Below are 66695 nucleotides of genomic sequence, written 5' to 3'. Positions count from 1 at the left end.
GGGAGATTAAATCCGTGTTTTTCGTGGAGAGAACTGGATAATATCATTAAATCACAAGACTCTTAGCAGCCACCAGAGATTTCATTTGTATAATAAACTGAAATATCAAATATGAGGTTTACTAATAGTGTAAGAAAATGTGTTGTACTTTTATTTTAAGTGTAAGAAAATGTGTTTTAGTCTACCATGTGAAATAATTTTTTGATAGAGTAATTTTCTAGAGGGGAAAAAACAATTAAATTTAGGTGTGTTGAGATTTATCTTTGAAGGTTTATGATGTCATACCATCTATAGTCTCCAAGCATCACAATCAAAATGGAGTCTAATAATCAAAATAGCGTACTGTCTGTTATTTTCCCTGGGAAGGCTAATCTTCAGAGGAAATTATCTTATGTGAGAAATTTTTGTTTATGGATTGATTAAATGTTGCATATGTGCTTGAATACCTTAGAGCAACTGCATCAGTAAGTGTAAAAGTTTCCTTCTATTTTACACTAAAAACATACTTTTTCTATTTTATACACCAATTTTTACAAAACACCTACATCAGTCTATCTATTCTACACATTTATTCAATAAAAAATTTATTCTTTTACAATTTTTTATTATTTCCTCACTCACTACTCCTCTCTCTCACATACCCAACACTACCCAAAAAAAAATACTAAAATATTATATGCACGAGCTATAGTAACGGTGCATATAGTTACTGTAGATTTTACACCCACTGATGTGGGTGTTTTTTTTTTTATCAAAATATGCATATCTCAACACTTTTTCTATTTTGCAGTTACTGATTTAAGTGCTCTATGTGAAAAAAATAACAATAATAATCAAGAAGTATTTGATAGGTATAAATGTACTTTCTCGGGAAATCATTGGCTACAGGAATTCCAAGAAAAAAACATAAAATAAAAATGAAAGCCCATCTTCATGAAACTAAACCGTAGTTTTTTTTTTTTTTTTTTTTTTTTTTTAAAGGGAAACTAAGGCTACGTTTGGATAGGGCGTTTGCGTCTGCATTTTTCCCTCTTTTTTTTCTTTTTTTTTTTTCACGCGTTTTTGAACTTTTTGAGTGCTGCGGTTACTGTTTATGTACTGTTCAATGAACAGTAATCGCAAATTTTGACTTTTTCAATTTGTTTCAGCTAATCACAGCACATCGTGTACTGTTCACAGACCCACAAATTTCACTTTTCAGCAACTTTTTCATTAAAAATTGGTCCCACGATACTATTCACACATTTAAAAATTATTTTGCTACAGTGTTTTTCAGTTTTTAGTTTCAGTTTTCAGTTTTCAGCTGTATCTAAATGGACCCTAAACCGTAGGTTATGCAAGAAGGTGGCTTGTTTATTGTTAGTATTGGACACGAGGTGATTCGTATCATTAAATATGTACTGAATTGAGCCAAAAAAATTTTGTATTGTCTGTATCGAATATGCTTATGAATCATAATATATATATATATATATATATGTGTGTGTGTTATATAGATCGTATTGTGTCAAATTACTTAGATGTATCGGGGTTTTTGCTAATATTTGAGCTTTTACTTGAGTCCAACATTTTGTGGCACTTGTTTTCAATACAAATTTATTGGACCATACAGTTAAGCCCAATAAATAATATGTCTAACAGTGCCTTTTGCTTCTCTCTCCCTGCAAAATTTGGACCATATAATTGAATGTGGATGTTATAAATATATTCTCATTTAATATATTTAGTTAATTTTATTAAAAACAACTGCTAAGTAATAATCAAATTAATCATTTGTAAGATATATTTTCAATTTTATGATATATATATATATATATATATCTTGTTAATAAGTTTCTTCTAAGTTAACGAAATAATAAATATTCATTATGAATTGTAAATTTGCAATGGACATTTTTCAAAATGAAAAACATTTATCAATAGTTTATTGGTTTGCACATACAAATATAATAAAAAATATCATTTTGATCCTTACATTTTAAGGTTGCTATCAATTTGATTCCTGTATTTTGGTAACTGTAAATTTGGTCTATGTTATTTTCAACTTGCAGTCAATTTTGGTTATATATATCTTGTTAATAACTCTCTTATAAGTTATGAAATAATAAATATTCAATTATGAGTTGTAAATTTGCAATGCACATTTCTCAAAATGAGAAACATTTATCAATAGTTTATAGGTTTGCACATACATATATAATAAAGAATATCATTTTGATCCTTACATTTTAGGGTTACTATCAATTTGGTTCCTACATTTTGATAACAGTAAATTTGGTTCATGTTATTTTTAACTTATAGTCAATTTTGGTTAGTGAGTTGACGGTAAAGACTAAATTAACGACAAGTTAAAAATAATATAGATCAAATTGACTACTACAAAAACGTAAGAACCAAAATGGTATTTTCACCACAGATATATTATGGTTGCATCACTTGCATGAGATATTCTTGATATTTGTATATAATTTTGCTTTAATTTTAAAAACAAAGTGTACTAACTTTCTCCCAAATAGGTTTTGTTTAAAAAATCCAACTTTTTAAGGAAACATCATTTAATACCTTGTTTATCAATTAAAAATATAGAAGTTTTTAAAATTACCCTTGTGGGGCCCAAGAATTTGTGGCCCTGACCCATTTTTACATTGGGGCCCAAGGCCCGTGCCGAGGAGGGGTATAGCCGAGGACGTATAATAAAAGTCCAAGTAGTCTTGAGACATAGCCGAGGATAATTTTGTCCTCGGCATATCCGAGGTCCCCCTGAAAGAAAGGACAAGAGCGGTATAGGAACAATTTTGGGAAAAACCTAAAATATCTATGTTAATAGAGAAAGAGACGTTGGATAGTATAACGACCAAGGACAAAGGGAAAGCTGTCATTCCTGCCATTGAATACTCCGCACCTGACAGAGTCATGCTCTTCAGCTTTTACAACCACTCCCAACCACTTTGGGTATGGGCTGATGGGACAAGTATCAGTCCTGGAAAGTCGAATCTACACGTGGACGTAGGATAAGGGATACAGGCTAATATAAAAGGAGAAGCAAGCAATCCGGAAGAGAGGCTGGGAAAAAAGGCCAAAAATCAGAGCCTCCTAAACCGTATCGAGGAGAAAGACTCCTTGAAGCGAACATGGCTTACTTTTGTATGAACACCATGGTTATCCACCGACCAGTGACCAAGGTCTAGCCCTTCAAACCCACGCTCTACAAATGATATTGTTTGGACCCTCTTTATGTACGAGCCCAATATCATCTTGGGGTCGTCACGAATTGAATCCCTACAATTGGCGCCGTCTGTGGGAAGGGCTTGTGTGTTGGCACAGGCGATGGGTTGAGACAATCCCCCCATCATTTCCAACAGCCGGTTGTAGTGTCCTAGCATAAAGTTCCACTAGGGGCTACGTTTCTTCGATAGGGGTTACGCTTCGTAGCATCAGTAGCGCGGATGGTTCTAGGGGCTTGGCCGAGGAGCTAATCCCCCTAAACCAGGGTCCCACGCCATAGCTGAGGGGTTAATTCCCCCAACTATTTAAAAAAGCTAAGTTTTGGACAGAACCAAGGTATTGCATGGTCCTCGGGCTCAAACCTATGGGAAAACCAACTACTTAAAAATCAAGTTTTGGACAGAACCAAGGTATTGCATGGTCCTCGGACTCAAACCTATGGGGAAACCAACTACTTAAAAATCAAGTTTTGGACAGAACCAAGGTATTGCATGGTCCTCGGACTCAAACCTATGGGGAAACCAACTACTTAAAAAATCAAGTTTTGAATAGAACCAAAGTATTGCATGGTCCTCGGACTCAAACCTATGGGGAAACCAACTACTTAAAAAATCAAGTTTTGGACAGAACCAAGGTATTGCATGGTCCTCGGACTCAAACCTATGGGGAAACCAACTACTTCAAAATCAAGTTTTGGACAGAACCAAGGTATTGCATGGTCCTCGAACTCAAACCTATGGGGAAACCAACTACTTAAAAAATCAAGTTTTGGACAGAACCAAGGTATTGCATGGTCCTCGGACTCAAACCTATGGGGAAACCAACTACTTAAAAAAGCTAAGTTTTGGACAGAATCAAGGTATTGCATGGTCCTCGGACTCAAACCTATGGGGAAACCAACTACGTAAAAAAGCTAAGTCTTAGACAAAATCAAGGTATTGCATGGTCCTCGGACTCAAACCTATGGGGAAACCAACTACTTAAAAAATCAAGTTTTGGACAGAACCAAGGTATTGCATGGTCCTCGGACTCAAACCTATGGGGAAACCAACTACTTAAAAAAGTTAAGTTTTGGACAGAACTAAGGTATTGCATGGTCCTCGGACTCAAACCTATAGGGAAACCAACTACTTAAAAATCAAGTTTTGGACAGAACCAAGGTATTGCATGGTCCTCGGACTCAAACCTATGGGGAAACCAACTACTTAAAAAAGTTAAGTTTTGGACAGAACCAAGGTATTGCATGGTCCTCTGGCTCAAACCTATGGAAAAATCAGCCACTTAAGGAGAATTCTAAGTCGCTCAGTCCTCGGACCGAATACCAAAAAAGACTAAGGCTATGAAGGTCATTAGGAAGATGGCGAAACACCTTAGTACTCGGCGACCCGCGTGGGCTATTCATTTTGGGTTACATATCCTTAGATGATTACCTCCTACACAACACCGAGCATTCAGCCATCATCTCGTTCAGTTTGGGGTATACAACCCTTTTTCAGGTCGGCCTTATTGTGCAAGACAGCTCTAATAAGTTCATAATAACATCTTTTATAAGGGTTTCGGCCCTAAGTATCGTTTTCTCAGGTCGACATTATTATGCTGGACAGCTCTAATAAGTTCATAATAACATCTTTTATAAGGGTTTCGGCCCTAAGCATTGTTTTCTCAGGTCGGCATTATTATGCCAGACAGCTCTAACAAGTTCATAATAACATCTTTTTTCTTTGTAAGGGTTTCTGCCCTAAGTATCATTTGTTCAAGTCGGCATTATTGTGCTGGATAGTTTCAATAAGCGCAAAGTAAGGTCTTTTTATTAACAGGGATTTCGGCCCTAAGCATCGTTCAGAGTATAAAAATGAAAAGAAGTCATACGGTAGTACGTCCATTCACGGCATAACCATTGCAGGAAAGAAAGAATACATAGAATAAAACAATGGCAACTTTTATTAATGTAAAGAAGTAGTACAGCGTACAATGAAGGGTTTAAACAAGCCTATATAGGAAACAAATTACAAAAACAAGAATAAAAAAAAAAAGAAAACAACAAAACAAACAACAATAAGAAGTCTTTCTAAATTCTGCTCTAGTAGCCACCATATTGAGAGGAGGACCCCTTTTGATGGAAGAGGAGAAGAAGAGGAAGAAGTAAAAGCACCAGGATGGATCTGGTGATGGGAAAGAAGAAGAAGGGGAGGCAAAAGGAGGCACCAGTGAAGGAACAGAGGAAGAAGTAGGGATACTTAGTCCCTGCGTCAGCCTTGACTCCTAACACGCTGGTGCCATATTAGCTATGCTCATAGGAGAGCGGCCGGTACTGATAATGGATAACCCCAGCTCAATCGCACCAAAAGCTTGATGCAACTAGCACCTGTTTCGGATTTTGGCTGAAGGAGGGTGGGAAGTATCTTGAGTCTCTGCCAACCCTGCCCTGACCGAGCCATTTTAAGTTTCGGAGGGACATAACGCTTCGGAGAAGGATGTGATCTTTTCATCCCCGCTTCTACCTCAAACGTGTCACACTATAAGCTTTGACTGTGCTGATAAGGAAAACTTTGAGCATAGCTTGAGGTTTTAGGCTTTAGAAAGGATAAAGGGTCTTTACGCGAAGGGAATACCCTCTCGTCTGGCTTCTTATATGGAAGGTAAGTTCAATGGCATTTAATCCGTACAGATTTCCAAGAAGATCTGCAAATGAGGTAGCGTCTGTTCAACTTCCCAATGTCATCTATAACCGACAAATTTGATCGGCCTCGTAATGTAAATCTATTAAAGATGTGCCTCGTACACTGAAACGGCAGGAGCGCCCCGTGTGAAAATCTAGACGAATGTCTCGTAACCCGGCGCATTTCCTAAATAGATGAAGGGACACCAACATTAATGAAGGTCAGAGCTAAACGAGCTGTAATAAAGACTTGACATCACCAAAACCCTCCTCTCCGACTAAGAGGTCGAACAGCAGGATTTTGAGGGGCTATTGTGGGGCCCAAGAATTTGTGGCCCTGGCCTATTTTTACATTGGGGTCCAAGGCCCGAGCCGAGGAGAGGTATAGCCGAGGACATGTAATAAAAGTCCAAGTAGTCTTGAGACATAGCCGAGGATAATTCTGTCCTTGGCATATCCGAGGTCCTCCTGAAAGAAAGGGCAAGAGCGGTATAGGAACAGTTTTGGGAAAAACCTAAAATATCTATGTTAATAGAGAAAGGGACGCTGGATAGTATAACGACCAAGGACAAAGGGAAAGCTGCCATTACCGCCATTGAATACTCTGCACCTAACAGAGTCATGCTCTTCAGTTTTTACAACCACTCCCAACCACTTTGGGTATGGGTTGATGGGACAAGTATCAGTCCTAGAAAGTCGAACCTACACGTGAACGTAGGATAAGGGATACAGGCTAATATAAAAGGAGAAGCAAGCAATCCGGAAGAGAGGCTGGGAAAAAAGGCCAAAAACCAGAGCCTCCTAGACCGTATCAAGGAGAAAGACTCCTCGAAGCGAACATGGCTTACTTTTGTATGAACACCATGGTTATCCACCGACCAATGACCAAGGCCTAACCCTTCAAACCCACGCTCTACAAATGATATTGTTTGGGCCCTCTTTACGTACGAGCCCAATATCATCTTGGGGTCGTCACGAATTGAGTCCCTACAACCCTCATTAATTTAAACTTTAGAGAAAGAATATTATTGATTTTTTTTTAAAAAGAGGGCAAGAAAGAAATTTTATTTCTTGACTTTTCAAAAATAACTACATTTTGGGAAATATCAACAATTTGAGATGGAAGGGGATATAAAAAATAAGTATTAAATGCAAATTTTCTTAAAATAAAAATTATCTTATGAAATGGGGTTATGGAGCATCCCCTATAACATCCTCACAGGTTTGTGGGGCTCAGCAAATGTGACGAGGTGGGCTCCATAAACCAATTTTCATTAGATACATTCTCCATATAACATTTATTAACAAAATTCATTTTATAACATGTTTGTGTACCATTTTATGAAACGGTACATTAAATATTTTATAAAAGAATCGATTTACGATACTTATTATAAATTACAATATCACTGTTGTACTATCTCAGTGATTGGAACATAGAAACATTGAAAAAATAGCCAGTCGGTGATACTGTGCATTGCTGGTGACTAGAGAGATAGCAAAAGTGCAAAACTATGAAAGTATACCTATCTCCTGCGGTTAGTACATGCATGCAATGCTTCCCAATTGATAGGGCCCATATACCTGTGAAACCCAGATGCCGATACTGTGTGAAATAACCCTTGCTATTGTATGGTACACAATTATCAAATGTATGTGAAATGTAAAAGTTAAATAAGGTGTCATTTTTTTTTTTTTTTTTGAGAAGCCAACCTGGAAGACCAGGCAGGGACTTTATTGAAAGAAACCAGAAACCAAACTTAACGTATATCAGCAAAAACCAAATGTTAAAGATATATTAGCCCATTAGTATAGGCCCAAGCCTAATTCTACTTTGTGTGCAAGCCAAGTCTCCTACTTGTACTAGAAGTCTATTAATCTAGGGTTTAGTCTACTATATATACACATGTTATGATTCATTGTAACACAGGATTTGTACTACACTCTAATATATTATTGATATAGCCCTTTAGGGTTTCCTCCGTGGATGTAGGCCGTTAGGCTAAACCACGTAATCCTCGTGTGTTATTGTGTTTTATATTTTATGTTTTCGCTTCCGCATCCATACTAGCATATTCAACATGGTGTATCAATGCTAATATTTAACATGGTATCAGAGCCATCTTCTTGTGGTCATGGTTTTCTGTCCTTACGGTATATTTAAGAGCAATCTTTGTCTTCCTCGGTGTTTTTCTTCGCTGCGTTCATCTTTTTTTGGCTTCCTACTACTGCCGTCAAAACTCTCCGGTATAGTCAAGCTACTGTTAGAAGTCGCATCAACACTGCAAGACCATTGCCTTCCTCAAACTACCGTCACAGAGCCAAACTTCATTCAAGGGATCTTCTCAACCTTATCAAATCTCAAGATTTCATCAAACTTCCATCTTGAGTTTGAGAGGGGGTGTTAAAGATATATTAGCCCATTAGTATAGGCCCAAGCCTAATTCTACTTTGTGTGCAAGCCAAGTCTCCTACTTGTACTAGAAGTCTATTAATCTAGGGTTTAGTCTACTATATATACACATGTTATGATTCATTGTAACACAGGATTTGTACTACACTCTAATATATTATTGATATAGCCCTTTAGGGTTTCTTCCGTGGATGTAGGCCGTTAGGCTGAACCACGTAATCCTCGTGTGTTATTGTGTTTTATATTTTATGCTTTCGCTTCCGCATCCATACTAGCATATTCAACATGGTATATCAATGCTAATATTTAACACCAAAGAGGCTATATCCCCAGGCATGTCATCTCGCCAGACCTGAAGTTCTAAACCAGACTTGGCTTTCTTTGCCAAAACATCGGCAACTTTATTACAAGACCTATTAACGAAACAAAAGTCACTAGAACCTGACTAATTCAATGTTACTTAATACTGAACCCAAGTCTCACCTATTTGTAAGGACGTGGCTTGGGTCTAGTGTCCAATTGCGCTTGACTCATTAAGATGATGACACATGTCTAAAATGGGATATATGTTAATATCTTGACTGATCCAGTACAACTAAATATTAGACTCAAGCTTTATCCAGTTTATATTCTTAGCCTTTTCTTTTTCTTCTTTTTTATTTATTTTTTTTTTTTTTTAACATTTATCAAAATTAGCTTGAATATGAGGCTGATTCACTTCATGTTTGGATGTGTCAGTTCTTGGTTAACTTAAACCCCTCCTATTCTCAAACTTCAAACTTCTCATAAACATGATTGTCAAATTCAATTTTGGGCTTAAATGCATTTACCAATCTTTCAACAACTTGGGTTGTTCAATTTTCTAAGCCAGTAGTTCTGTTAAACAATACACAACAAGACTAGACTAGAACATCACCAGTTGATGATAGCACCCACTGCAATTAAAGACTAAAGATGTATAACAATGTCCCTTATAATCTAAACAGTTGTAGCTCTGTCTCAAAATATACAACATGACCCAGATCCATTTGTAAGAACTTGGCTTAGGTCTAGTGTCCAATTGCGCTTGACTCATTAAGATGATGACACATGTCTAAAAGTGGATATATGTTAATATCTTGACTGATCCAGTACAACTAAACATTAGACTCAAGCCTTATGCAATTTATAATTAGAAATTGTCTGCTTGACAAAAAGCATTCTCAGTCTTTTCCTTTTCTTCTTTTTTATTTATTATTATTATTTTTTAACATTTATCAAAATTAGATTGAATATGAGGCTGATTCACTTCATGTTTGGATGTGTCAGTTCTTGGTTAACTTAGACCCCTCCTATTCTCAAACTTCAAACTTCTCATAAACATGATTGTCAAATTCAATTTTGGGCTTAAATGCATTTACCAATATTTCAACAACTTGGGTTGTTCTGAGCCAGTAGTTCTGTTAAACAGTACACAACAAGACTAGAACATCACCAGCTGATGATAGCACCCACTGCAATTAAAGACTAAAGATGTACAACAATGTCCCTTATAATCTAAACAGTTGTAGCTCTGTCTCAAAATATACAACATGACCCAGATCCATATCGAATTGGGAAGCCAGACACATGTAAAGCACATAGTGCTCCACGAACTCTTATGTCAAAAAGGCCCCCAAAGACCTAAGAAGAAATCTTATCATAAATGCAAAAAATGTACAAGCTGGAGATCCAGTGAATCACAATGAAGTTATCCACTCCTCTGTATTTCTTCTATTACAATCAATATGGACCAACTCAAAATTCATATCGGACATGTACTAATCAGCTTCTTTAATTAATTTTACAATTCTTTGCAGTAGAAGAAAAGAAAAAGTCATAGATCACAAATAAAAAGCCCAAAATTGTAATGGCTGGCTAAACTTTTACTTCCAGTCAGCTGAGCAGCACACATTCGAGGTGAACTGAGCTATAATATTTCATATTTAGAAGCATGTTCTTCTGTTTAGCACAAGCAAGGTAGACTTTGTTTTCATCTCTTCCAGCAGAGTCAAAGACAAAAAGGACTTTGACATCACAAAGACTCTGGACTTGTCGAGGGTCTGATTCTTGCGCATTCCTCTAGGTTCATCTAATCCATTCGAAATCCATTAACTCAATGGATTCCTGGGTGTGATAGACATTTTCCTTACATCAAGATCAAGCTCTTGCTCTACTTCATCTTCATCACTAATACCATCATCATCATCATATGGAGGTCTGACCATTGACCAATGCACGAAGTGTGGCAGAATATATCTTCAGAGGTAATGGAGAAACGAAGTAATGCCAGTAAACTAATAAAACAAATACAAAAAAAAATGTAAAAGTTTCATTAGAACTTATTTATACAAGTCATATGACTTATTAAATAGGTCATGTAACTAAAAATACACATGCACAGTAACCAGAACCACTCCTATGGCTAACAGACTTATACCAACTGACTAGAAGCTCCAATAAATGGCCCCCCATGATAAGATGAGTTAATATGCGTTTGTTTTCATCATTTTAGTTTAACAAACTACTAAATTCCAAGAGAAAGATCCTGGCATCCCCATGTCTGTAGTAAAATCAAGTTCCTCCAGATACCAAGGATGGGTAACAACTACAACATGTGATTCTCTTCACAATACCATGAGAAAGGAAGGCCTTGTTCTAGGGAATGTTTACGCTACAGCTATGACAAAGGAAGAAAATTTCCAAAAAAAACTGACAGACAGAACATAGAAATCTAAAAAAGGATGACAAAAAATCATATTATATTAGAGATATCAATCAAGAAACTTAATTGAATCTCCAAGACATATGTTGTCTTAGATTGACCTAATCAGTTGTATCTGCCACTTAAGAAGTGGCAAATACAACAAATTAGTTTAAACATTTCCTGTTTTGCACCACAAAATGCAGAATAGTGGTGGAATCATCGTCTCTGCACACACCTATTGTTTTGATAAATTATACAATTCTCGAAAGACAACAAATGTAAAAACAACTCAGCCATGGTTGGAAGAAATGATTTAGAAATAAATTTATGTTTATAGATTTCTACAATAGCCCAAACAATCATAAGCAAGAACAAAAGCTTGAAAAAAAAAAAAAAAAAAAAAAAAAAAAGAAGAAGAAGAAGAAGAAAAAACAGAGAACAAAATACTGTTTGGAAAGCAAGAAAATCAGAGAGAAAAAAATTAGTAGAGGAAGGAGATTGTAGCTCTGATACCAAATAAAGAAACACACACAGAAAATCTAAAGAGAAAATTTCTATATGTATAATAAATGAAAGTCTCTTGCCAATGTTAGGGGGCAAATTTTATTGCTAGAGTCTATTCCTTCTATCAACTGGGTTTTTTCTTTAATTCAGCAGGAAGAAAAACAAAGATCGGTTGGGTTGAAGATGAATCCTATTGTGGAATCTGCTGTGTTGGCCACAAGAACTGAGAGTTCTGCTAGCTAAGGATATAATTCCAAGAACAAAGACAAGCCATTTTGTTCTCATTGTGGATTGAAGGGCCATACAATTGACAAGTGCTATAGAGTCCATGGTTTCCCACCTGGATATAGGAACAAAGGAAGAGGAGGTCAACCACATCAAGCTGCAGCAGCCATGGTTCCTAATCAATCTGCTACTGTGGTTCCTGGTCAATCTTTCTCTGATATTCCCAAATTCGCACTATCACAGGCTCAGTCACAATGTCAAGAACTCATGAAACATGTGGCCATGTTAAGTACACAATTTTCTGAAATGGGGACAAATTCTGTTGATTCTCAGTCTTCTCAGGCATTAGCCCCATCTGCTGGGCCACAAGTTGCTCATGCGGTGACTCAATCTACTGATTCATATCCACAAGCCTCTACCTTTGCAGCTTTTGACCCACAAGCTTCAACTTTTGAAGCCTTATCACATGGCAGGTAACCCTTTTAACTCTCTAGAACACTCAGTGTTTTCAGCTAATTTTACTACATCTTCCTTAGTTTCATCACAAGATTGGATCTTAGACACAGGAGCTACTGACCATATGGTCCATTCAATTTCATTTTTTACATCCATTACTTCTATTGTTAATCTTGTTGCCAACCTTTCTAACGGACATAAGGCAGTTGTAACTCACATAGGGACAATACAGTTAACATCCACTCTCTTTTTAATGTCCTTTGTGTCCCAACCTTCTCTTTTAACTTGATTTCAGTAAGTTGACTAGAAATAATCCTTATTGTTTGATAGTTCTGGACACCCTTTGCTTTATTCAGGGCCGTCAACCATGGAAGACGAATGGATTGGTAGAGCAAAGGGAAACTTGTATATTTTGGACACAACTGCTACTACTTTTCGTTCTTTTTCCATTCCATATATTGCTTCAAATGTTACTCGTCAAAATAAGACTTCTGCAGAATCTGTACCTGCTTGTTTTGATTCTCTTACTTCTGTCAAGAATAAGTGTCATAATGTTCATCTATGGCATGCTAGACTTGGACATCCCTCCATTTCTAGACAGCTATTGCTCTTTCATTGTATTCCACAAATTACTTTGAATAAAAATGTTCAGTTTTCTTGTTCTATTTGCCCTTTAGCTAAACAGAAAAGATTACCTTTTCCTAATGCTAATCATGTGGCTCCTAATGCTTTTGATCTCATTCATTGTGATACATGAGTACCTTTTTCAACACCTACCATAGAAGGTTGTGGTATTTTCTTAACTTAGTGGATGATAGCACTAGAACAACTTGGATTTATCTCATGAGATCAAAGTCTGAGTCTTCTATACACATACCAGCCTTCTTTTCAATGATTGAAACACAATTCCACACCAAAATTAAATGTTTTAGATCAGATAATGCTCCTGATCTTAAACTTCCATATTTTTTTCAAAAACAAAGGTACTCTTCATCAGTTTTCTTGTGTTGGAAACCCTCAACAAAATTCTGTGGTTGAGAGAAAGCACCAGCATATTTTGCAGGTTGCTAGAGCTTTAGGTTTCAATCCAATCTTCCTTTACATTTTTGGGGTGAGTGTGTGCTACCTGCTGTTTACCTCATTAATAGGCTACCTTTTCCATTATTGCACAACAAAAGTCCTAATGAAAAGTTGCTTAAACACATTCCCTCTTATACTCATCTTAAAACCTTTGGTTCCTTATGTTTTGTTTCAACTCTTCCACTGAACAGATCCAAATTTGATCCTAGGGCTAAGCCCTATGTTTTCATTGGTTATCCGGCTGGTATTAAAGGCTATAAAGTTCTTGATTTAGATTCCAAAACTATATTTGTTTCTAGAGATGTCCACTTTCTTGAACATATTTTTCCATTTTCCACATCTTCCAAACCTCTTTCACCTAATCATTCTACCATCTCAGATTTTCTTGATCCCACATCAGAATTCTGCAGATTTTCTGCAGTTCCAACCTACAGATACTCCTCTAGAACTTGTTCTTCCACTTCCTCCTTCTCCCATTGTTGATTCTTCTTTACTTAGGAGATCCACTAGATCACACAATTCTCCTTCATACCTACAAGACTACCATTGTTCTCTTGCTCAAGGTGCTGTTCCTGTTTTTCCAGATGCAATCTATCCTATATCTGATATCTTTATACTACTCTAAACTTACCCAAACTCATAAAGCTTTCAGCATTGCTCTTCTAACTAATATTGAACCTACTCATTACAACCAAGCTGCCCAATTTCCTGAATGGAAAGAGGCTATGCAAGCTGAACTGCAGGCTTTCGCTGCCAATGATACTTGGGCAGTAACCTCTTTGCCTCCAGGGAAGACAGCAATTGGTTCTAAATGGGTGTATAAAATTAAGCTGAAAGCTGATGGTAGAATAGAGAGATATAAGGCTTGTTTAGTGGCTAAGGTTTTTACTCAACAAGGAAGGTTAGACTATTTTGAAACTTTCTCACCTGTTGCTAAGTTTGTCACAGTGAGGACCCTCTTGGCTATAGCTGCTATTAAGGATTGGCACATCATTCAACTTGATGTCAACAATGCATTTCTGCATGGTGATCTCTTTGAAGAGGTTTATATGCATTTGCCACTTGGATATGTTCCTGAGGTTGCTAGCAAGGGGGAGTTACAAATTTGCAAGTTGAACAAATCACTAGATGGTTTGAAGCAAGCTAGCAGGCAATGGTTTGCTAAGCTAACAAGTGCTATACTTGAATAAGGTTTTGAACATCAAAATCAGATTACTCTTTGTTCACACGGGTTCAAGGGCAGACAATTCTTATTGTTCTTGTGTATGTAAATGATATTTTGGTTGCTAGCAACGACCTTGCAGCTGCTAACAGTTTCAAGAATTACTTGCATGATCAAATCAAGCTCAAGGATTTAGGACCTCTAAAGTTCTTTTTAGGTCTTGAAATTGCTAGAACAGCTTCCATTCTTGCCAAAAAAAAAAAAAAAGATACATCCACATTATTTATTTTTTATAGTTTTATTAATGTGTGCTATTTTGAAACAACATACCAAAATAAACTAAGAAGTACACATGATATTGTGCAGCTAGAGTATAAACATTGAAAATATGATATCGTGAAAGACAATTGAAACAACATAATACAAAACTACCATTTTCAATGAACAAAATCAAACTCTTTTGTTTTTTCTCAATACCCAACAGATTGAATAGAAATTTTTTTCTGTGAAAGACAATTTTGTGATGAAACTATGGTGCAGAGAAATGGGTATAGCGAACTGTGGAGGAAGAGTCAGGGATATAGGAATGTTTCTATTGTCATTTGGTTTACTTAGTACAGAGAGAGAGAGAGAGAGAGAGAGAGAGAGGGACAAACCTAATGCTGCTGGAAGAGAGAGGCGCTGCCCAGAGACGGAACCATGTACAGGCTGAGGGGGTCCCCCCAAAATTTTTAAAACATTAAATAGTAGGTATATATTTAAAATTTTAGAAAATAAGTTCAAGAAAAATTATATTTCCCGCAAGAAAGTTATTAATACAAATTTATTTTGATTTTGTTTGTGTATAACAAATATTATGACAATTAATAAATATTTGTTATGATTGTGTTTGTATATGAAATTATTTATTATAATATATATTTTAAAAAAATGATATTGCAAGTTTTTGATTGAGGGTTTAAATAGTAGAATATATCATAGAATCATTTATTTTATTATTTATACAAATATATATATAATCATCACCAGTTTTGAGCACAATCACGATTTCACCAATAACATGAACCTCAGTCAAGTTGGAGTTTGAGACCAGATTTATTATGCAATATTTCTTTCATTGTTGCTATTTTTATTTTTATTTTTAATTCTTCCATTGTGAACCTCTCAACATTAACATAAATAAAAATGTGAAAGTTATACAATTGTTTAATTTTGACCCACACAATAACCCTATTTAAATTTCAAAAAAAAATTCTCTTCTTGTTTTTAATTAATTTATTTACAGTTAATAAATAATTTAACATAGGGTTATGCTAACGAGTGTCCTTAGGGCACTTGTTAACAATCTATTTTAGGAAAATTTTGACATCATTTTTATGGGAAATGAAAAAAAAACTGTCAAAACATTAATTATTATTTGTTCTTTTCCCATAAAAACTTTCTTTAATTGAATTTTTAACCAATACCCTAAGGGTAGTCGTTAACATTTCCCTTTAACATATTGGTTTTTATATTAGCTTACTAATAAAACCTATTTGATTGAAAATAATCTTACTATTTGTTTTTTTAAAGGGAAAAATTGTATTTTAAAACAAAACCCGGTCTCAGCTAAACTACTTCTTTCTTCTTCGTTCAAGGTTTAACAAAGCAAGAATAATAATTGCTGAATAGAATATAGGGGTTTTTGTAGGGTTTCCTTTTCTCTGAACCAAAAAAAAAAAAAAAGAATGCCTTCTCACCAGGGCGCGGAGGCGCTCTCAGCCTCGGGCCGGAGCTCCGAGAAGCTGAGCCTCCCAACACTCCAGTCGAAGATGAAGTCCGACCCGGACGGTTACGAATCGGAGCTAATCCTCCTCTACAGCCAATTCAAGTCCTCCCTCGAACTCTTCCAGCAACAAGCGGCGCTCAATTTCACCTCCATCAGCGGCATCGGCAGCGACCCCTCCGTCGCCAAAGACCTCGGCGACAGAGCCTTGATTTTGGCCCATGTCACCCCTTTTTACCCCAACCACCTCGCCGACTTCCCCAAACAACTCGCCGGTTTGCTCTCCTCCGCCTCTAGATCGCTTCCCTCCGGCCTCCGGTGCCACGTCGCCCAATCTCTCATTCTACTCTCCAATCGACAGGTAGGTATTTCCATCCTCTCGTGTAACTTTAAGTAATGTTTTTCACACTTTTTTTTAATTTTTTTTATTGTATTGAAATTTTGTGAATTTTGATGATGAATTATCTGTTCTCTAACATGCGTGCCAAATTTTGTGTCGGTTGGATGTTATTTACTATTTGATTCAGGAACTCGTCTTTTGTTTGAATAAAAATGACAAGGTTAATTTAAAACAATATTGAGGGATGTAAAATTTAATATGAACCCAACCCATATATGTTTATATAAACGGAGTCATTTTTGGAGCATTGACACATTTTCGATGATGAATTATGTGTTCTCTATGTTGGTAACACGAGCATGCTAAATTTTGTGCGAATTGGATGTTATTTCCAATTCGATTTAGAAACTCGTGTTAATTTAAAAATTGGTTTCGACTCAAACACAAGAACTTCCAATTTAAACATTTTGCGCGGATGATATTGTAATTCTAACGAGCTAGTAAGTCTTTTTTATTGGATTGAATTTTGTGAATTTTGATGATGAATTATGTGTTCTCTATGTTGGTAACTTGCATGCCAAATTTAATATTTGATTCAGAAACTCGTGTTAATTTAAAAATTGGTTTCGACTCGAGCACAAAAACTTCTAATTTAAACATTTTGCGGATGATATTGTAATTCTAATGAGCTAATAACTCTTTTTTATTGGATTAAAATTTTGTGAATTTCGATGATGAATTATGTGTTCTCTATGTTGGTAACACGAGCATGCCAAATTTCATGCTGATTGGTTGTTATTTATTATTCGATTCAAAATCTCGTGTTAATTTAAAAATTGGTTTCGACTCGAACACAAAAACTTCTAATTTAAACATTTTATAGATGATATTGTAATTCTAACCGGTGGCTTTGTTAAAATTTGCATCCATTAAAACAATATTGAGTGATGTAAAATTTAATATGAACCCAACTCATATATGTTTATACGAATGGAGTCATTTTTGGAACATTGACACGTTTTCTTTGTTCTGTTTTGGTTGTTTTAGATGATTGATATTGAAGAAACCCTAGCATTGTTCATGGACTTACAGACTCTAGGTGATAAGCCTTTAAGAAAATTGGCTTTCTCTCATGTTATTCATAGCATTAAGCGAATGAATCAGAAGCACAAGAATGATGCTAAGAATCGTAAGCTCCAAAATATCGTGTTTGCAATGCTACAGGTCTGTAGTACTAATCATTTTTCCTTTTTTGTTTGCTGAAAAGTTAAAACCATGAATTTGAGGTCAATTGGGTTAATAATTTGAGTTTTTGTGTATAATATGATAGCAAGATGATGAAGCAAAAGCCAAGAGAGCTCTCACCACGCTATGTGAGCTTCACCGGAGGAAGTTGTGGTTCGATGATAGAACCGCAAATGCCATTGCTACTGCATGTTTTCATTCGTCGCCAAGGTAGTTATTAGTCATGTAGCATTAGTAAAATTTTCCAGTCTTGGATTTCGGATGTCACAATTTTGTGTTTCTTAAATTAATCAGGATCATGATTGCTGCTCTGTCGTTTCTTCTTGATTACGAGAAGATTGAAGACGATGATGATAGTGATGCTTCAAGTGGTGAAGATGACCCGAATCCCCAAGCTCCTCATGTTGTCATCAATAAACAGGCTATTTATAACGTTAGTTGCACTTTTTATATAGAAAATTCACTTCAATTATACAGATTACTGCAATGTATTATATGAAGAAAACTAGAGTACTTTTTTTTTGGTGATGCATTTAGAGTGCCGATGGCAAGTATTTTTAAAAAGTTGTTTGTAAAACTTTAAAATTGCAGCTGGTTGATTGTATTGTAATGTAATTTTCTAATGATTTCAGGCACACCATAAAGGAACAGTTTCAAGCAAGAAGAAAAAGCAAGCAAAATTGCAGCGTGCAATGCGTAGCATGAAAAGGCAACAACGTCTGTCATCAGAAAATGTCTCATCGAATAATTATTCCCCACTTAACCATCTTAAAGATGCACAGGTACTTTAGTTTTCTCGTTGCTATCTTCGGTCAAGTGAATTCTACTCTAATATTCTTTCTGTGGATAGAAGGTGATTTTAGATTTCCATTCTGCCTGTAGGGATTTGTTGAGAAGTTATTCTCTCGGCTTCAAACATGCAATGAACGTTTTGAGGTGAGAAATTATGTTTCATTTTTCTGTTAAATAATAACAAATTTTCTGCTTTAAAGTCATTGAAAATGGGATTACTTATGTCAATGAGCCATTTTTTTTATTTTATTGCCAGCTTAGGTTTGTTAATTGTTCTTGGCATGAGAAGCTAAGATGAAAGAAAGATTGGATCACGTTTAGATTTGTAGAATTATGGGGAAACTAAGACAAAGTTGTACATAATAAAAGAAGATTATTTGTTTAGAGATAGTCTGAGGACTGAACCAGGGAAATTGTTGGGTGTTGGAAAGGAATGGTTAACAGAGGAGATACTGAAACAATCTATTTGGTTGATATCAGGAACACATGCAAGTGTTACCTATTGTTATCTTCATTTCAAAATGATTTCTATGAATTAGAAGGATAGATTTAATTCCCTTTTTTTCCCCAGAATTTAGGATCTGTTATTTTCTTTTAATTTGTATAAAAGTTTTGAACCATGTTCTAGAGTAAAGTTCGTATTGCACAACTTTTGCAGCCTATTGTTCTAATACATAAGTTTCTTTGTTAATTCTAATTAATTCATGAATTACACTGAGCAAAGTGATTCACCAATTAAGAGTAACTAAATACTGAATGCTCTGCAGTAAACCTTTTTTTTTTTTTTTTTTAATAAGGAAAAAAGAAATGAGATCTAAATTTTTTTGTTAGTTCTTACTGTTTACAAATGTTGCTGAATCTGAATGATTCTTTCTTTTGATTATTACCCTGTGTAAACTTCAGGTTAGGATGATGATGCTGAAAGTAATAGCTCGAACAGTTGGGCTTCACCGCTTGATTCTGTTGAATTTTTATCATTTCATTGAGAAATATATTCAGGTATTTTCTGACTCATGCAATTAAGTTGTAATTACCTTGATGCCTGAGGTGGTAACTATTTTGATAAATGCAGCCCCATCAACGTGATGTCACAAGTTTACTTGCAGCAGCAGTTCAGGCCTGTCATGATATGGTATTAAGCTTTTTCTCTTTTGCTTGATTGGATACTATACTGTAATTTATAGCTAAATTTGATTATTTTCATCTGTCCCTCCCCCAAGTTTCTTCTTTTGAAATTTGAACTTTCAAGAATTCACCTATAAATAATTCAATTGACTGTGTTGTAAACAGGTGCCACCTGATGCAGTTGAACCACTATTCAGAAAGATAGTAAATCAGTTTGTACATGATCGTTCACGCCCAGAGGTGCCACTTCACAGCTGCATTATAATAAGTTTTCCTTTTCAGTTACTTATGGATTTGTCTCTAAGTCAACTTGTTTTTTCCAGGCCATTGCTGTTGGACTGAATGTAATAAGGGAGATTTGTTTACGCATGCCATTGGTAACTACCTATACATTTCATTTTTTTTTTTTTCTCTCTATCTGAGATTATCATGGTGGTTTCAAAGTTGTCTAATAACTTTTTGTAAATGGTAATTGGACCTATCCATCATGTTCTATCTCTTTTTTTTGCCTTTCATGTATAGCCTTTTGTAACTCTGTTTTCTTAGTGCTGTTAATGTGTTAGGATTAATATTTTTGTTCCTGGCAACTAGTTGATGACAGAAGATTTGCTGCAAGATCTTGCACTGTACAAGAAATCACATGAGAAAGCAGTTTCAATAGCAGCTCGTTCACTAATTACTTTATTTAGAGAGGTATTAGAAACTACTGTCTAGCTGTGATATCTCTCTCTCTCTGTGTGCTTGCTTGTGCATATGTGTGCCTATGCGTGCCCACAATCAATTTAGGAATAATTGCTAATTCATTTATGTGCAGGTTTGCCCCGCACTGCTAATCAAGAAGGATCGTGGGCGCCCTACAGACCCGAAGGCAAGGCCAAAAGCATATGGAGAAGTCAATGTGAGCAGCAATGTTCCTGGTGTAGAGTTATTACAAGAAGATGACAATAATGAGGAGGATATTAGTGACGCTGAAAGGTCCTCATCCAATGATTCTGATGATGATCATGATAATGAGGTTGATGTTGCCAGCAATGATGAAGAAAATCAGCTATATGGTGATATTACTGGAAGTGAAGATGATGAATTAGAAGATGATGAAGTAGCTCAAAATGAAGATGGAAATAACATTATTGATAGTGATGACAGTGATGTTAGTGACAATGATGATGATGATGATGATGATGGGAAAGAAGAGGAGGAGATGGAGGCAGCAAAATGTTCCAGCAAAACTAGGGATAGTGAAACTGGAGGAAGAGAATCTAAAGCAAAAAAGAGGAAGTTGTCTGATTTTGATGGACAATTGCTTGCTGCTGACTCAAGCCTTCGGGCTCTAAAGAGATTGGCAGGAGTGACGATGGGGCAAACCTCACCAGACTCAACTGATGGAATTCTTTCTAATGAGGACTTCCAAAGAATCAAGGAATTGAAGGTATTGTATTGCTATCAGACTTGAAGGAAAAAATGGGGTTAATTTTTAACTTTGTGCCATGGAAAACGATGATGCAAAGTTTCTTTAATATTTGTAATACTAGATTTCATAACATTGCATGTTGATTATTGGGTGCTTTTGTGGTTATTTTATTAGGCAAAGAAGGATGCAAATGATGCTTTGGTTAAACATGGGTTAAGAAAGGGTATCCCAAGTTCTGATCAACTGAGTACTAAACGAGTCGATCCTGCCAAACTTGAAGTAAGTTTTCTATTTCTTTACTGGCTCGTGTATCTTAGTTCATTTATTTTATATGAAGAGAATGAATCCTGTCATCAAAGGAGTCAGAGGAAAAAAGAGAGTTGTGGGGGGGTGGGGGGGGACCTCCTGCAGTTGCTGCTAAGGTGAAAGGTTACCTCCCTACATGGAAAGAGGGGGTGGGGAGCAAGAAGCCTTCAGAAATAGGAACATTGTGTGTGGGTTCTAAACCAACTAGGTGCATGTGTAAACTTACTGATTGAAAAAAGTACATTGAGCAATTGAGTGTTGGAACGGTTTTTAAGTTGGAAATGCATTCTATGTTACAAAGCAGAAGTTTTTCATATTGTAAATCTATTGCAACATATTCATTTTGTCTCATTATGTTTAATTGTTTTCTCCTAACACATAAGATTCTTCCTTTAAAACTTATACTGATCCACTTTTTCATGTATTTTGTAGTTTCATGTAAAAAAGAAGATGAGCAAGGAGGAAAGATTAGCGTTAGTTAGGGCAGGGAGGGAGGACAGGGGGAAGTACCAGGCTCGAACGTCTGTAAAGCAGAAAAAGGTAATTCCATTTCTGACACTTCATGTTCTTCATATACTTGCCTTTTAGAATACTGATGTTAAATTGGTGTGCAATTCATTAGTTCTCTTCTAAGTTAGGCTTTGAATTTGAGAATTATGTGTATAACATCCTTACCTCAGAATCCAAACAGCCTGTATCAAGGGGTTGGTGGGAAAGATCTGGAAAATGAGGGAGGGAAGGATAGCTCCCCTCCCTTTTTTGGATCCTCTAGATGAAAAAAAAAAAAAGGTGAGAATCAGAGAGGGAAAGATCCCCTCCCTCACAGGTCCACTTTTACAATCTATCCACAAACTAATAGCGGAAAAGGAGGGTATAATGGCAAAATACTTGGTTTAATTTTCCTTTCCTCAATCTCTTGAAAACCCATGCTTTCCTCTCTTCTTCCTTAAGGTGTTATTTGACCAGCCCCTTAGCTTCAGATTCTCTCTCTCTCTCCAATGCTATCTTTGTTTCTTTCTTTCTGTTCAATAATGTTACAACTTTAACCTATAAGATAATTAAGAATAGCACAGCCTTGAACATCTTATCCTTTTTCTTTTTATTACTTATCGTGTTCAATCTATGATAAGTATTAGGCTGTGATGCCATCATATAGTTACTTTATTTGAATTTTTCTTGTACCATTTTGTCATTGGACAGACTGGTGGTCTGAGCAATAGGCAGAAGGAGCGCAAGAAGAATCTGCCTATGGCAGCAAAGAAAGCCAAGGTAGCAAGGTCTCAACTAGAGAAGAAGAAGAAACAACAGCGTGCAGGCAAACAGTTTCGTGGGAGGAAAGCGTGGAAATGACTGGAAACATTTATCGCTTTCCTATACAATGTTATCTGTTATATTTTTTGAATGGCAATTATATTATTTTGCCAGTTTTTTCGCCCCTGAGGAATTAGCAAATTATATTTCAAAGAAAATATTACAGCAAGTCAGTACAATACTTCAAAAATCTTGCTGGGACAGCCAGCATCACAAATAACAAATTTTGTCAGAAATTTATTGAAAATGATCCCAGTTTTTTAATTTAGATCAATACGTGGCTTCTCATATGTCTCATTTGTGTAGGGCTTAAATTTAGCATTTTAGCAACCACGGTATATCCATTCACAACCCAGTATTTGATTTCAACTGCACTCTGCTGCAATAATTACTACCAGTTACTTTAAGTAACACTCTTATGAACTATAGCTTACCAATTACTCGCTGCTGGTGTTTCTGGACTTGCCAAATCATATAACATGCATTTAAAACTAGAGTTGAAGAAATACCATCGGGACAATATTACTAGTAATCTCTCAACCTACGATACCTGCCATGTGTAGGAGTTGGCCTAATCCAAATTTATCATGTCAATAAAAATTCCAACTCAACATCATGTTAGAATCACTTTTGTTCTAATTTCACTTATCCTTTCTTAGTTGGGCATGGCTGAGTCTAGCTGCCAGTGGATTGGACTTGTTTTGGGTATGTCTCGATCAGATTCGGATGGGTTTGATGTTAAATTCAATTTCACTATTGATAGTAATGGTTATCTAAGAGCATTTTTAGCGCTCTCTATGTTTTTGTATTATTTAACGAGTAAACAGTAGCTTTTACCTTTTGTATACCTACATTTTCAAATACACTTTCTAATAAATTCTCTATCATTTTTTTATTCCGTTTTTTTGAGAAAGAAATAATATTTAAAAGATCACACATTTTCACTCAAAAACACAAGGACCACAAATTTATTTCTATAGAGAGAGAGAGAGAGAGAGAGAGAGAGTTCCAAAATTTGAAAAGAGAGTCACTCAGAGGACTCAAGCCAACGGAAATCGGCGTTCACCGTGCAAAGCTAAGTCATTCACTCCACCCCGCTTCCGTCTCCTACCTATAGCTGAAAGGACACGTTGCCCAAATAGGTTAGATCGGCTTGTGTCTTCTTTATTTATTTGATTAGTTTTAAGTTTATGTTTTGTGCTTTCGTTTGTGTTTGGATTGTGTCTTCTCTTGAGTTTAGAGACATTTGAGAGAGAGAGGAATTGGGTCAAGTTGTTAGCCATTGTGAATGTTGAGAAAAAAATTGAATATTTTAATAGGTTAGTTGAATTTTTTATTCTAGTTAATCCTTTTGCTAATGAACAGTAGGTCATCAGACCAAGAGAGTTATTGTTCATTAGCAAATGATTTTTTGCTAAGGAACAATAACTTAAAGAGTCCGTTAGAGTAACATTTTGTGGGTTTACTCTCCAAGTTAAAGAGGATTTTGGGTTTAGAGAGTTTGTTAGAGATGCTCTAACATAGGCTAAGTATGCCTTAAAAATTTCTTTTCTCATAAAAATCTCTTGTATGTAGTAAGATTGTTGAAACTCCTATCAAGACTAATACATGACTCACTCCTCCTTGACAGTGAGCTACTCATGCCACACTATTTCAAGAGTAGTTAGATGTCTTACTATTAGTTGGGATCAAGATCGGATGTGGTACCACACCTAATGCAATTACCCCCTCCCTACTCTTAAAAACTTTTTACCACTTTCACTTTTTTATTTGCTCATTTTTTTTTATTCAATTTGAAAGTTGTTTTTTTCAATTCTCAATCCTAGCCATTGGAGAGATATTGGAGACCTAATATCTCTAATGTTGCTCATCACGTCAATCAATTGTTAGCCCCTTATTTCACACTTTGTAAGAGAGTCTCACAGAACAAATGAAAACAATAATGTTAAATATATCTCTCTGTTTATTTTCACATGACTGACTTTTCAGCCACCCACCCTAATTACAAAAGGTAGGCAATATCTCTTGCATGCCCTTGTTCATTATCCGCATTAAGCAGCTTGTTAGCAATCCATCCTATTTATTAAGGGTAGAAATGTAGCCACCCAAGTTAATGCCTTGTCCCCTACAGTCTCTCCCATTTCCAATATATTCTCAAATCTCATTGTAAGAGACAAATAGCAATGGAGAAGCACTGAGAGACAAAGAACAAAGGGAGATATATGTATTCAGTATTGGAAATCATATGACGTGGTGGATGACCATTAGAAAATAAGTAATTCAAGTCTAATTTTACTCTCATATTTCCTTTATTGTACAACAAATAAAAAAAATTAGCTTTGTTCATACTTCATAGATTAAAAAAGAAAATTGGACAACTTGTTGAGGCTAATGCAGGGGTGTTTTTGGTTGAGTTTAGCCAAATTTTTGCTAAAATGAGGTTTTGTTAAGGCTAATGCTAATGCTAGTGCCTAACGTCTACTTCAATCTCTCCACCAGAGCTCCCCAACCAGTTCAAGAGAGCTACACAAGCTTGCTTTGCTGCTTCGTACAAGAGGGTCGGTATTCTCATCTTCTCTTTGAGGCCCTAGTGTGGGTTTCTCAAGGGAAGACTCAATGGGTATCTTCTTAACTAGCTTTAGTCCTGGTTCTCTGCTCTGGGCTTTGGCTTGGCTCATTTTGTTCTTGGTTGATGATTTGAGACCTTGTTGAGAAAAGCATTCTATGATTTTCTTTTCCCTCTCACCATCCAAACATGCCCAGAAAAAAAATAGTTAAATTTTAATAATATTTAAATAAATTGGAGAAAGAGTAAAAGAGCCTAGTGTATGTACTTGAGAATATGAAGTAGCTAAAAACGGAAAAAGGTTTGAGTTTTTTTTTTTTTTTTTTTTTTGATTTAAACTAATGAGCATATTGAATACGAATATTGAGATTGATGTGACTGCTTTAAGTTACATATATTAGTTCCCTTGTCATCTCAGAGTTAACTCATTGGCAAAACTATAATGTTGATCCCTCAAGAATTTATAAAATTCTACTCTAACTATAATTTTATTTATCTTATATTATATGAATTAGGTAAAGTAAAACTTTGTTTTTAAAATTTTAAGAAATTATAAATTATATTCCAACTAAAACTCTATTAACAAAGAGTTAAAGGAATTTGAAACTAATCAATATCTATATATATATTAATAGGTGAAGTTGAGAGAAAATCCAGTTAGATTTCAAATTGGAATTCAATTAGAGTCTAATCTAAGATGAACACGTGGATTCTAAAATACTGGTTTGTCATTGTCGAGTGTTTATTGAAACTGAATTTTTATTTTTTAATCAAAATTTAGAAATGAAACTGAACTTAATTTGATGCTCATATCTAATTCAAGGCATAGTCCCCCCCCCACCCCCCCCCCCCCCCCCCAAAAAAAAAAAAAACTTGTATAAACCTATGGAATTTATTTATTTGTTTATTTATCTTAATTTATTATTCTCATTGCAGGGATTGCAACGATTTTGCACAGAGCATTAGATTAAGTTATCAAAGGTATGAGATGTCTGGAAACTTCACTCTTTACTGTGTAAATACATATATATAAAGTTTTTTTTCCAACTTCTGTTAATAAAAATGATAAATCAGATATTTCCTGCATGTGGGAAGACATTAATGTTTTGTATCTTTCTTCAGATAGATCACATATTTCTCTCTCGAGTCTGCTCAGAGACTGCGCGTGGTCTTCCAGGTTTGTATCTTGATAGATCAGCAATGATGTCTCTGTGATCATTAACTGTATTTCAATTTCGGATTATAACCAAAGAAAATGTTTTAGTTTGTAGTATATAAACATCTGTAGTGTGTCTAAATGTCTGAATAGTAATTCAAGTGAGAGTTCTTCAGGCCACTGAATTGCTCAATTTAACTCCACAGGTTTACTATTGACTTTGGCTGGCATGGGAGACGAAGGAATGTCTGTGAGTATCAGATCAAAAAATATATATATATATATATATATTGTCTCTCCAGTTAATTTGTAAAATGTTGATTTGCAATTCTATCTTATATTATTTCTAATAAGAGTTTCTGTTGTTTTGAAGGTCAATGTTTGGGGTCCATCAGATCTTAAGTATCTAGTTGATGCCATGAAGTCTTTCATCCCAAATGCTGCCATGGTTCACACTCGAAGCTTTGGGCCCATGTTAAGTTCTGATACTGCTTCTATGCCTGATTCAAGTCAGTTTCAGGAACCCATTGTTCTCATTGATGATGAGGTTGTCAAGATATCAGCCATTCTCCTACGACCAAGTTGCTTGGATGGGTCTCCACACTTGAATGAAGAACCTGTCATGCAGAATCCTTCAGAAAGGGGTCTAGATGTGAGAATGGATCCAAATGGAAAAACAGGGTCTATAATGAAGCCTGGTGATATGTCTGTGAATTGCCTGAGATTAAGGGGAAATTTGACCCAGCCAAATCTATGTCTCTTGGTCTTAAACCTGACCCAAAGTATCGTGAACTGCAACTCGGAAATTCAGTGAAGTCAGATCGCGAAAATATCATGGTGGGTTCCAGAAGGCATGCGTTAAAGATATATTATGAGGCTCTTGATTTTTCTGATCTTTTATAGACGCACGCCATATAATGATGGCATTTTTTCTTCTGTATGTTGAACAGTTCACTTTGCGTCCTTATGAGCACCTTGGGTTGGATAGATCTGGTATTCCAAATTCAGCGACTCCCACAGAAATCATTGATGAGTTAGTGACAGAGATTCCAGAGATTGTAGATGCTGCCCAATGTGTCAGTCAGTTCTGGCACGGGTCCAGAGAGACAGAGGAGATAACTTCCTTGCAAGATAGTAAAGTTTTTGTTGAAGAGCCATGGTTGAGGATATGACCAATAAAATTTTAGATGGCCCAACAGGACAGAACATTGATTGTACTCTGTTTGCTAGAGGATCCCAAATGCAGAGCTATTGGAAGAGACCAGGTAGTCCAGTTGATAATAGGATGGCTTTGCCAATCCTGAAGACCTTGAAGAAAGCACTAAGGGAAGCTGGTTTAGAGGCCTTGGTTAGTTTTCCCGTCGTGCACTGTCCACAGGCATTTGGTGTTGCATTGAAGGCAGCAAAGAGAATCAATAGCGTTGGAAAAGTGATACCAGGGTGGAAGATTGTGTACTCAGGCGACACCAGGCCCTGCCCAGAATTGATAGAAGCATCCCATGGTGCAACAGTTCTTATACATGAGGCAAGTTATCACTGATTTTTTTCCCGGTTTATCATTATAGTTTACAGAAATTGTTTTCTTCCCTCGATAACATGATGCAATCTGAGATTGTTATACACCAATTTTCTTCCCTTTTTGCCTATAGTCTTGTAGCTTAGTGGCAATAACCTACCCTCCTTTACTAGGAGAATCAAGGTTTAAATCCCCTTGTCCCTCTTATTGTAACTATTGAATTATAAAAAAATAAAAGATATGTTGAAGCTTCAAAAATAAAATTAGAATAATATTGAATAAAATTTAATGATATTTATGATTATAATTGTTTGAAAGGTCCTGAGAAGATGCTTTGTTTCTCTCTCTCTTCCCCCCTCCCCCTCCTTATCTCTCCCTTTTCCTTCTTTTTATTTATTTTATACTATTTTTTATGGGTCTGCTCCAAGATGTTCAGTGGCAATGTATTGATGAAAAGGATTAAAATTAAATTATTTCAATGCGGTTGGATGTAACTTTTTTGCTAAAAGCTTATTTGCTTATTTTTTTTGAAAGTAAGTTATAGTTGTACCCAGAAGAAGTGATACTTTAAAAAGCTATCCATAAGCAATTAAGCTAAAAAAATTAAAAGAAAAAACTGTTGCCAAGCAGGCACGGTCCAATCAGATATAAATTCTAAATCAAATTCCCATGTATGGTACATTTTACTTATTAAAAAAATCCCAGACAAGGTGCATTTTGAAGCATGGTATAATTATACTTCCATTATAGATGAAGTCGTTTATACACTGTTCAGTGGCAAATCAGATGAATGTGTAACTTTTTCATGCTTGTTTTGACTTTTCTTGTAGGTGTTGAATTATTAATCAGCATGTTCAAGGTAAAATTATTGTTATAGACTGTAATTGACTAATTGTCCTTGTCAATGTTGCAGGCTACTTTTGAGGATGGCATGGTGGATGAGGCTATAGCAAGAAACCATAGCACAACAATGGAAGCAATAGAAGTTGGGGACTCTGCTGGGGTGTACCGCATTATCCTTACCCACTTCAGCCAGAGATATCCAAAAATTCCAATATTTGATGAGACACATGCATAAGACTTGCATTGCATTTGACATGATGAGTGTTAATATGTTAATATAGCAGATTTGCCAGTACTTCCAAAGGTTCTTCCATACTTAAAACTGCTTTTTAAAAATGAGATGATAGTTGATGAGTCTGATGATATTGTAGATGATGCTGTAGAGGCTGTACATATTGGTTCATAACAATAAATTCTCAATTATTATGAAATTGGCTTACATATTTTCTTTCAATAATTTGCTTCTTCTTTTTTCCTTTTTTTTTTTTTTTTTTGGGGGGGGGGGGGGTGGTGTGAACTATCTTTGATCCCAATTTCTCCAATTGAGTGGGATTTCTATACTTTTTTATTTTTTATTTTTTTATTTTATTTTGTCTATACATTGATTATGTATACATTTTCAGCTGGATCCCTTCCGTTTAGGATCCAAACTCAATTAATTTTTTTTAACATATATGCTGTGGACTTCTCTTTAGCCAATTGCTTGACCTATATAACAAATAAGGATACCAACTATATTTCATGATTGAGGCAATGTTACAATATTCCTCTTTTCTTACTCTTCTCAAGTGAAGACCACACTTGTTTAGGATTGCATTTAAAACTCTAGTAATCAGGGATTTCTTTTTTTTCTTTTTCCCTTGACAATTTGTGGGGTAGGGAGATTAAATCCGTGTTCTTCGTGGAGAGAACTGGATAATATCATTAAATCATAAGACTCTTAGCAACCACCAAAGATTCCATTTGTATAATAAACTGAAATATCAAATATGAGGTTTACTAATAGTGTAGGAAAATGTGTTGTACTTTTATTGTAAGTGTAAGAAAATGTGTTTTAGTCTACCATGTGAAAATTTTTTTTGATAGAGTAATTTTCTAGAGAGGAAAAAACAATTAAATTTAGGTGTGCTAAGATTTATCTTTGAAGGTTTATGATGTCATACCATCTATAGTCTCCAAGCATCACAATCAAAATGGAGTCTAATAATCAAAATAGTGTACTGTCTGTTATTTTCCCTGGGAAGGCTAATCTTCAAAGGAAATTATCTTATGTGAGAAATTTTTTTTTAAGGATTGATTAAATGTTGCATATATGCTTGAAACCCTAAGATGCAAAAAAAAAAAAATAACAATAGTAATTAAGAAGTATAAATGTACTTTCTCGGGAAATCATTGGCTACAGGAATTCCAAGGGAAAAAAAAAAAAAAAAATGAAAGCCTATCTTCATGAAACTAAACCGTAGGTTATGCAAGAAGGTGGCTTGTTTATAAGTATGAGTAAAGTTGTTAGTATTGGACACAATGGTGATTCTTATCATTAAATATGTGCTGAATTGAGCCAAAAAATATTGTATCGTCTATATTGAATATGCTTACGAATCGTATAACACATATATATGTGTATCATATAGATCGTATTGTGTCAAATTAATTTGATGTATTGGACGATATATACGTTTAAATTGGGGTTTTTGCTAATATTTGTGTTTTTATTTGAGTTCAATATTTTGTGGCACTTGTTTTCAATACAAATTTATTGGACCATACAGTTCAGCCCAATAAATAATGTGTCTAACAGTGCTTTTTGCTTCTCTCTGCCTGCAAAATTTGGACCATTAATTTTATTAAAAATAACTGCAGTAATAATCAAATTAATCATTTGTAGGATGAGATGGGTTCAAGTTATACCTGGTGTAACTCTAAAGAGTTACACCTTTTCTAAACCATTGGATTTAAGTAAATCCAACGGTCAAAAAATACACTCATTAATATTAATATTCTGATTAGTATTTCATTAATTATCCCTTATTTATTGCATTCTATACCTATCTCTAAACCCAAAAAAATGGTCTATGTTTTTTTCTCTCTCCTCCATGATTCACATTTTTCTCTTCTCTCTCTTTCTCCTCCATTGATTTTCCCCAAATCAATTCCACTGCCTTTCTCTTAATTCCAATCTCACCAGCATGCTCCTTGCCTCATCAACATGAACAAATAAAAAATAAAACCCTATTATTAAATGTATTTTATGGTCCATCTAATAAAAAGTTAAACCTTATTATTAAATGTATTATTCCCCCAAAAGGTTTTGTTCTTATATTTGTTTGTTCAGAATTCAGACTTCAACAACCCAAAAAATAAAAATAAAAAGGTTGGGAAAGTGTGACATATCTAGTATAACAACTCAAATAACGACTTAATTTAGTGTTACACTGAAAAGGACTTGGTGGATCTGTCACCTAACAAGCAAAAACTACTGGTCTAGGCTCTGGATATTCTTTTCAATTTTGCTTAATTACAAAAGGAAACATAGCAAAAGCACATGCAGGAGAAAAATTTTATGGACCAATATGTTAGTCAATTTAGTTTTTTTTTTTTTTTTGGTGAAAATGTTAGTCAATTTAGTTAGTAACTTGGTATTGCGGTATTCGCATTAGTACTGATCATCTTCAAAATTTTGTAGTGGACGAGTTTACATTCCAATAATCATATATGGAGCACTAGTTCAGTCGCGTATGGGCCTTATAGGCTACAAAATATGTGAAATTATCAGTTCCTTTTAAATAAACCAAAGGCCCAAGCAAAGTGTGGTGAATCTGGTGATTAGAAATTCCAATTGTGCGTCTAGTGGCTGCAGCTTTTTTTTTTTTTTCTTTCTGCCGGCAACCTGGCCATGGAGGTGGAAGAGCAGTGAAGGAGAAAGAAAGAGAGAGAAACCAATAGTGGAGGAGAAAGAGAGAGAGACGTATACTTTTTTTTTAGGTTTAGAGATAGGTATGGAATGTAATAAATAAAGAATAATTAATGAAATCCTAATCTAAATATTATCATTAATGAGTGTCTTTTTTTACCGTTAGAGCTACTTAAATCCAATGGTTTAAAAAAATGTGTAACTCTTTAGAGTTACACGTTACACCAGGTGTAACTTGAACCCATCTCTTGTAGGATATATATATATATATATATATATATATATCTTGTTAATAAGTCTCTTATAGTTAGGAAATAATAAATATTTATTATGAGATGTAAATTCGCAACAAACATTTTTCAAAATGAAAACATTTATCAATAGTTTATTGGTTTGCACATACAAATATAATAAAAAAATATCATTTTAGACCTTACATTTTAGGGTTACTATCAATTTGGTTATTGTATTTTGATAGCAGTAAATTTGATCCATGTTATTTTCAACTTACAGTTAATTTTGATTATATATATCTTGTTAATAAGTCTCTTATAAGTTACGAAATAATAAATATTTTGATTTGTAAATTCGTAATGCACATTTTTCAAAATGAGAAACATTTATCAATAATTTATTAATTTGGTTTGCACATGCAAACATAACAACAAATATCATTTTGATCCTTACATTTTAGGGTTACAATTAATTTGGTTCCTACATTTTGATAGTAATAAATTTGGTTCATGTTATTTTCAACTTAAAGTCAATTTTGATTAGTGAGTCAACGGTAAGACCAAATTAATGACAAGTTAAAAATAATATGGATCAAATTGACTATTACGAAAATGTAAGAACCAAAATTGTATTTTCACTACAAATATATTGTGGTTGCATCACTCACATGAGATATTCTTGATATTTGTACATAATTTTGCTTTAATTTTTTTTTAAAATGTACTAACTTTCTCCCAAATTATTGGTTTTTTTTATTAATCTAACTTTTTAAGGAAACATTATTTAACGCATTGTTTATCAATTAAAAATGTACAAGTTTTCAAAATTACCCTCATTAATTTAAACTTTATAGAAAGAATAGTATTTTTTTTAATATTTTTTTTTTAGAATACTAAGTATTTTTAACACATATACACGAAGAGAGAGGAAAAGGTTTTAAAGAAACTGACATTTTATTTCTTAATTTTTTTAAAATGACTACATTTTGAAATATATCAACAATTTGAGATGGAAGAAGATATAAAAACATCGTTTAATAGAGAATTAAATGCACATTTTCTTATACTCCGTAATAAAATTAGCATCCTGTATAACATGTGGGTCCTCACAAGTTTGTGGGGCCCACCAATGCAACGGGGGCTCCATAAACCAATTTTCATTAGATACATTCTCCCTATGAAAGTATTAACAAAATTCATTTTATAACATGTTTGTGTACCATTTTATGAAACGTTACATTAATTAAAATAAAATAATAATAAAAATTGATTTACGATACTTATTGTAAATTACAATATGACTGTTGTACGATCTCAGTGATTAAGTAGTAGTTGGAACTTGGAACATAGAAACAATAGCCAGTCGGTGATTCTGTGCGAGTCTGGTGACTAGAGAGATAGCAAAAGTGCAAAACTATAAAAGTATACACATCTCCTGCAGTTAGTACATGCATGCAATGCTTCCCAATTGATAGGGCCCATATACCTGTGAAACCCATATGCCGATACTGTGTGAAATAACCCTAGCTATTGTATGGTACACAATTACCAAATGTATGTGAAATGTAAAAGTTAAATAAGGTGTCATTAACCTAACTAATCCAACGTAACTAAATACTAAACCCAAGCCTCACCCATTTGTAAGGACTTAGCTTGGATCTAGTGTCCAATTGTGTTTGACTCATTAAGATGATGACACATGTCCAAAAGTGGATATATGTCAATATCTTGACTGATCCAGTACAACTAAACATTAGACTCAAGCCTTATCCAATTTATAATTAGAAATTGTCTTACCCAATTTATAATTAGAAAATGTCAGTTTGACTAAAAGCATTCTCAGCCTTTTCTTTTTCTTCTTTTTTATTTATTATTATTATTTTTTAACATTTAACAAAATTAACTTGAATGCCAGGCTGATTCACTTCATGTTTGGATGTGTCAGTTCTTGGTTAACTTAGACACCTCCTATTCTCAAACTTCAAACTTCTCGTAAACATGATTGTCAAATTCAATTTTGGGCTTATATGCTTTTACCAATCTTTCAACAAGTTGGGTTGTTCAATTTTCTAAGACAGTAATTCTGTTAAAACAGTACACAAGAAGACTAGAACATCACCAGCTGATGATAGCACCCACTGCAATTAAAGACTAAAGATGTATAACAATGCCGCTTATAATCTAAACAGTTGTAGCTGTGTCTCAAAATATACAACATGACCCGAATCCAGGGAAGCCAGACACATGTAAAGCACAAAGTGCTCCACAAACTCTCATGTCAAAAAGGCCCCCAAAGACCTAAGAAGAAATCTAATCATAAATACAAAAAATGTACAAGCTGGAGATCCAATGCATCACAATGAAGTTATCCACTCCTCTGTATTTCTTCTATTACAATCAATATGGACCAACTCAAAATTCATATCGGACATGTACTAATCAGCTTCTTTAATTAATTTTACAATTCTTCGCAGTAGAAGAAAAGAAAAAGTCATAGATCACAAATAAAAAGCCCAAAATTGTAATGGCTGGCTAAACTTTTACTTCCAGTCAGCTGAGCAGCACACATTTGAGGTTAACTGAGCTATAATATGTCATATTTAGAAGCATGTTCTTCTGTTCAGCACAAGCAAGGTAGACTTTGTTTTCATCTCTTCCAGCAGAGTCAAAGACAAAAAGGACTTTGACATCACAAAGACTCTGGACTTGTCGAGGGTCTGATTCTTGCAGGCATTCCTCTAGGTTCATCTAATCCATTCGAAATCCATTAACTCAATGGGTTCCTGGGTGTGATAGACATTTTCCTTACATCAAGATCAAGCTCTTTCTCAACATCATCTTCATCACTAATATGATCATCATCATCATATGGAGGTCTGACCATTGACCAATGCACGAAGTGTGGCAGAATATATCTTCAGATAATGGAGAAACGAAGTAAAAAAGGATGAAAAAAAATCATATTATATTAGAGATATCAATCAAGAAACTTAATTAAATCTCCAAGACAAATGTTGTCTTAGATTGACCTAATCAGTTGTATCTGCCAATTAAGCAGTGGCAAATACAAAAAATTAGTTTAAACATTGCCTTTTTGCACCACAAAATGCAGAATAGTGGTGGAATCATCGTCTCTGCACACACCTATTGTTTTGATAAATAATACAATTCTCAAAAGACAACAAATGTAAAATCAACTCAGCCGTGGTTGGAAGAAATTATTTAGAAATAAATTTATGTTTATAGATTTCTACAATAGCCCAAACAATCATAAGTCAATAGAGAAACAAATGTACTGTACTGCTGTACAAGGATCTAGTTTTTAGAAGCTAAAGCATCAGCCATCAAATTAATAGAGAATGCATTAAAGATTGAAATATGCAGATCAGATAGTTGATGTACAGCAGTGTAGTTTCTGTCTAAGCTACAAGTAGGTTTGTGAGTACATAGAGGTAAACGATTTGTAGTTTAGTTAAGCTTAAAATGTGGAGGTTAGTTAGGCACACGTGTAAGAGTTACTTAGTTTGTTTTACATTTCCAGCTCATCTCAGATTCTTATATAAGGAACAGAGGTCACAATATGTATATTATCTAGTTTTTCATTTAATATACATATAGAAATTTTCTCTCTAGATTTTGTGTGTGTTTCTTTATCTGATATCAGAGCAACAATCTCCTTCCGCAACTAATTTCTTTCTCTTTGATTTTCTTGCTTTCCAAAAAGTATTTTGTTCTCTGTTTTCTCTTTTTTCTCCTTCCAAGCTTTTGTTCTTGCTTAGCTGAAAGATTTCCATGGCTTCTACTGAGAATACAAGTTCTCATTCTGCTCCTCCAACTCGATCTTCTTCAATTGCTGATGATATTTATAAACCATCGAGTCCTTACTTTCCTCCTAGTGCAGATAATCCGGGGATCGTTTTGGTTTCAAAACCACTCACAACAGAGAATTGTCCATGGTGGACTAGATCAATGACCAAGGCTTTATCAGCAAAGAACAAGCTATGTTTTGTTAATGGTTCAATTCCAGAGCCATCTGATCCTGATTCTCCATTGTATCAAGCGTGGTGGAGGTGTAATGACATGGTTGGTTTTCTCATGGATCATCAATGCACTTTCTACAGATATAGCTAGCAGTGAGATTTATTCAGATAAAGCTCATGAAACTTGGATGGATCGAAATTTAGGTTCATTCAAAGAAATGGTCCTTAACTTTTGAATTGAAGAAAGCTTTAGCTTGCCATGTACAAGGAAACCTTAATGTTGGGGAATATTTCACTAAACTGAAGTGTTTGTGGGAAGAATTAGTGAGTTACAGAGTTTTACCTAACTGTCCTTGTGTTGCTATGATGAAAGTTCACGACTTGTTTCAAGAAGAATATGTACTTCAATTTCTCATGGGGCTAAATGAGTCTTTTGCCAATGTTAGAGGGCAAATTTTATTGCTAGAGTCTATTCCTTCTATCAACTAGGTTTTTTCTTTAATTCAGCAGGAAGAAAAACAAAGATCGGTTGGGTTGAAGATGAATACAATTGTGGAATCTGCTTTGTTGGCCACAAGAACTGAGAGTTCTGCTAGCTATGGATATAATTCCAAGAACAAAGACAAGCCATTTTGTTCTCATTGCGGATTGAAAGGCCATACAATTGACAAGTGCTATAGAGTCCATGGTTTACCACCTGGACATAGGAATAAAGGAAGAGGAAGTCAACCACATCAAGCTGCAGCAGCCATGGTTCCTAATCAATCTGCTACTGGGGTTCCTGGTCAAGCTTTCTCTGATATTCCCAAATTCGCACTATCACAGGCTCAGCCTCAATGTCAAGAACTCATGAAACATGTGGCCATGCTAAGTTCACAATTTTCTGAAATGGAGACCAATTCTATTGATTCTCGGTCTTCTCAGGCATTAGCCCCATCTGCTGGGCCACAAATTGCTCATGCGGTGACTCAATCTACTGATTCGTATCCACAAGCCTCTACCTTTGCAGCTTTTGACCCACAAGCTTCAATTTTGCAGCCTTGCATCACATGGCAGGTAACCCTTTTAACTCTCTAGAACACTCGGTGTTTTCAGCTAATTTTACAAGATCTTCCTTAGTTTCATCTCAAGATTGGATCTTACACACAGGAGCTACTGACCATATGGTCCATTCAATTTCATTTTTTACATCCATTACTTCTATTGTTAATCTTGTTGTCAATCTTCCCAATGGACATAAGGCAGTTGTAACTCACATAGGGACAATACAGTTAACATCCACTCTCAATCTTTTTAATGTCCTTTGTGTCCCAACCTTCTCTTTTAACTTGATTTCAATAAGTCAGTTGACTAGAAATAATCCTTATTGTTTGATATTTCTGGACACCCTTTGCTTTATTCAGGGCCTTCAACCATGGAAGACGAATGGATTGGTAGAGCAAAGGAAAACTTGTATCTTTTGGATACAAGTGCTACTGTTTTTCCTTCTTTTTCCATTGATATTGCTTCAAATGTTACTTGTCAAAATAAGACTTTTGCAGAATCTGTATCTGCTTGTTTTGATTCTCTTACTTCTGTCAAGATTAAGTGTCATAATGTTCATCTATGGCATGCTAGACTTGGACATCCCTCCATTTCTAGACAGCTATTGCTCTCTCAATGTATTCCACAAATTACTTTGAATAAAGATGTTCAGTTTTCTTGTTCTATTTGCCCTTTAGCTAAACAGAAAAGACTACCTTTTCCTAATGCTAGTCATGTGGCTCCTAATGCTTTTGATCTCATTCATTGTGATACATGAAGACCTTTTTCAACACCTACCTTAGAAGGTTATAAGTATTTTCTTAACTTAGTGGATGATAGCACTAGAACAACCTGGAATTATCTCTAAGATCAAAGTCTGAGTCTTCTATACACATACCAGCCTTCTTTTCAATGATTGAAACACAATTCCACACCAAAATTAAATGTTTTAGATCAGATAATGCTCCTGAACTTAAACTTCCAGATTTTTTCCAAAACAAAGGTACTCTTCATCAGTTTTCTTGTGTTGGAAACCCTCAACAAAAATCTGTGGTTGAGAGAAAGCACCAGAATATTTTGCAGGTTGCTAGAGCTTTAGGTTCAATCCAATCTTCCTTTACATTTTTGGGGCGTGTGTGTGTTACCTGCTGTTTACCTCATTACTAGGCTGCCTTTTCCATTATTGCACAACAAAAGTCCTTGTGAAAAGCTGCTTAAACACATTCCCTCTTATACTCATCTTAGAACCTTTGGTTCCTTATGTTTTGTTTCAACTCTTCCACAGAACAAATCCAAATTTGATCCTAGGGCTAAGCCCTGTGTTTTCATTGGTTATCTGGCTGGTATTAAAGGCTATAAAGTTCTTGATTTAGCTTCTAAAACTCTTTCACCTAATCATTCAACCATCTCAGATGCTCGTGATCCCACATCAGAATTCTGCAGATTTTCTGCAGTTCCAACCTACAGATACTCCTCTAGAACTTGTTCTTCCACCGCCTTCTCCCATTGTTGATCCACTAGATCACACAATTCTCCTTCATACCTACAAGACTACCATTGTTCTCTTGCTCAGGGTGCTGCTCCTGTTTTTCCAGATGCAACCTATCCTATATCTGATACTTTATCCTACTCTAAACTTACCCAAACTCATAAAGCTTTCAGCATTGCTCTTCTCACTGATATTGAAACTACTCATTACAACCAAGCTGCCCAAATTCCTGAATGGAAAGAGGCTATGCTAGCTGAACTGCAGGCTTTAGCTGCCAATGATACTTACAGTAACCTCTTTGCCTCCAGGGAAGACAGCAATTGGTTCTAAATGGGTGTATAAAATTAAGCTGAAAGCATATGGTAGTATGGAGAGATATAAGGCTCATTTAGTGGCTAAGGGTTTTACTCAACAAGAAGGGTTAGACTATTTTGAAACTTTCTCACCTGTTGCTAAGTTTGTCACAGTGAGGACCCTCTTGGCTATAGCTGCTATTAAGGATTGACACATCATTCAACTTGATGTCAACAATGCATTTCTGCATGGTGATCTCTTTGAAGAGGTTTATATGCGTTTGCCACTTGGATATGTTCCTGAGGTTGCTAGCAAGGGGGAGTTACAGGTTTGCAAGTTGAATAAATCACTGCATGGTTTGAAGCAAGCTAGTAGGCAATGATTTGCTAAGCTAACAAGTGCTATACTTGAATAAGGTTTTGAACGATCAAAATCAGATTACTCTTTGTTCACACGGGTTCAAGGGCAGACAATTCTTATTGTTCATGTATGTGGATGATATTTTGGTTGCTAGCAACAACCTTGCGGCTGCTAACAGTTTCAAGAATTACTTGCATGATCAAATCAAGCTCAAGGATTTAGGACCTCTAAAGTTCTTTTTAGGACTTGAAATTGCTAGAACAGCTAAAGGTATACGTCTTTGTCAGAAGAAGTATACGTTAGAGTTACTTGAAGAAACTGGTGTGCTAGCTTCTAAACCTGCAAAGTTTCCTATGGATCAAAATTGCAAGTTGTCAAAGTATACAGGTGAGTTGTTAAAGGATGTTTCCATGTATAGGAGATTGGTTGGTAAACTCTTGTTTTTTACTCTAACCAGACCAGACATCACCTATAGTGTACATAAACTAAGTCAGTTTACGGACAAGCCTAGAAAGATTCACCTTCAAGCAGCACAAAGGGTACTGCAGTATCTCAAAGGAAAACTAGGTCAAGGTCTATTTTTTGTAGCTGATTCACAGCTACATTTGAAAGCCTATACTGACTCAGATTGGGCTTCTTGCCCAGATAAAAGAAAGTCAGTTACTGGATATTGTGTATTCTTAGGAGATTCAATGATTTCTTGGAGAACTAGGAAACGAACAACTGTTTCTAGATCTTCTGCAGAAGCAGAATACAGGGCTATGGCTGTTACTACCTGTGAAGTTGTTTGGTTGTTAGCTCCATTGAAGGATCTGCATGTGCAACATCTCAGACCAGTTTCTCTTTACTGTGATAGTCAAGCAGCCTTGCACATAGCCGCAAATCCAGTTTTCCGTGAGAGGACTAAGCACATCGAAATAGATTGTCACCTGGTAAGAGAGAAGATACAAGCCAATGTAATCAAGACTTTCCATGTTCCTACCAAACATCAACTAGCTGATTTGGTCACTAAGCCACTTAGCACACATCAGTTTCTTTCCTTACTTAACAAGATGGGTATACTCAATGTTTTTGTTCCTCCATCTTAAGGGGGAGCATTAAAGATTGAAATATGCGGATCAGATAGTACAGCAGTGTATTTTCTGTCTAAGCTACAAGTAGGTTTGAAAGTACATAGAGGTAAACGATTTGTAGTTTAGTTAAGCTTAAAATGTGGAGGTTAGTTAGGCACACGTGTAAGAGTTACTTAGCTTGTTTTACATTTCTGGCTCATCTCAGATTCTTATATAAGGAACAGAGGTCACATTATGTATAGCATCTAGTTTCTCATTTAATATACATATAGAAATTTTCTGTGTGTTTCTTTATAGAATGAGTCACAAGGAGGGGAGAAAAAAAATGGGAACAGCAGAGTACTGTGCTACCTTCTCTACTAATTACTGCACTGTGGAGTAGCACAAGTTTTTTTTTTTTTTTTTTTTTGATAGGTAAAAAAATGTAGCAGCACAAATTGGTCAATGATAAATTTTCCCTTGTTTGAGATCATTTTGATTTTGGGCCCTGATGTTTAAATATTTTCATCTTTGCCCCTAATGTTTATCATCGTCTTTGTAACATCCATCGTTTTGTTTAACTCAAACCAATGTTGTTCTGAGATGCTTAAAACTACGTCATTTTGAACACACCAGGAAAAAATATCTATCTTCCCTCTCTGTCTCCCCAGCCTTCACCAGTTAACTCTCCAACCACATCAAAAACACAGCCATGCAAAATCATCCAGCCACCATACACTTTGAAATATAAACTTAAATCTAACACCAATTTTTTCATGAAAAATCCATCTTGAATTAAAAAAGAATCACCTTTTTCTGTGATCTTGCTGCATTTTTAGCCAAAGTGCCAAACCCAGAAACCATTTCCTAGAATCTTTTATTTTTTATATCAAAACCCTACATCCATGATCACAACAATGGACTCAAACCACACACAGAGTTATAAACTTTCCCACCCAAACTCAAAACAAATCAATAAAAAATGAAAAGAAAGAAAATCCCTTTAATTACTGAACTATGTTGCCAAATTTAGAAAAGAAAACAGTTTATGACCTTATAATTTCATTCTAATTCCCAGTAAAGGGAAAGATTAGTCCATAACAAAACAAATATGTAGCATAAATCCTAGAAAACTAGACACCTATTTTCAAAAACACTAAACATGAAAAAAAATTATCCCTTACCTCCTTTACACTAACCAAAAGCGAGGGCTTCAAACTTCCATGAGCAATGAGCCAATGAGACCACCATAGCAAGCTCACTCGTGCTATTGTTAGAAAACCCACTGACTGCTGAAGGTGAAGGCAAGGCGCTCACGGCCATGGGTGCAGTCCCCATGCCAGTGACTGTGGTATTGCCTCCAATGCTGTTGTCATGGCCTCTCACTCCTCCATCTTAGACCGCAATAATGATGACACAAAATTCCCCGAATCCAGGTGAATGGTCAGTAGGAGAGCTCAATGGAAAAGGAAGAAAAATGATTGAGGGCAAGAGGGCAGCAGCAATGACAACAGAAAAGGGAGAGAATGGAGATGAGAGAGGAACTTTTTTTTTTTAAATGAGTTGACGATTTTTGTAATTGGACCAGTTGTAATGATTGTAGGTTTGCATGGCATTTAACAGCCACATTATTAACTGGATGGACAGAAAGACAACATTAAAAAACTGTCAAGCATCAAGGACTAAAATAAAAAATTTTAAATATGAGGGACTAAATCAAAATGACACCAAACTTAAAAGGGTGCAATTTGCATTTTAGTCATCAGTAAATGTAAAAACATTACATTTATGTGAGTGTAAGGGAGAAAAACAGGATGAACAAAACAAAAACTAAAATCCAATCGCATATCAAACCAGATATTATTTAAACCATTCTTTTATTACCATCACAGAAAATAGAAAAACCTTACTAGTTGTTACATACCACAGAGATCACAAAATATAACAGAACACCTATATGATCTCTGATAGAACCACAGTACAAGATAAAACACGCTGATATATATGTTGATCAACTCACAAAGCTGTAGAAATTCCCACTCCTACAGCTTTGAAGCTGCAGCAGTATCCAAGAACCAAGCCAACTCCCCTTCAGGTGAAACCATTGCAACAGGCAGCTTCTCAGAATTTTGACTATTTCCTAAAGCATTTTGCACTGCTCCAGCTTTATTAGCACCATTCACCACAAGGGCAATATATGCAGATGAGTTGATCACTGGAAAGGTAAAAGTAATTCTTTCTGGAGGTGGTTTTGGAGAGTCCTTAATGAAGGCGACCCATTTTTCATTCTCTTTGACCAGAGGGTGGCCTGGGAATAAAGAAGCCACATGTCCATCTGGGCCCATACCCAGCAGCTGGAGATCAAACTTTGGAAACCCACTAGCTGCTGATATATCTACAACATTGCTCTTAACCAAATGTCTGAGACATGTCTCATAATCTTCAGCTGCACCCTCAGCTGACAGGGCATCATTGATGGCATAAACATTGCCAGGGGGGATTGGTACCTACCCAGAAAATTTTTTTTAACAGATTTAAATTAACTAAAGACTGTCACAAACAGAACAGCCATAGACAAAATAAAATTTGCTATTAAAAAGTTAACTAAAGAAGATGAGCCAGCCTTCTAACTACATATGACCAAGAATACACTTTCATATAAATCATAGATAAGCATCTAGAATGATTACAAACTTCATGAAATGGTATAAGACATCATTTTATCATTTAATAATACCCAAACCTTTGCTTATTTACCTGAACCAAACTAATTATTTAACCACAACAAAGTCATAAACAAACCATGCTCTCATAAACTTGTTCGTAATATATTAACAACTTTTCTCACTAGCCTGATCCAGTGTTCTCTTTGACCTTAATATTGTCCTGGCAATGCTTTCTACCCAAATAAAGCCACACCTAAGCAGTGCAGCCACTAGTCTTAGATCCACAGTTTTTAAAGTTCCTATAATAATTTTCCAAACACAACATAATATTCAAAATAAAGCATAAATATACCACAAAGAACAGCACAATCTGAATGCACCATCTTACAGCAATTCTTACTAATATGGAATCAGAAAACTTTCAACAATCAATCCTACCTTAGAAAGAAACCCATCATAAGCAAGCTTATAGTTACTGTCTTCATGATCCTTTGGCACCACTCTCTCATCCGCCCAAAAGATATGCCATCTCGACCATTCAATTGAATCAATGTACGGGGGTTCCACTAGTTTCCTGCAATTCCATCATCAGGCAATTACCAAGGCTCCCACTCACATTATTAAGAACCCCGTACTAATTATCTTTAAACCCTCCTTTTGACAATGAATAAAACCACGCAAAGTAAAAGACAAACAAGCAATCATTTTTACTTGTTAATTGAGCTCTTCAATAAAATTGAACATCATAAATTGAGGAAAAAAAAAAAAAATTGCATCTACTTCATGTGGTCCTTAATAATGAATAACCCATGATTCAATTCTCTGTTCTCTCCCTCTTTTTCACCAAACCCCTGCTATCAAGCACAGTCAATAGTTCATTTTTGGTTCTAAACCCAATTTTCCATTTTGTTTTCATTTCCTACAACATTCCATTTTCCCATCAACCAAACAAACATATATCATCTGGGTATATTAAAAAACCTAAAAAAACAATAAAAGTAAGAACATTTACAAACACAATGACAGTCAAAATTAAGACCCCAAAAAAAAAAAAAAAAAACTTATTGTTGTTACCTGAGGGAATTGATGAGAGACCCACCAGATAAAACGACAGAGAAAGCTCCTCTCTCTTTGCAAAACTTATCAGACAGCTGTGCAGTGTACTTAGCGAGAGACACAGCCAGATCCTCTGCAGATTCAAACACCTCCTTCTTCACCTCACCCTTGGTTGCCATTGACCCTCTTGTTCTACTACTACTAATACTACAACAATGACTCAACCTTTTATCGCTCCCCAAAGAGAGAGACAAGCCTCTGAGTCTGAGTGTGTAAGCGTTGACCTCGAAGGGCTTGTGTGATGCCCTGGGTGAGATTATGGGCACGTGGAACAATCGTACGGAAGTGGTGGAGATGGAGAGCTTAGTGTGGAGAGTAAAGGGGAGAGCCATACACTTTTTATAACAGACAGTTTTTGAAGTGAGTGTGACCTCTCTGTTTGTATGTCACACTGTTTCTCTTTGTTGGTGGGGGTTTCGGATTCTTTGAGATTTTGTTGAGTTTGGCGAAAATGGCCAACTGGCCTTAAAAACCAAACAATCTAGTTAGTAGGCGAGAATTAGAAACTTATTTGGTTAATAGCATCTCGAGCCTCTAAGGCTCGATTTTGGTCTCAAAATCGAGCATTTAAGCCTCGATTTTCTTGTGTGATCTGGCCTGCACACGGTGGAACGGTCCAGCTGGAAATCGAGTCTTTTAGACTCGATTTCCACGTGAAAATCAAGTTTCTAAGACTCGATTTCCAGCTGGAAAACGAGTCTCACAAACTCGATTTTATTGTACAGTTCTGTTGCTTTATTCGTGTCTGATGTCTGGTCATGTCTTGTCCCACAGCTCCAGGATGAGCCTTTGCAGTTTGCACATGCTCACTCAGCTCCAGAGTCAGCCTTTGCAGTTTGCACGTGCTCATTGTAAGTTACATTTAGTTGTCTGGCTTATAGGTACACACATGCTGCTTTTTACTTTTCTCTTTCTCCTGTTCGGTTAGAGGAAGTAAGGTTAGAGCCTGACTGCTGTGTTCATTGCTAAGTTCTTATAGGAGCAACATTTATCAAATTTGAAAAAGAGACCCACATCCTTCCTCTCACTCATTTTCATTTCAGCATAAACTTCAAGTCACCCCACATCCTCATGTCAGGTAAGGTTTCTCAATCTCTCTAATTGTTAGTTTCATATATAAATATAATATATATATATTATTATTAGGTTTTTTTATGGGTATGTGTATCATGATTAATTTTTTTTGTTTGGTTTGATATTGTTTTTTATATTTTTGATAGAATGATTTGAAAGTTTGTAATGGGGTGAGTTGTGTGTTTAGTTTTTTATTTTTTTTTTAGTATAATTAATGATTTTTTAGTTTTTTATTTTATTTTGGAAACAAATGATAATGATTGGGTGTGTTTGTATGTGAATATGCAAATGTGGGGTTTGTAAGAAGTTATATTTGGTAGTGTATATATTTGCTAGGATTTTATACAAAGTAAAAAATATATTTAGGTATATATTTGTATTGTTAGGCTTTTATCATGACTAATTTTGCAAGTTAGTGTATATAATTTGCTAGGATTTATACAAAGTAAAAAATATTGTAGATATATATTTGTATTGTTAGGCTTTTATCACGACTATTTTTGCAAGTTAATGTATATATTTGCTAAGATTTTATAACAAGTAAAAAATATTGTAGATATATATTTGTATTGTTAGGCTTTTATCATGACTATTTTTGCAAGTTAATGTATATATTTGCTAGGATTTTATAACAAGTAAAAAATATTGTAGATATATATTTGTATTGCTAGGCTTTTATCATGGCTATTTTTCTTGTTGTTTGGTTTGATATTTTTATTTATATTAGTTAGAGCTGAGTTGAAATTTTGTAATGGGGGTGAGTTTTGTTTTTAGTTTTTTTATTTGTTTGAGTACGAAATGATAATGATTGAGTGTGTTTGTATGTGATGTGGGGTGAGTATATGCAATTGTGGGGTGAGAATTTGTGATTTTTGTACTTTGAGTAGATAGAAAAGGTTTTGTAATTGAGGTTAAATGAAAGAAAAAAATATGTCGCTAACATATTATACTTGACTCTTTAATAGGTTCACAACATCTGAAGAATATTGATATAAATGTATACTACGGTGGACCTCTTAACAATCCTGGGGGGATTGAGGGATTTCCATTTACAGGGCCGGGTATCCAATGCTACCCCATGATGATACGTCGTAAGTTGAAGACGTTGATTGATTTGAAGTTGAAAATAATGGACGAATTGAATTTGAACTCTGCTTGGTATGACATCAAGATTATTTATCGTTACCCACAAGAAGTCCTACATGAACGGATAAATTACGGGTATATGGCGATTAAAGAAGACAAACATGTGAAGATGATGTTTAATAGGATCCAGAAAATGCCCCAAGTAAATGCTGCTGAGTTGTACATAAGTTCAGAGCCGCTTGCGGAAGTTGATACTGAGATGGTGCAACAAACAACTACGTCTTTACAATTTACAGCCCTTGATGATGGATGCACTGCAATGGGAGGGTATACAATGGGAGATTATATGCTCCCATCTCAAGATCATGTTGTAAATACTGGTGAAACCCTCCATTGTCAAGAGACACATTTAGAGGAGGATGACGAAGACGAAGACTATGTTGAAGACGAAGACTATGTTGAAGACGAAGACGAAGACGAAGACGAAGATCATGCTACGAATGATGGTGAAAGTATTGATGGTGTGGATGAGTACGAAGAGAGGATTGAACGAGGTGACCTTGAGAACGATGTGGATGACCATGAAGTCGTTCCCCATTTTGAAGAGGAAAATATGGAGTTCGATGATGAAGATGATGCAGACGATGATATTGGCATCCAGCGTGATACAAATACGACCACTGGCTACAGACCTCCTGCCGACTCATTCTACGCAAATACTTGGGAAAATATGTTTGATCCTTCACGTCTATTAGAACCATTTGTTTGTACTTGGCAAGATGGGATGCATTTTTGTAAAGGGTTGACTTTTGCAAATAAATCGGCGGTGAAACGTGCATTGACAATATATGCAGCAAATGATAATAGAAATTTTATAACCCGGAGGTCGAACACCACAAAATTGTGCGTCGCATGCGTTGATGACAACTGCAAGTGGTATGTTGGGGCATTCAAGAAGAATAAACTTAATGGTCTGTGGGTGGTCACGTCTTATGTGGGTCCACACACTTGTATACCCTTTGGCCTGCAAAGAGACGGTAGAATGATGGATTCTAATTTTGTTGCATCAGAAATTGTGGAAAAATTGCGACAAAATCACACTGCTCGTATTGATGAGCTCTGGGAGATCATACGTACTAAGTATAATCATGAGCTTTCTTACTATAAAGTATGGGACGCAAAACAAAAGGCAATTGCTAAGATATTTGGGGATTGGGAGGAGTCTTACCAAAGGTTGCGGAAATTGTTGTTGGCATACTTGGATCAGGACTCAGGTACCAAGTACAGCTATCACACCATACCTAGGCCATACGAAGGTATTGCGGTACTTCACTATGTATATTGGGCATTCGCTCCATGCATTGCTGCATTCAAATATTGCAGGCCAGTGATCAGTATTGATGGGACTCATTTGTATGGTAAATACAAAGGGGTGTTGATGATTGCAATGGCAACTGATGCTAACCAAAAGGTTTTGCCTCTCGCCTTTGCTGTTGTAGACAAGGAGTCAGGGCCTAGTTGGGGTTGGTTTTTAGAGTGTGTTAGGACTTCCATAGAGCATGTCATACCTAAGGATGGCATTTGCATTATTTCTGACCGACATAAAGGTATCAAATGCGCCATTCGAGAGTGGCCTATAGGTGAGGACGGAAGAGAACAGGTATATCATCGATATTGCCTTCGACATGTTGCTAGCAACTTCAACACAAAATTTAAGGACCCGACTTTAAAGGCATTGGCCTTGAAAGCTGGATATGCAACTCATGAAGCAAAATTCACGTCCATAATGCAAACTATTAAGGAGGCCGAGATTAATTTACTGAGGGGTGTAGACCCTACTGATCGCCACATCCTACGCTATATGCCTTACACATATCTAATGAGTGAGGATGTTGATAAATGGACCCAGTCACAGGATGGTGGAAGACGTTACGGGGCAATGACAACCAATATCTCTGAGTGTTTTAATGGGGTACTTAAAGGTGCCCGCGGTTTGCCCATTGTTGCAATGGTTGAGTTCACATGGTCCAAACTTGTTGCATATTTCTACGATCGACATGAAAAAATTCTTTCTGATCTCTCTCAAGGTAAGGTGTGGAGTGATTATGCAATGAAGATCTATAACAAAAATGAGCAGAAAACTGCAGGACACACTCTGAGGAATTTTAATCATGAAATTGGTGTATATCAAGTGGTTACCCCGTATAACGATCATAGAGGTGGAGGAGGAAACCACAGTCATGAAGTGCACGTAATTGAGCAAACATGTGGTTGTGGGAAGTGGCAAAACTTGAAGATCCCTTGTTCACATGCAATTAAAGTTCTTAAAGGTCTGCACCTCGATGCGACCAGCTATATTGACCCATGTTACAGTTTGAACAACGCCATTCAGACATATTCACATCATTTTGTGGTGCCAAAATCAGAGTCATTGTGGAGGGATGTTCGCGGACCACGATGGGTGCCTAACCCACAGCTGTTGCGGGGCAAAGGTCGTCCTGTGAAGTCAAGATTAAGGAATGAAATGGATGGGATACAACGAGAACGGGGAAGCCGGAGGGAAGATCCGGACTTGAGGGAGATTCAACCAAGGCAACGATGTGGAGTGTGTCATCAAGAGGGGCATAACCGCAGATGCTGTCCCAATTCCCATGGGGCTTCGACAAGTGGTAGTGCTGCAAACTAGGCAAGTGTTGTCACTGTTTTTATATAATATGCTCAGAATGTCATTTGGTTGTTGTTCTTCACATTGCAGAAACTAACAACTGTACCTTCGTGGTTGTCAGGCGAGCGGAGACTGGATTTTTGAATGGCATTGTACGTGGGACTTGTGGTTATGTTCGGTATGGACAAGTGCAGCAAATTCTATGTAGACTATGTTGTATCAGTATGGAAATGTTATAGGTGACTATGTAGAGTATGTTGTATTAGTATGGACAAGTGTTAGACGACTATGTAGACTATGTTGTATTGACTTAGTTTGTATTTTGTTTATTGCTAAATATTGTGGTAATTGAACATTTGTTATCCATTGTACTCGTTACATTAATTGCGTTGTGCAGCTTTTGCCTGTAATGCAATGATATGGCATTGGCAATGTAGCTACTACTACTTTGCCAACTTCAACCACAGCGGCCTTGTTTGAACTGTTTGAACCGATGATAATGTATTGACTGTTTTTGTGTGCTAAGGGCAACTAAAATGCCCATGAATAGTAACTGTTTGAATCCAATTATTTGCATCTGATGTACTCTCTCCTTGACTGGTGATTATGCTTGTATCTACTTCTTTACCGCTGACCATATGATGTGTTCTGGATATCTTTTACTATTGTAGGGGACGGGACAAAAGTAATTCTGATTTACACCTACAGGACTGCAAAACAAACGGGAAAAAAAAAAAATTACTTCCCAGTGGAAATCGAGTTTTAGAAACTCGATTTCCATTTGGGTGGCATTATCGCAAATAAATGACACTAACCAATTTACGAAAATGCCACATTCAACAGAAATCGAGTTTCTAAAACTCGATTTCCACTGGGAAGTTTGCTCTCACCCTTCCCCCTAAAAAATTTTGCTCTCGGGTTGGCAGAAAATCCCCCAGTGGAAATCGAGTTTCTAAAACTCGATTTCCATTGAAGTGGCATTTTTGTAAATTGCTTACTGTCATTTATTTGCGATAATGCCACCCAAATGGAAATCGAGTTTTAGAAACTCGATTTCCCTCGGGAAGTTTTTTTTTTTTTTTTTTTTCATTTTTTTGCATTCCTGTAATTGAAGTGGCATTTTTGTAAATATCTTACTGGAAATCGAGTTTTAGAAACTCGATTTCCCTCGGGAATTTTTTTTTTTTTTTTTTTCATTTTTTTGCATTCCTGTAATTGAAGTGGCAGTTTTGTAAATATTTTACTGGAAATCGAGTTTTAAAAACTCGATTTCCACTGGGAAGTTTTTTTTTTTTTTTTTTCATTTTTTTGCATTCCTGTAATTGAAGTGGCATTTTTGTAAATATCTTACTGGAAATCGAGTTTTAGAAACTCGATTTCCCTCGGGAATTTTTTTTTTTTTTTTTTTCATTTTTTTGCATTCCTGTAATTGAAGTGGCAGTTTTGTAAATATTTTACTGGAAATCGAGTTTTAGAAACTCGATTTCCACTGGGAAGTTTTTTTTTTTTTTTCATTTTTTTGCATTCCTGTAATTGAAGTGGCATTTTTGTAAATATTTTACTGGAAATCGAGTTTCTAAAACTCGATTTCCACTGGGAATTTTTTTTTTTTTTTTTTCATTTGTTTTGCATTCCTGTAGGTGTAAACCAGAAACTCGATTCAAAGGGCTGTATTCAGTAATCACCTATCTAGACTAGCAAAACAGAGCATCAAAAACCACAATGTAGTACATTAAAAACAAAATGTATTGCATTTTGAAATTATTAAATATAACATTATTAGTAACATACACCAAGAACATTACTGTCCAACTTTGTAAATGGCCAGCATACAATCTCATAATATAAATCTTGTAATACAAATTTCTACAGAGCAAACATTTCCAGTAATACAAATCTCATAATATAAACCTTGTCATACAATCTCGCTCCTTGCCACAAGTAGATCATGCAGACCAAGAGGTGCAGTAACGATATATGACACATAAGGGTGTTCTTTTGCAGCTAACGAAAGAATATCCTGTAAAGTGACACAAAGCATTTTTATTTAAAAAAAAAAAAAAAATCAATCTAGTCACCAATTCTGTACAGTATATCTATAATCAAGGCACCAGAGGAAAGTAAGCCGAGCTACCTGATGCCAGTGTCGTCCAAGGAAGAGAAAAAATGGGCTTACAATCACATGATCTGCACCTTGTTGAATGCAAGAAAAAAATGCATCTCTTATCGATGGTTCTGCCAGCTCCTACCCATATCAAAGATATTTCAATAAATGAGAAGCCGTTTGCGCAGAAATAAAACCATGACAAAAGCAACATAGTATGATGTCCACCCAAAAAGGAAAGAAAACCAAGCAGCAGCGCTACACGCACTAAAAACTAACCTAAATCATCAAGGCAGTACTGATCAACACAAGGTTTGATCCCACCAGTCCCCAAAGCAACCAGATAGAGCCCGAAGAAGAAGACCATGTACTGAGCTGGAGTAGCTGACGGGCATACAGTCCCCATTTGGTCCACTTATCGATTGAATACACCTACCCGACTTCTTATGATACACCTCCATTTTCGTGGACCTCAGAGGTAGGGTCCAAGGAAACTAATGAAAAGGCTGACGAGGTTCAAAAGTTGGATATCTTGGACGGTTGGACTCCAGAAAATCATTACCGATGGTCTAAACCTAGAAATGTTTAACACTTAGATTCAGTCCATCGATAGTGATTTTCTGGTGTCCAACAGTCCAAGATATCCAACTTTCGAACCTCGTAGCCTTTTCATTAGTTTCCTTGGACCCTACGTACAGAGCAAAGTTCAAAAATAGATACGGTCCTGATAAAAATTTGTAGAGCAATTAATGCCAAGTAGAGCAATGGGAGGGAGTCATGTGAAATGGTTTGGTCATATGCCAAGTAGAGCAATTAATGCACCAATAAAAAGGAAATGGGAGGGAGTCATCTAATTAATGCACCAATTAATGCAGATGTTTGCTCTACCATGAAGATGTTTCTTTCCCTTTATGTTTTGATGCAATGACTTTCAACTTACAACCCAATTATTTTCATTATGTATCCAGGATCACCATCCTCACTCGAGAAATCATATTTAATGGGAGGCGTAAGATTCTTGTCTTGCATGTTCTGTTCATTAGTATTTGATGTTCAAAGAAAAAAAAAAAAAAACTTGTATACTCCTAATTTTTTTATTTTTCAAACTTCTGTTGTTACATGTTAGCCACATACAGTGTAGTCAAAGGCCATCTAGGCACTCGCCTAGACTCTTGCCTTGTAGGCAACCACCTGAGCACCTTAAACAGACTGTAAGGCATTTGAGGCAAGAGTCTCAATGAAATTCAGCAAAAAGGAAAGAAAAAAAAGGAAAAGAGAGGCAGTTTTGTAATTTGGCAAAAAAGGATAGTTATATACTTCAATTCAAGTTAGTGGGTGTGTCTTTCTCTTGCATTCTTCTTTCTCACCTCTCTTTCTTTATGCATCAATTTAGAAATATATATATTTTTTTAGATTTCAATCATAATCTTTTAGCTTTAATAGTTGGTTCTCTCCTTTTTTTTTTTTTTTTTAATTGTATATATGAGATTACTGTAAAGTTTGAAAAATTCAAACCATGCCTAACAAGCATTAGATACATACAATTTATAATATTTATATTTAGAGTTCAGTACCTTGGTTCACTCAGGTGAGCACTTTTTTGTCAACTCACGAGGATGTGCCTTAAGTTCATTTTTTTTTCCCTTTGACTACACTGGCTACATAATCTGAGGCACCTTTTCATTAGCATGTGATGCTTGCATAAATAAACCTTTTCTTTTAATGAATTATTTAATCACTATTGAAATTCCCCTCTTTTTTATTACTACTTTGTAAATCTGAATCCTATCTTTTTGTCTTAATGTATTAAGGGTGCTAGTACATATGTAGGAGCTGCTCCTATTGTTGAATGTTTGGAGAAGTACCAGCCAAACGTGATAATAACTTCCCGGGTTGCAGATGCTTCCTTATTCTTAGCACCAATGGTATAAAACCTAATTTCTTCATATCCGCTCTTCTATACCCTCTTTTTGAATAAATTAGTAACATGTTTACCGAATTTTCTAAAACTGATTTTTATCAAATTTGTAATGTTGCTTCATGCATGCAATATTGTTTCATGCTAAGGAGTACGGTAAAATGTACAAGATGTGGAGAAGTTACCAGTATAGTCAATGTAGCACCAGGAACATCAATGAACCTCCGAGTCACCCTTTTGAACCAGTCGAAGTACTCATGCTGTGGAGGCATATCACCAAGCACTGCTTGACAACACCGTTGAAGGCGGTTACCCCAATTTAGTAAATGGGTGGCATGTTTCCGCATCCAATCAACGCCCACCTTCCCCCTCAAATCAATGGCATGAAGCACGGGGTCAGTGTTAACATCTTCGGGAATTTCTTGGATCATCCCAAATTGACGAACGACACGATCCGGTGTATGTATCTCTACTAGGTGGAAACATACAAGCGGCACCGTTGCCGTCCACACAGCCCTCCCTGCAACGCACCATGGCGGAAGGTCCTCAAAATGGGCTTCGTACGGCTGCCACACCACCTACAGTAGCCCAAAAACAAGTACGCAACATATTAGACAACTATGTTTATATTTCAAAATTCACCAAACATATATCTTGTTCCTAAACATGTTAACATGTTAAACAAGGCATTTTCATACCTGGCTTGGCAGCATTGAAGCTATTTGCTGGCGATACCTATCCCTGAAGATGTGGGCAGGCCTGTTTTTCTTGTTTGGGACCCACGCCCACCTACAAGTGTTGTCAAGAACAAAAGATTAATATTTATAACTTTCCTACTAAGATAATGTCATGACTAAAACTATAATGTTATCACATATAACTACTAAGATTATGTTATAGATAAAAACTAGGCAATTAATAATATCACTACAATAAGAAATAATCCTTATAAAGTAGAGACTTACTTCAAGTACAGAGGACCACGCGCTGGAGGACCATAAGCGCCTACTGGTGGGCCACGCTCAATTGCCGGGCACAAATAAGGAAACCTGGCCCATACCCAATACTGCACCAACAGTAAGCATCCACCGATTTGACTGGTTTCCTTATGGCTTGCCCTGCATAGCTCTCGGTACAACCATGCAAGGCAAGCACTCCCCCAACTGTACCTTCGTGGGTTGCGAAGATCTTCCAACTGCTGCACCCACATTAGATGCACCCTATCGCCAGATTTGTCCATGAATATTGTGTCCCCCAGTAGCGCTAGGATATAGCATCGTGCGTACTTATACAGCTCATCCTCTTCGGCATTAGGCGGCAATGGATTAGCAACTTGCTCCAAAAGCCGTTTGATGAGAATCCTTTGGCCATGAAGTTCCTTATGCTGGTCTTGAGTTATAGGTTGAAAGCCAAGGAACTCCTCGCACACAGCCGTCCAAGTTTTCTGTGTGCTCCCTGTTACAGCGTCACCATCGATAGGAAGCCCGAGAATCACCTCCACATCCTGCAATGTAATGGTCATCTCACCATGTGGCATGTGGAAGGTGTGAGTCTCGGGCTGCCATCGCTCCACTAAGGCTGTAATTAGGCCGTGGTCAAGCTCTCTACCCGGCTGCCTCAGCAGTCCCTCCAACCCCAATGCCTTAATAATGTCAACAACTCGATCATCTACCATTGGTTCTCGGTTTGAGAACTCTTCAGTACGGCCACGGCAAGTAAGGGCCCCTGGATCCTGCACAAAACGAATCCTTGGATTAACATATGACAAACGTCTGCATGTATATTGTATGAATTAAATACGTGTACATTTTACATAAATATTTACTGCTGTATTGTACCTGTCCATTCCAAATAGCTTCTGACCGATGGGTGGACTGCAACTTTAACACCGAATCGTCAATAGGGCCAGGCCGTGTATGGTCAATCCGTCCAGCATTTGCAGCATCCATACTGCACAAGAATGATAAGCAATTAGCACGTAATATTGACATTGCAAGTAAACATAGATAGCAAAAGTTTTTTCTGAGCTAAATAAAACAAAAATATGATAATTTAATATTTTACTAGCTATATAAACTTGCTGATTATAATCTCAATGAGATCACTTAGGTCTAACTAGAATTACTATACTCCAATGAGAACACTTAGGTGTTCATAACCTTCCCATTTTTTTCCCTATATTGAATAATGCACACGCATGTAGATGTTACTTGTTCATGATATATGTATCACCGAGTTTCATATTAATTTTAAAGCATTCTGTTTTCAGATTTTTTTTTTTTTTTTTTAATGTGTAATTTATTTTTTATAATTTGATAGTTACAATAGGGGAGGGGGGATTTGAATCCTGGATGTTATAGACACACCAGGAGATCTGTTTTCAGAATTTCATACACACACATGTATATTTTTTCCCCTAGAAACTGATTGATGATATGTGTATTCATGATATTTCATATCATTGTTAATTTTACTGGATGCAGTTTCTCCTTTGAATTTTACTATTTTAGGTTCATAGAAATCTGACTTTAATACTTTTTTGGGATGTATCAGAAGCTGATGTACCAGCAGGAAAGTGGGCCTTTTGATTTCAGGCGAATGGAAGTTTCCCCATTGTTGCTGGTAATTGATAGGAGGGATGATCCTGTGACCCCTTTGCTAAACCAGTGGACCTATTAGGTATTTGGAGTTGTCAGTACAGATTTTACCATTTATATGAGAAATGCCTCGTTGTTTTGATGTAACATGGATGGTTTTATCATTTATTGAACTCATTTATCACATCATGTTCCATAGGCAATGGTTCATGAATTGATAGGTATTCAAGACAACAAGGTGGATTTGAGAAACATTGGCAAACTTCCAAAGGATCAAAAGGTTACATTGCATTTCCTGTTATAGTGCGCATATTTATTTTTATGTTTTGCGTTGCTAAGAAAATGATCTTTGTTCAATTCACACTCACAGGAGGTTGTGTTGTCATCAGAACAAGATGCCTTTTTCAAAGCTAACATGTATGAGAATTTTGGAGATATTGGGATGAATATCAAGTGATTGGTAGATGAATTTCAGCAGATTTCAAAGAGTAACCAGAGCATCCACACAATAGGTTTGTATGAGGCTTGATAAATTCAGATTTACGAGATATTATGTTACTAAATTAGCATGGTGGGTTGAGGTATAACATTCCATCATTCCAACATTTTGAATTTCTGCAGAAGACATGGCCAAATTTGTTGACAAATACCCTGAGTACAGAAAAATGCATGGAAATGTTTCAAAGCATGTGACATTGGTCACAGAAATGAGCAAGATAGTTGAAGAGAGAAAACTCATGTTAGTTTCCGAAACAGAGCAGGAGTTGGCTTGTAATGGTGGTCAAGTGGCAGCATTTGAGGTAGTGTAATCAATTGTATCTTTTCTTGTTTTTCTCTAAATATTGTTTATGTTACTTCATATATATCCATGAGCCTACTTAGTTATACGTTTTTCTAGATAATTTATAATAGAAATTATTATAAGATACATAAGTATGGATTTTGGTATAATTTTTAGACAGCTATATGATCATGAATCAAGCGCAAGGAGTAGATTATCCTAGTACAGGAGGCTGAAGAAAAGGATGTTGTCTTGGATGATTTTGTTGTATGCACACATGCATGTTGATACACTCATCAGTATGAGACAGATTAAGATGGATTATGTTATTTACCCAATGCTCAAATATGGTGGGGTAATGAATTTACAAATTGTAATTTGTTAAAAAAAATATATAAAAAAAATGATACCAATAAGAAAAATTTGTTAAAATATATATAAAAAAATGATGGCCTGGTGAAAGTAGTCTTACACATTGGAACTAATAATAAACTTGAGTGGCTCCACTGACAGCAACTGCATTACTAGTTCCGTTTCTTACTATGTAAAGCATTTTCCTGGCAAAAATGTTTTTTACACAATATTTTCAAGGAAAATAAATTGTTTTATTTTTTTTATCATTATTATTAGTTTTATTTATTTATTTTTTTTTTCAGATCTGAAATTTTTTTTTCTACTATTTGTTTGCACAAAATCTAAGGTTGCACAAAATTTCTATGTTAAAACCAACAAAAAGTTAGTATGCGGTGGTGGGAGGAGCTTCTGTATTTTTTATTTTTATTTTTTTTTGGGGTGGGGGGGGGGGTGTGGGAGGGGGTGGCAGTGGTGCAGTGAGGAGAAGTGGGACAGGGAAGGTAGGAAGGTGGTGTGGTTTTTTTTTTTTTTTTTTTTTTCCTAGTGTTAAGGGTATTTTTCTAATTTTATAAAAAAAGGAAATTGTCATTTGGTAACTTTTACAATGAATTGCTCTTCTATTAATTTGAAATTTTATTTTGAGTTTTAATATAGAAACATCCAATGTTCCATTCTCTATGCTATCAGTCCATGGGAATTCTGAGGTGTCCTATTAATTGGGAGTGGAATAGTCCGATAAAGGCTGGGAGATTACTTCCTTATATGGAAATTTCTAGATACCTAAAACCAATTTATGCCAAGCCAGCTAACGTAAACAAAACTTCTAACCAAAATCCCTTAATCAAAACTAAATCTAATCCATCTATTTAAACTAATTAAACAAAACCATTCCTAACCGAAAAACCTAAATCATAACCAATCAACCAAAATACATAACTGAAAAAAGACTATGTAATTTGTTTCTTCAATAGCAAACTACTAAGTGCTTTTTTATATGCATATAATTTAGTAATTTGTAATGGTACGCAAGCACTATAAATATATGAGATAACTATTTCATATAAACTTGTAAGTTCTAAGCTCCTAATAGACAAGCAAATGGGCCTAATGAGATATACAATTCTCTCGTAAAAGCTATAATCCTAATCAGCAATAACAATCTAACCTGAAGGCAGAAATTTGGAAACTCTTAAGGATGGCAGCAACAATATGCACTATCCAAGCAACAATGTCATCTGCACTCACCAAATCCAAACCCAAATTTCATAAAAATCATAACATAAAAATTAAATAAAGTATCTACCACAAAATCCAAACCCAAATTTCACAAAAATCAAAACTGAAAATTAAATAAATAACCTAAATGTTAAGTATCCAAATCCAAACCCAAAATTTCACAATAATCAAAACAAAAAATCAAATAAATAACTTACCAAGCAAAATCGGAATGGGTAACCAAGCAAATTTGACTTCAGCCAAAGAGAGTTGAATGTCATCTGCACTCACCAAATCCAAACCCAAATTTCATAAAAATCATAAAATAAAAATTAAATAAAGTATCTACCACAAAATCCAAACCCAAATTTCACAAAAATCAAAACTGAAAATTAAATAAATAACCTAGATGTTAAGTATCCAAATCCAAACCCAAAATTTCACATTAATCAAAACAAAAAATCATATAAATAACTTACCAACCAAAATCGGAATGGGTATGGGTATGGTGAGGAAAAATGAATGGGTATGGGGGTGGTAATGAGAGAGAGGGAGAAAAGGATAAAGGATCAGATGAGGAGAGGAGCAGATGGCTGGGCTCAGCCTCGTCGGCGTCGTCGCTGGGCTGGGCTGGGCTCTGCTCGTCGACGCCGGCGGGGTTCTTTGTGTGTGTGAGCGTGTGTGAATGTGAGAGGCCGTGTGAGAGATAGAGAGAAAATGAGAGAATGAGAGAGTTCTGTGAGTGTGGGAAATGAAGATGTAAGACTGAGGGTGAGAGAGTGAGAACGTTAATTTTGAAAAAGCCCAATTGGAAACCGAGTCTCTAAGACTCGATTTCCGGTTGGAATACACGTGGAAATCGAGTCTAAGAGACTCGATTTCCAGCTGGACCATTCCAGCGTGTGCAGGCCAGATCACACATGAAAATCGAGGCTTAAAGGCTCGATTTTGAGACCAAAATCGAGCCTTAGAGACTCGAGATGCTATTAACCAAATAAGTTTCTAATTCTCGCCTACTAACTAGATAGTTTGGTTTTTAAGGCCAATTGGCCATTTTCGCCGTTGAGTTTCGTAACTTTCGTTAACATGATAACATCCCTTTGTTTGGGTGACTTGGCGGTGCCAACGATGTTTAGATGTCAAGTAAACAACGCAAAAAGAAGAAGCAAGTTTTATGAATGGCAGAATGGGTCTATAGGCTCCAAACCCAAATTCTTAAGATATCACCCGTTTGGTAACATTATATTAGTAATATTGTTTAAGTATTGTAAAAATATGTGTTGATAAAAAATGTTGTAAAAATATGTATTGTATTATTTAAATAACAAAAATTGTTATTTAAACAATGTTACCAAATAGGTCCCTTATTCATTGGGACAATTTACCAAACATATGGAATGCAAAAATAATGAAACTAAGTTGTGAACACAATTGAGCATGAATCCGAAATGCAATGGGCCAAAATATTTGAAAATTGTATCTTCAAAGAGAAAAGGAAAAGAAAAAGTGGACTTTCATTCATTCTTGAAAAGAAAAGATTTGTCAATGCTTGGTTTTTGGAACAAAACTTGATCATCCTTTGTTGAAGGAACACCACACTTCTTGATATCTCTCTTGTGGTCAAGGGGTGTTCGATGTGCGGTTCGGTGCAGTTTTGGGCCATTTTTAGCACCACACTTTGTGGTGCAGTTTAGCCAAAACTATAACTGTACCACACCTTATTTTTGTGGTCACATGTGTGATGCGGTGAAGTATGGTTCGGTTTGGAGTTTATCTAAAACCATAACCACACCGCACCTCATTTTGTAGTCACATATGCGGTGCGGTGTATAAAATGTGGTTTGAATGATTTGAAGTCGATATATTTTTCAAATTTCGGTCTTTTTCTGCCTAGCCCAAAACTAATTTTTTTTTCCTTTATTTTGAGCCAAGTTTTAAACTATTAAGTTAGTTTTTCTTTATTTTTGACTGACTTTCCTAGTTAATACTTGCTAAGGTTATCAAACTTTTTTTTTTTTTTGAAAAAAACTAGGGTTATTATAATATTAAAAATATATTTAATATTAAAAATAAATAAATATATTAATATATAGAGAGAATGCAGTGTGGTTTTCTTATTATAAAACCGCAAAGTGCACTACACCATGTGGTGTGGTGCAGTTATGCCATTTTGCAGGCGGTTTTGGTGTGATTTTTGCGGTTTGGTGAACACCCCTAGACCGAGGTATGGGCGACAGCAGAACATAGTAGAAATGTATGGATTTCCTTCTTTTTTTTTTAATAAGACATGGGTTTTTATTTTTGGCTAGGTTAAAATGTGGTTTTTGGAGTTTACAAATATGGTCATGCTAACGGCTACCTTTAGGGCAATGGTTAACAATCCATTTTAAGAAAGTTTTGACACAACTTTTATGAAAAATGAAAAAAGCTGTCAAAATATTAATTGTTTTATTTTTTTTTCCCATAAAAACTTTATTTAAATGAATTATTAACTATTACCTTAAGGGCATCTGTTAGCATTTCTCTTACAAATATCATCCCAAGCTTTCAAGTACATTAATTTTGCCATCCTTTTTTCTTTTAATTTCTTTTTTGGGGAAGCTAAGAGATGACATATGCCATAAATAGAGGTAGCAACCGCCACTGCTCTATAAAAATTAAAAACTAGTAAGACATGTTCTAGAGGCTTGTGATAGGATTATTTTGTATTACCCTTGTTTTTTTTTTTTTTGGGTACCTTCTCCAGAGCTCTATTTGTTTCACTTTATTTTATATCACCTTTGTATTTTATGTTGTACCTTCTCCACTTCTCCATTTATTTCGTTGTAAAATGTTTTCAAAAGTAAAATAAAATATATATTTAGTAAAAAAATTTCAAGTACAACTTTGTATGATATACAATTTTGTCGAGCACAAATCACCAAAATTAATGCCTCATAGTCACCATTAATGGCTCTAGCCACCGGATTGATGGTTCTAGCCACCGGATGGGAGGAGCCAATGTGTGTTTTTGTAAAATATTCTACTAGATTTTTGTTGATAAAATGTATTACAAAATTTCACAAAAAATTTTACGGTCAACACAAACTATTTTTAAGTTTGACCAAATTTTACAATGAAACAACTCAATAAAATGTGAAAAAAAAAGTGGAAAACATTTTTTCTTTTTTGGAAGTGGTGGAGTTGTCGAATCCACAAATTACAAATGCACATGGATATATAAAGCTATGGCCTGGCAGGCTGGCAGAATCTAGTTTAGAACCGGGCAACATGCATGTGTCAAGGCTGTAGGTCCATGAAACTATGCCAATTTTTCACTAGCCCAATATTGGCCCAGCAAATTCGGTGAGTGGTGAGCCCACCTTGACAAATATAGCAATTAAAATGTTGCCTGTCTCTTTGCTTTGCTAATTTGTCTGTCTCCATGCATGTCAATCGACCAAGAAATGTAGAGTATTTTTTGTACATGTATTTAAATACTACATGTTTTTAGTTTTTAAATAATATTACACGTATTTTCATATACTTTTTCATCCACACATATTTCCAAAAAAACTGAAAACTATTATTTAAACACACGTACCAAACAGACCCATAATAATTCACAAATTTTAATATTTCCATTTTTTACTTTGTTGTAACTTGACCATTTTGTCAATAAGTCAATTGTCTGAACCTGCGGCGTCAGAAAACTTGAAGAGAAAAATACCTACGGAGTGCATCGGTGTAACACCAATGATCTTCAAGAATTCTAAAAATGTAAAATTTCAAAAATTGTGTTTTCTGCATACCTTTAAAATTGTGATATCTTGGTGTTTATATACGAGTCTAGACTAACAACATTTGCTGGAATGTAAATATCATTGTAATGGAAATTGTGAGTTAATGCGGGGTCGTAAAATCATTGGGTTCAATGTCCCCATACTTAGTTAATGCGGGGTCGTAAAATGACTAGTGTAGCGGTTTTTATATGTGAGTAGACAAAGTAGAATGTGTAGTTAGTTTCGAAGAGTTAAGTATATCTTTACTCGTCTGAAACTATAAGTGACAGATGATTTGACTCATATCATCAATTGCTCTTGAGGTAGTTTAGTCAGCCACTTAGGCATGTATGACAGACGAGTACAAGGTATCGGACGACTCATGTGGCATAGTTTGATCACTTGATTGGTGTACATGTCTGACGAGGAGAACATGTCGGCCGAGTGTATGGGTACATATTTGCTAGTTGGACGATGTATGTACAAAAGCTCCCTATCATGATTATTACTAAAAAAAAAATACACGTTAACTTAGTTTTTATTATTAACTTCTTGTGATACCCAACTTTAAGAACCTCAATTTCACTCTCACGGATGAGTCATTTGCTCGTGAATAGCTTGGGGTTATGGATGTGTTCTTCTTTTTTCTTTTTCATGTTTTGCCCTAACATACGGTTTGTGTCGCTAGGGTTGCCACACACGTGAACGCAAGCCAGATTTCATTTGGACCATTTAATATTTTACCCTTTTTTTTTTTTCAAAAAAGGAATATTTTCTTTTCCTATTGCTGCATCACGGGCGGTGCCACCTCAAGGGCAGGGTGGTCCCAGGACCACCCTGACCTGAAATTTTTTTTTTTATATATAATATTTAAAAAAAAAGTTTATTAGTCTATCCTTCAAAAAAAAATTTTGAGAACACTAAGTTTTTTTTATGTTAATAAAATTAAATTTTGTTCCATAATTTGTTTAACATTCAGTGGATAAATAATTGCTGGGTTATGTACATTGAAAGAAATGTAGCTTGTAGCATTAATAATGAAACTATTATGCATCGATTTCAAAATATGAAAACCTCGTAAAAGGCACAATTGTAAACTTTATGTATTTGTATGTTTTTTTTTATTGTTGTTGTTGTTAATATATGAATTTCTTTTTTTATTAAATTGTATAATTTATGCTTCTTAAAAAACACCTTAAGAAAAATTTCTAAAACCGTCATTGTTGCATCACCTGATTAAGGACGTGAGCAAGTGTAGTTGTAGTTGATAATGCATGCAGTAGCAGTTCATTGATGAACCAACTGCAAATATATAAAAGCAGAGCCATGCACGGTACAGTTATGGAGAGCCACACCCGTCATGTTATTATTATCCAATAGAAGAGAAAAGAAAAGTGAATAAGCAAAAATACCTTAACACATTCATGGATTCACAACCAACCTTAGTACAAAAAAAAGGGGGCCAAAAAGCAGTTGGCCGCCGTCCCAAAATTACATGCATAGTTAATTATTATTTATTTCGAACTTCAAAAATTAAATAAATCAATTAATAAAAACCGATTAAAAAGAGAACAACTTGCTTTCCAATCCAAACTTATCTGAAAACACTAGCATGTTCATGACTGTTCACGCTTAATCTTTAATTTGACATGTCACATGTGTGTTTCCAAGATCCACATAATAAAGTCACTGGTAAGTCGACTAGGAACACTACTGCACTAGTATAAATAAGAGTGCTGTAATTTCTATCTTCCATTATCAGATAGTCTTCAAAACTCAAAGTCATTTCAATCACTCTTATTAAGTGATCTTTTTGCAACTTTAAGAAAGTTATTGTATTGTTCATCATGGCACCACATGGAGAGACTATTGCTAGCTCTTACACTAGGAGCAACAGCATCTCCCAGCCAACAAGACTGTCATCCGATAGCCTTCAAAGAACTGTTTCAGATATTTCATTCGAACTTAGCAAAGAAGTGATTGACGAGTTAACACTCCCACCAATATCTGAGGTTCAAGATGCAAGGTGCGAGTGCTGTGGCATGTGCGAGGAGTGCACGCCGGAGTACATTGAGAAGGTGCGAAGCAAGTTCTCCGGGAAGTGGATATGTGGGCTGTGTGCTGAAGCAGTGAAGGAAGAGGTGGAGAAGAATGGAGGGAAGGGAGAAGAGGCTTTGAATGCACATACGAGTGCCTGTGCTAGGTTTAACAAGTGTGGTAGGGCTTATCCAGTTTTGTTCCAAGCTGAGGCCATGAGAGAATTGCTGAAGAAGAGCAAATTGGAAGGGAGAGGAGTGAGGGCCAAGTCTATTAGTCCTAGAGACAAAGGAGGGCTAAAGAAGGGTGGGATTGCTAGGAGTTCAAGTTGCATTTCAGCAATCACAAGGGAGATGAATGATCTCACCATTGGCAATTGAGTCTCCTAAATGGGTTTAAGTGATAGTATAGTAATAGTAACACACCCTATAGTGTTAGATGCCCCACCATCCCTTCCCTACTATTTATCTATTAAAAAACATTTAAGATCACTTTGGATTTATGTCCACGATTGCGTTTGGGGCTTTTTTTTTTTTTTTTTTTTTTTTAACCAGCGTGTTATGCATTGTTCATTGGTCATGAACGTGAATTTAGGCCAATGAACAGTAATAAACAGTAAAAAAAATTATTTTCTTATTGTTTTCATTTTTCAGTTTTTAGTTTTCAGCAAAATAAGTTGTATCCAAACGTACATTTAGTCTCCCAAAAGCTTTTGCATGGATTTCTCTCTTTGGAGTATATATTTGAGTTTCCTCATCTTTGCTAACTACTAGTAGATATTTCTCACTTTAAACCTTTATAAAGCCCTATTACTTGGAAGATCCAGATGTATATCTCTATATGCTTAGATGCTCTTTCACGGTTTCACCGTCTATATATGTTGTGTGGACTAATGTTTTAGTTACCTTACCAGATTTTTTGGGTTAATCCAAAGTGTTATACATCTTTCTTCTCTGGGACCTTTTGACAATTTCTTAATTTTAGCCATTCCCTATGGGTTTCTCCAGTGGGTTCAGATTTTCCTATCTCTTATACCTTCCAGGGTTATGTAGTAAAAGTGATTTGAAACCTTGGAGTGTGTTTGGTACCCCACTTATTTTATATCAGTGAAGAGCAAGTTGGTGTGGATTCTCAAATCAACATTTATTTTTTTGGCTACCGGCCGGGGTGGATTCTATGGGTGGATGGGGGGGTTCACAATGGTGGTGGTGACTTTGGGTGGGAATGGGTGGCTCTTGAGTGTTTCTGGTTGTGATGGTTTATTCCAAAAAGGGGGGGAAATTTTTGAGAAACAAATTTCCAAACAGTTCGGATCATTTTCTTGGGTTGGGAAAACATAGAAAATCAATTTTGAGAATTAATTCTCAAAACAAGTTAATCAAACACAGGCTACATACAACCCTTCAAGGTTTTCTTATGGGTTGGCCCAAATGCTCTTTTTCTACAAACCTTTTCCCCTGTTTTTTCTTTCTTGGGGTGGGGGTGGGGGTGTTATAGGGTAAATTCTTACATGGTCCCTTCTTGGTTCATGCATGTTAACAATAAACATGGCCATCCAACAATTACCTTATATACGGCCAGAAATCAGTGATTCTGTTACATTAAACTTACAATTTGTGTAACACAAGTTGTTAGATCTTATAAAGTGTTACCATCATATGGTCCTCACTTTTTCGAAATCGTGACTTAAAGTCACCTTATCAATTGTTTTGGGTAATGTGTGCAATAAACGTTGCTTTTTACTCTAAATATTTGTAGATGGTCATTTTCACGACAAATTTTCTACAAGTCTAGCCTCTTTATGGGCCTCAAAGAGTAGACAGACATTTCTAATATGGAGTCTCTTTTAATCATCCAAAAAAAAAAAAAAAACACTGCCCAAGCCCATGCATGTGATAGGGATTTGAGAGGTGTGGACCTTTGTGGACCTTTTGCACGAATCCAAGATATGTGTGCTGCTTAGTGGGCTAGGGATGCTAGTAGCACCTAAAACTCATGGAAAGGTCTAGTATCCGAAATTTTCACCCAAATAGTGGCCACTATCTCTTCTGTCTATAGCTGAACTTTTTGACCAAGCAAATTTTAGCCCCTAGAGCATGCCTGATCCCTTAGCTGAACTTGGCTGCATACTGCCACTAAGTGCACCTCCCAAGGACCTAAAAAAAGGGGGGGAAAAACAACCAATGGAGTTTAGTCAAATTATTTCCTAACCATGCAAAAAGCAAACCAATCTCTTCCCTAAACAAAAGCAATCCAAACAAAAACACCAAATTAGCATCAATCCTGGGAGATAAAAGCCTCATCCATTAACCAAAAAGTAGTACTTAGCAGCACCTTGAGGCTGGCATAAAACCCTCTCATTAATTCAAAATGAGCAAGCCACATTTGGCTCAAAAACCATAACTTCAGACTAACAACTTATTCAGCCAGCAAAGAGTAAAACGACATTCTAAGGCTTAAGGGTAAAAATATTGGTACCAAAGAGTCTTCTCTCTCCTTCACCACCTCTCTCAAATTCCTATTGCTGTCTTAGGAGGAAAATACCATACCTGATGTTCTAAGCATTATTTCTACATTTTTGTCATTCTAATTTTGATTCTCTTTCTAAATCACCAATAGCCTTTGTTTATCACACATTAGAAATTTTGAGCTTGGCTTTCCAAAAATAATCATTTTAAAGAACCAAAAAGAGTTTTGGGCTCATTCTAGCATTTCAGCCCTTGATGCAAAAACATCCCCCGACAGTGGTCTAACCTCAACATTTTATTTGTTACTAGCCATATCCAATTTGTGAGTGCTAGAACATTTATCATGTATCTCTACATATTTTGTTATTGAAGGAAATACTTTCATTTTACACGTATTTATGTAAATATAGTTGATCTTCTCTCACACATGCACCTTTTTTGTTTACTGGAAGTAAGAATCAAACTCGGACTCTATAATCTTATACATATAAATAACTCAGACTTGTTATATGAGCAAACTTCGCAATTGGCATGTTTTGATTCCATTACATGTTTAGGAATGACTTTGTAATACTGCCCGTCGTTGAACAAAAAAAAAACGACAATTACTTTCAATTCATACTTCCATATCTAATTATAAGATTAGAAAAGTTATAAAAAAAAAAACTAGAATTTCTTTCAACTCA

At 35.7% G+C, this 66695-nt stretch overlaps 6 protein-coding genes, 1 long non-coding RNA gene and 1 pseudogene across 7 annotated transcripts; 4 read left to right on the top strand and 4 right to left on the bottom strand.

Moving 5' to 3' along the window:
* Positions 1 to 9934: 9934 nt before the first annotated feature.
* Positions 9935 to 15171, bottom strand: LOC126725412 (uncharacterized). Its single transcript, XR_007655448.1, has 2 exons — positions 15106 to 15171; positions 9935 to 10612 (listed from the first exon to the last, which is right to left on the bottom strand). It is a non-coding gene; the product is annotated as an uncharacterized LOC126725412 (long non-coding RNA).
* A 919-nt stretch (positions 15172 to 16090) lies between these two features.
* On the top strand, positions 16091 to 22991 carry LOC126725410 (uncharacterized). Its single transcript, XM_050430125.1, has 15 exons — positions 16091 to 16575; positions 17602 to 17778; positions 17885 to 18009; positions 18094 to 18232; positions 18432 to 18581; positions 18682 to 18735; positions 19495 to 19590; positions 19664 to 19723; positions 19882 to 19956; positions 20040 to 20093; positions 20308 to 20409; positions 20531 to 21145; positions 21302 to 21406; positions 21866 to 21973; positions 22634 to 22991. The coding sequence occupies exons 1-15, from the start codon at positions 16177 to 16179 to the stop codon at positions 22781 to 22783; spliced, it is 2409 nt and encodes an 802-aa protein (XP_050286082.1). The 5' UTR covers positions 16091 to 16176; the 3' UTR covers positions 22784 to 22991.
* Positions 22992 to 26695: 3704 nt separating this feature from the next.
* LOC126727949 (tRNAse Z TRZ4, mitochondrial-like) lies at positions 26696 to 29282 on the top strand (annotated as a pseudogene).
* A 12745-nt stretch (positions 29283 to 42027) lies between these two features.
* On the bottom strand, positions 42028 to 44404 carry LOC126725411 (probable 6-phosphogluconolactonase 4, chloroplastic). The gene is made up of 3 exons (XM_050430126.1): positions 43908 to 44404; positions 43272 to 43407; positions 42028 to 42674 (listed from the first exon to the last, which is right to left on the bottom strand). Exons 1-3 carry the CDS (start codon positions 44279 to 44281, stop codon positions 42210 to 42212), a joined length of 975 nt encoding a protein of 324 aa, XP_050286083.1. The 5' UTR covers positions 44282 to 44404; the 3' UTR covers positions 42028 to 42209.
* A 478-nt stretch (positions 44405 to 44882) lies between these two features.
* Positions 44883 to 49111, top strand: LOC126725408 (uncharacterized). Its single transcript, XM_050430123.1, has 3 exons — positions 44883 to 45027; positions 45989 to 48795; positions 48896 to 49111. The coding sequence occupies exons 1-2, from the start codon at positions 45021 to 45023 to the stop codon at positions 48793 to 48795; spliced, it is 2814 nt and encodes a 937-aa protein (XP_050286080.1). The 5' UTR covers positions 44883 to 45020; the 3' UTR covers positions 48896 to 49111.
* Positions 49112 to 50573: 1462 nt separating this feature from the next.
* LOC126729026 (uncharacterized) lies at positions 50574 to 51645 on the bottom strand. The gene is made up of 3 exons (XM_050434786.1): positions 51158 to 51645; positions 50909 to 51019; positions 50574 to 50794 (listed from the first exon to the last, which is right to left on the bottom strand). The coding sequence occupies exons 1-3, from the start codon at positions 51282 to 51284 to the stop codon at positions 50721 to 50723; spliced, it is 312 nt and encodes a 103-aa protein (XP_050290743.1). The 5' UTR covers positions 51285 to 51645; the 3' UTR covers positions 50574 to 50720.
* A 631-nt stretch (positions 51646 to 52276) lies between these two features.
* Positions 52277 to 54347, bottom strand: LOC126725407 (serine/threonine-protein phosphatase 7 long form homolog). Its single transcript, XM_050430122.1, has 3 exons — positions 53762 to 54347; positions 53495 to 53585; positions 52277 to 53374 (listed from the first exon to the last, which is right to left on the bottom strand). The coding sequence occupies exons 1-3, from the start codon at positions 54331 to 54333 to the stop codon at positions 52898 to 52900; spliced, it is 1140 nt and encodes a 379-aa protein (XP_050286079.1). The 5' UTR covers positions 54334 to 54347; the 3' UTR covers positions 52277 to 52897.
* Positions 54348 to 63253: 8906 nt separating this feature from the next.
* On the top strand, positions 63254 to 64043 carry LOC126725406 (uncharacterized). Its single transcript, XM_050430121.1, has one exon. The coding sequence runs from the start codon at positions 63352 to 63354 to the stop codon at positions 63919 to 63921; it is 570 nt and encodes a 189-aa protein (XP_050286078.1). The 5' UTR covers positions 63254 to 63351; the 3' UTR covers positions 63922 to 64043.
* The last annotated feature ends 2652 nt before the right edge of the window (positions 64044 to 66695 follow it).

The sequence above is a fragment of the Quercus robur genome, chromosome 5 (genome assembly GCF_932294415.1).
Source record: "Quercus robur chromosome 5, dhQueRobu3.1, whole genome shotgun sequence".
Lineage (NCBI taxonomy): Eukaryota > Viridiplantae > Streptophyta > Magnoliopsida > Fagales > Fagaceae > Quercus > Quercus robur.
This window is presented reverse-complemented; position numbering and strand designations above follow the sequence as displayed.

What these genes read in the sequence shown, in the direction of transcription:
- LOC126725410 (XM_050430125.1), top strand. Translation starts at nt 16,177, where the DNA reads ATGCCTTCTCACCAGGGCGCGGAGGCGCTCTCAGCCTCGGGCCGGAGC. An exon ending in TCGATCCTGCCAAACTTGAA is followed by an intron (nt 21,407 to 21,865) that starts GTAAGTTTTCTA and finishes TGTATTTTGTAG; the next exon opens with TTTCATGTAAAAAAGAAGAT. An exon ending in CGTCTGTAAAGCAGAAAAAG is followed by an intron (nt 21,974 to 22,633) that starts GTAATTCCATTT and finishes GTCATTGGACAG; the next exon opens with ACTGGTGGTCTGAGCAATAG.
- LOC126725411 (XM_050430126.1), bottom strand. Translation starts at nt 44,281, where the DNA reads ATGGCTCTCCCCTTTACTCTCCACACTAAGCTCTCCATCTCCACCACT. An exon ending in TCTCTCATCAATTCCCTCAG is followed by an intron (nt 43,408 to 43,907) that starts GTAACAACAATA and finishes ATGGAATTGCAG; the next exon opens with GAAACTAGTGGAACCCCCGT. An exon ending in ATGATGGGTTTCTTTCTAAG is followed by an intron (nt 42,675 to 43,271) that starts GTAGGATTGATT and finishes TTTTCTGGGTAG; the next exon opens with GTACCAATCCCCCCTGGCAA.
- LOC126729026 (XM_050434786.1), bottom strand. Translation starts at nt 51,284, where the DNA reads ATGGGGACTGTATGCCCGTCAGCTACTCCAGCTCAGTACATGGTCTTC. An exon ending in GTACTGCCTTGATGATTTAG is followed by an intron (nt 51,020 to 51,157) that starts GTTAGTTTTTAG and finishes TGATATGGGTAG; the next exon opens with GAGCTGGCAGAACCATCGAT. An exon ending in TTGGACGACACTGGCATCAG is followed by an intron (nt 50,795 to 50,908) that starts GTAGCTCGGCTT and finishes GTCACTTTACAG; the next exon opens with GATATTCTTTCGTTAGCTGC.
- LOC126725407 (XM_050430122.1), bottom strand. Translation starts at nt 54,333, where the DNA reads ATGCCACATGGTGAGATGACCATTACATTGCAGGATGTGGAGGTGATT. An exon ending in CGTGGTCCTCTGTACTTGAA is followed by an intron (nt 53,586 to 53,761) that starts GTAAGTCTCTAC and finishes CAACACTTGTAG; the next exon opens with GTGGGCGTGGGTCCCAAACA. An exon ending in CTTCAATGCTGCCAAGCCAG is followed by an intron (nt 53,375 to 53,494) that starts GTATGAAAATGC and finishes GGGCTACTGTAG; the next exon opens with GTGGTGTGGCAGCCGTACGA.
- LOC126725406 (XM_050430121.1), top strand. Translation starts at nt 63,352, where the DNA reads ATGGCACCACATGGAGAGACTATTGCTAGCTCTTACACTAGGAGCAAC.